Source organism: Helianthus annuus, chromosome 6 (genome assembly GCF_002127325.2).
Source record: "Helianthus annuus cultivar XRQ/B chromosome 6, HanXRQr2.0-SUNRISE, whole genome shotgun sequence".
NCBI lineage: Eukaryota > Viridiplantae > Streptophyta > Magnoliopsida > Asterales > Asteraceae > Helianthus > Helianthus annuus.
This window is the reverse complement of record NC_035438.2, coordinates 16,793,028-16,865,116: the sequence shown is the minus strand read 5'-3', so window position 1 is coordinate 16,865,116 and position 72,089 is coordinate 16,793,028. Positions and strand designations below refer to the sequence as shown.

Sequence of the window (72,089 nt, the reverse complement as noted above, 5' to 3'; positions counted from 1 at the left end):
AGTGTTTTTTTAACTTTAAAACGAGTATACTATTGCTATATTTAAAAAAAAAAAATTAAAACCCAGTTGCGTAAAACGCAATAGAAAAACCCCCAGTTACGTAAGACGCAATAAAAAAAAACCTAAAAAATGATATTTTTCTAAGACGCAATGCACCAAAAACACAAAGAAATGTCTTATTTGTAAAACGCAATAGCCTAAAAACACAAAAGAAAGTGTGCTTTCTAAAACGCAATGGACTGAAAACACATAAAAATGTGTTTTACCTAAAACGCAATCCACCAAAAACACAAAGAAATGTCTTATTTCTAAATCGCAATGGCCAGAAAACACTTAAAATAACTGTTTTCTAAAACGTAATAGACTGAAAAAGCATAAAAATGTGTTTTACCTAAAACGCAATAACTAAAAACACTTCAAAAATGTGTTTATCTAAAACGCAATAGCCAAAAAACACATAAAAATGTCTTATTTCTAAAACGCAATGGCCTAAAAACACAAAAGAAAATGTATTTTCTAAAACGCAATGGACTGAAAACAAATAAAAATGTGTTTACCTAAAACGCAATGAATTAAAAACACTTCAAAAATGTGTTTTTTCTAAAACGCAATGGCCAGAAAACACATAAAACTCTCTTATTTCTAAAACGCAATGGACACAAGCTGACCTGTCTGTGAATCTGTCTAAACCAGAGAGTAGCAAATCAAAAAACTGTCTACGAATTACTGTCTTCGAAATGAGGTAATTTCTGGAAAATCAAAAAACTATGCCCCTTGGACCCCGCCAGGGGCTGCCGCCCCCGGACCCCCGCCAAGATCGTAAAACGCAATGACTAAATCAAAAACCCAGATAATAAAAATGAAATAAAGAATTTCTTACATGCATTGAAGTCGGTTTCTTCAACGATTGACGAAATTTGAATGATTGAAACACTTATCAGAGATCGAATCGAACAAATCGAGTGATTACCTTCAAAATCACCGGAAAAAACGAGATTTTGTATGAAATTAAACTGGGTTTTCTTCAAAAAAGCTGAAGAACACGTTGATCGGGTGTTTGAATCATTGATTGGTGACGAAAATCGCACTATAACGTAGTGATTATTGAGATAGAAAGTGAAAAAATAGTTGAAGATGGTGGGTTTTGAAAATGGTGGGTTTTGATATTACTGGGAAGAAGAAGGAAGAAGAAAAGGATATGATTGACTAAAATACCCTTTATCTTTATTTTCAATTTTGTCACATGTCATAATCCTATTGCTTCGTACACTTCCTAGCCAAAATAAACTTCTTATTTGATCTTTTCCTAACGTATATGATGTTATTGTAAGGATATCGAGGTAAATTTACAAAATTAATTAATTTATCGTTTTTCCCAAAACTAGCTAATTAAATTATACTAATATATTATTCTGAAAGGTTTAGGATGCTGTAAAAAAAATTTAAATTTGTGAGAAGGATAAGAAAGAACGTGATAATGACACATGTCATTATTTAATTTATTAGGTTAAGAACAATTAAGTGATTTAATAAAATAATCTAACTAAAGATAAAATTCAAAAACTCACATGCAATGCATATGCAAGTTCCCCCCGTCTTTTTTAAACGTCAATAAGTTTTTATACGTAACTTTTCAAAAAAAAATTAAACCATAATAACAACTGTTTTTTATCTTTAATATAACCACCATATTGCGATACTTATATAGAGAGAAAAAATCACGTTTCGATCAGATGTTTTAGCCCATGTTGTTCTCTCTATGTTGTTTTAGTTGTATAGTGATTCAAGGTGTTGTATTTTACAGTAAAACGCTATGAACGTATATAAGACACCATAACATTGCAAATACCATTTACGTTCAATCTTTCAGTCTTGTTTTCTATGGTGTTTTGAAAGATTGAACGTAAATGGTATTTGCAATGTTATGGTGTCTTATATACGTTCATAGCATTTTACCGTAAAACACAATGTGTTGAATCACTATGCAATTAAAACAGCATAGAGTAAACACCATGGACATAAAAACATACGATCAAAACGTAAATTATTTTCTCTATGTAAGTATAGCAACATGGTACTCATATTAAAGATAAAAAAAACCCATTATTATGGTGTAATTTTTTTTGGAAAAAAGTTACGTATAAAAAGTTATTGACGTTTAAAAAAGGCGGAAGGAACTTGCATGTGCATTGCATGTGGGTTTTTGAATTTAAAAATGTTAAATTTACCTTTATACTATTAATATAGAAAATTAATTATTTTATTGGTAAACACTATTTACAGTTTTGCCATTAAAATCTCATTCATTAGATTATAGATCAAATGGTGTAGATTCTTCTTACACTTCTCACAAAACACACCATTTTTACAATAACTCTATCATATTCTCAAAATATTTTTTTTCTAAACAAACCTAATTTACGACGAAAGATAAATTTCAATGTGTGTATGTGTATGATAAATTTTTATATATGTATAATAAATTTTGATATTTATAGGTTGTATTGCAATATGTGTTGGATAAAATGTGATTTACTAATTAATTAGTAAAAAATAATTAATGATTTTAATGATAATTTATTAAGTGTTTTACCATTATGTCATTTGTTTTTTTTTCTTCTCATATTAAAAATCTTCTCAAATTATCTTTCCCCTACACATATTTAAACGAATGTGATTGTTCAAAACTCTTTCTAACTTAATTTAAACTCTTTGATTAGGTTAAACATGTAAATTATTCCTTATTATACTATGATTATTCAATCCAAAAAGTTGTAATTATAATCTTAACTAGTGTTCTTCAATCCCCAGCGTTGCGGGAGGAGCAATTTGTTGGCCAACAACATGATCCAACCATGGAAAATCGTGCATTAGATACCCGTTTCGAGTCGTATAATTGGATAGTACAAATGTCCTAGTTCGTTCATCCCTGATTAGGCTTAGAATAGTAAGAACATTTTGGTTGCAAATATTAGTTTTACCTTAACGTTTGCTACACCAAAACAACGCTCTATTTTTACTTTTATCATCACCGCCTATAGCCATTAACAAAGAACGTTGTGACTGCAAATAATACTTTTACCATAATGTTTTCCACACCAAAACAACGCCCCATTTTTACTTTTATCATTATCCTATAGCCATCAACAATTAACACGAAGATCATATCAAGGCTCATGTGAGTACCAAATCATCATCACAACCGTAAACCCCGAAACACTTGAGGGTTTCATGTCCTTATACAACAACGAAAGAGTAACACAACCCAATTGGAGGTCACCAACACTGATACGATCCCGATTTCCACAACCCAAGTCCACATGCTTGATGCAAGCCCACGAGTTGGAGTTGATGACCTGAAGCCCACTGCCAATGAGAATGATCCAGGCCCAAGTCAAAAGATTTAGTGTGATGCACAAGTTTGCCCACGTTTGCATGTTTCCATTTCAAAGTCATGTTCCCCACTATGCATGCATGTTTACTTTAATTTAGGAGAATAGGTGCTGCACGTTTCTTTTCAGTATTGCATTTGCTTATTGCTTAAAATTAGGAGTTAGTTTCTTTTCAAGTACTTATATGTAATTCGCATCAGTGGGAATTTTAAGAAGAAAATTGCATCAAACTCTTGTGTTCTTTCTCTCTATTTTCTTGGAGCTTGACCCCCTCTAAGGGTTAACCTAACAATTTGGTGCTTTCATTGCATCGTTCATCATGCCTCCCCGTAAAGATTCCTCCTCCACCGACGAATCTTTACGGGGAGGCATGATGAACGATGCAATGAAAGCACCAAATTGTTAGGTTAACCCTTAGAGGGGGTCAAGCTCCAAGAAAATAGAGAGAAAGAACACAAGAGTTTGATGCAATTTTCTTCTTAAAATTCCCACTGATGCGAATTACATATAAATACTTGAAAAGAAACTAACTCCTAATTTTAAGCAATAAGCAAATGCAATACTGAAAAGAAACGTGCAGCACCTATTCTCCTAAATTAAAGTAAACATGCATGCATAGTGGGGAACATGACTTTGAAATGGAAACATGCAAACGTGGGCAAACTTGTGCATCACACTAAATCTTTTGACTTGGGCCTGGATCATTCTCATTGGCAGTGGGCTTCAGGTCATCAACTCCAACTCGTGGGCTTGCATCAAGCATGTGGACTTGGGTTGTGGAAATCGGGATCGTATCAAACACCCACAAACACCATTCAAATCGTTCCATTATTAACAGAGATCAAAAGTATTTTTATTTCGTCAATCATCCAAGACCATGTGAAGGCTCAAAGGAGTATGAAGTCATTATCACAACCGTAAACCCCATAACACCGGTAAACATATTTAGCTCAACCTAACGCAATGCAATAAGAATCCGGTCTCATAGATCTCTTAGAATAGGTAATACTCACCATAATCAACTGAACCTTTTGAAAAAAGAGATACTAACTGACAACAACACAAAAGGTTCAAACCACTTGCGGCCAACGTTGTAGATCAAAAAATCCTAAAAGGTTGATAGCATGCGACCACCACCATCGGAAAGTGAACACTCGAAGACCAATAGGTCAATGACCGCAACAAAAGTCGTTGCTTATAAAAACCCTAAAGGGTTAAAAAGCCAAACCAAACCAAAAAGAGATAGGGATAATTGTGGATCACCAAGGCAGTAAAGACTATCGCAAATGGTCGGTGACGACGACATTTGATCCGTGGAGAATAACCAACAGAACCGGTGATCTGTCGTGTTTTCTCGTCAAACAAAAACCACAAAATCGGTCAGAAATACAGCAGGATATGGCTCCACCTCTGGGAGTTTAAAGATAGGGAAACGATCGAGGATTGAAGAAGAGAGAATCAGTGAGGTCTTCCCCCCCCCCCCCCTCCCTCTCTACTTTTAGGTTTAAACGACAATACGCAAAACAAAGGTGGAATTGACATGTATATGACAATCCGTCATCGACATCATCTCCAGCCGTGATAGTGACTGTTACCATCTCCATTGTTGTCGTCCATCTTCAAGAAAAGGAAGAGAATGGTTTTAAAACCCAAGTACAAAATGTGGCAGAAGACACAATGAGGAGTTAACAATCAAATAAAGAAACCATGAGGCATGATCTCAACCGTTTAGATTAATAGACGGGCCTGATTTTGAAAAAAAAAAATACTGTTCAAAACGTTTACTCTTTAATTGATATATAATATAATATAATATAATTTGAATGGATGAAGGTTCTGGCTTTTTAGTTGCAACTTTGTAAGATAACTAGGAGGACAATATATAGGATTATAGTGTGATTACATTGCAAAACACTAAAGTAATAGTGAAATAAATCTAAACATTATTTTTAACCAATGGTTCATACTCATAAGATTTTCTACTTTTTACATTTACATGTCTATAAAAAACCATCAAACAATAATGTATATATCTGGCAGGATATTCTAAAAATGGCTAAAAGTGTGAAACGCTAAGAACGATTTTCAGCCATTGGATCAAACCAATCTAGGGACAAGATTGGCGCGATGATATTTTCGTAAATATTTGGAATTTTCAAAAAGATGTGGGGTTTCATTAAGGGTAAAACAATCCTTTGACAACAAAATAAGACAATACATTTGAAGGTTCTGAAATGCCAAAACTTGTTTACTTTGCAGTTATTGTGAATTTCCCGAAAAAAAAAAAAAAAAACACGCCTAAAAATTCATTACGTAAGGGACACCCATCCTATTCCCTAGTAATAATAATCAACAAACTTCATTCATACAAACGCCATACAGAAAAATACCCGCTTTAAACAAAACAAAAATGACAAACATCGTTTCATGGAGGTTTGAAACATCGATCAATAGATTCGTAATCATATTTGATGATAGAAGAAGTGTAATGGTCAAGACAATAAACGCCATAATGAATATGGCTGAAGATGTTCAAATGGTTAAATTTCTAATCGAAATTCTCTAAATCCACGATTTGTGTCTACTTGCAATCATTAGCCTCTTCACAAATCACACTTACATCGGTTAGATATTGACAGACAATAGATTATTAGGAATCACTTTGTCCAGTATCGATACTTGGTTCTTACCACTACTATACTGCGTATACAATAAATACGCTTGCCTTTTTTTTGAACGGCAAAAATTACATAATCCCTATTTCTAAATTGCACCAACTTTACCCCATGCCAGGAATTGAACCCTGATCTCTCCTCAAGAGGCACAAAACCTCTACCATCCCACCAAAGTGGTGATGGCCGATACACTTGCCTGTTATGTGTGTAGTTTGGTTTTAGGTGATTTCCATTTTTATAAATTTAAAACTTGTGTAATTGATATGTTTTATATGTACCATTCACATGCATCATTGGGCCAATTTTAAATGGGTTTAATTTTAGCCTATTTGGTCATTTTTAAATGGGTTTAAACTTAATTAATAGATATTAATGAGTAAAAGAGTGGCGAACTTACTTTAAAATGTGTTTTTGAAAGTTCTCATGAGAATCAATCAAGCTTTGATAAAAGATGGCTCGGTGGCATACTTAGCTAACTGAAAGTAGCCTCTACGTCTTAATTTTATCTTATACTTAGACATTATTTGAAAAATATTTGATTCATTAATCATAACACCTACATTATCATCCCCCATCTTAAACAATCAACTGGTGAAGTCAAACATAATCAACTGTCAATTTTGAAAAAAGAAAGTAGATTATAAACAATGAAAAAGTGATATTGGCAGACAGTAAAGACATAATAAAGATAAATATAAATGAATGTACATTTTAATATAGTTAAATTAAATGTGGACAAATAAAGTTATCTAGAAGCACAAGTCTACCTCCCAGCATAACTCAAATTTAACAATACAATATCATTCACGGGAATAAGATTAAAAATAATATACAAAGGGAAAGGGGTCACATCATCCATTATAACTTTATACATCACCAATTTGTATATTTCTTGCTGATCGACGGAGTGGTAATAAAAATAGTCAGGTATTATAAATCGACTAAGTATAAAAATCGCAACCTGATATATAACATATCAATCTTGATGAAACAAGTATCAAAATCTCCGCACCTGTAGGTACTCACATAAAGAATCCTGCAATCGCTCAGGCCGGACATATAGTGTTATTGTCCAAGGCTTAGGGTTTAGGGCCCAAATAAATAGGGGCCCTAATTTTTTAAATTATATGTATGTATATATATGTTTTTTTTTTTTGAACGGCTAATTTCTTTAATCCTCTGTCGTCTGTGATAATTGAACCAAAGACCTTCCCCTTCTCAACCTAAGTGTTTTTAAAGGTTTTGCCAATGGACCACCAACCCATTGGTATTTTTTAAATTATATACACACAAACACGTTTTGGGCTACCAAATTTGTTACTTTGGATTTTGTTTGGAGTACAGAAGCATCTGATTGTTGATCTTTACGTTTTTTTCTATTATCTTTAATTCTTTTAGTATATGGGTAGACAAATTGAATAATTTAGATTAATTTTTTTTCTTAAGAGGGCCCCGACTTTTTTGTTCGATTAGGGATTTCAAAAACGTTGGACCGGCCTTGCAATTGCTAATATTATTGGAGAAGGAAACGAACAGCCAGGAAGGTTTCTGGCGCCTATATTTTGAATTGTGTACGTTTAATAGGATATCTGTTCATTTTTGAAAGGGACAATTTTATCAGTTTAACGAGAAATGTGTAATTAAAATATGAGGTTAGGCAAATATGCAATCGAAGTGTTTTAGAAGGGGAGATATGCAATTTTCCTCGATATAAATAATATCACCGAAATATATATTCTATAAAAAACTTCGTTTTCAAGTAATAATGCAACAAAAATGAAATGTTGCTTAACAAAAGCGAAGGTAAAATGAAAATAAAAAAAAAAATTAATAATTTCGTGTGTCGAGTAATTGGGCAGGGTATCACCTAATTCCATAACCATCCAATACCCGTGAAATATATATTTTTTCAATCCCCATCCCATACCCGTTGGATACCGGATATACCCATCCCGAACGCTTCAAGTTTCGGATATGTCCATCAGGCTCGAATTCTTTTTTCATCCCTATGTGAGTGAGTAACCAGTAAACTTATAAATTTTTTTATTAATTTTATTAGATTGAAAAAATAAATGGTTTAATTTATTTTTTTTAGTTCTCACAGTTTGTGTTATGCATGCATGTCTTCCAACAACTCACATTGATTAATCGAACAATTACTCCTTTTGCCCCCAACAAGTCACAAAAGTTAGGTGTATGCAACATCACATTTTATTTTCATATAGTTCGTAAAAAATAACAATACAAGAATCATATAGCACGGGATCATATTTCTATGTGTCACAGTTACATCAAAATATAAATTTTTATGCAGTTTTAGAATTTCTGTACTTCTTATTGGTTATGTGTTCGAACCACATATATATTTAGAAAATCTGATATATGTTTCTAGAAAGTAACTCTAAAACTGTCGGTATTATAACAGTAGTACAATACTTTGATAAGAGATTAGCTATAGTGTCACTTGAATAAGACGCATAGTACAAACGGGGCCAGTGGACCCATTTAATAACCTAAGTACAATCATTGAGAGCCTTCTCCAAAACCCAATTAACTGGGGGCTGTTTGTGTTTTTAGAAGAGCTTTGTGGCTTTTTTTTTTTTTTTTTTTTTTTTTTTTTTATAAGTGGCGTAGACTACGTGCAAACCTTTTGTTTTACAGATTATTTGTTTTTTAGAAGAAATTTCATTTTAAAAAGGTTTATGCGTCCTCTTTCCCAAACAGATGTGTACTTCTCACTTCTAAACACTTCAAACCTCTTCTTCCTTTCTTCTTGACTTCATATCACTGTCCACCTCTGGCGACCCTCGTCACCTCCGGCCTACTTCACAGCCGACCCACAATGTCACAACAGGTTTGAGTTCTTTTTTTTCATTGTTTTGTACATGTTCATTTCATTATTTGGTAATGTTCAATAGGTGTTGTTTATATTCTGATTTGTTGATGTTCATAGTAGATTATTTGATTTATTTTCTGATTTGTTGATGTTCGTAGTAGATTGTTTGATTTATTTTCTGATTTGTTGATGTTCGTAGTAGATTGTTTGATTTATTTTCTGATTTGTTGATGTTTATTGTAGATTGCAGAGGTTTAAAAAACAAACAGTGTTCTTCTTGCAGACTGTAGAGGTTTGGTCCACATCTTCTGCTACAGATGTCTGTAAATATGGTCCGCAAACTGCAGACATTTTTCCTCTGAAAAAAACAAATAGCACATGAGTTAATATTCACGTACGCAGGGCCGGCTCTGGGCCCGGCAAACCCGTGCCGACGCCCGAGGCCCAAAATTTCAAAGGGCCCGAAAAGTCTTTATAAGTTTATATATATTTATTAAATTATATATTTAGTATATTTATCCGTTAATTATGCAAAAAAAAGTATTGGTATTGTAGTGGCAAAAACCATCTTAAAATAATGTAAAGGTCTCAAGGTCGAGTCTTTGGTCTATTACTAAATTTTTATTTTTGTAATTCATTTACCCTTAACCATAATTTTGGGCCTAATTCTTTTCGTCGCCCGAGGCCTAAAGTTTTTCAAGAGTTTTCGAGGACGACTTTGCACGTACGGCTCCTATCTATATTTCTTTATATATACATATATATGTAAAGAGAGAAAGAGTGTAAAATGGTATGTAAATACTGAATAAGATATAGGAGATTACACCAAGTATGACCACATCCACAACCCATGATCTTCATGTTAAAAGGTGGGATTATCTCTCTCAAACCAATTAATCTGGAACTCATTAGTCTAAAAGGAAAGTATCGGTTGGGTGCTTATAAGAAAATAGAAAATAAACACTCTATATTTACATCCATTTTAACAATTTTTTAAACAAAATTTAACCAATTTTTTATCTATCTTTTACATCTAAGTTTCCTTAAATTTTTGCTCTTCAAACATGAACCCGAGGTCCGCAAACCTTCGCTCGAACGACCCAAACAATCCTGTTTTAATTTGAAACATTGTTTTGTGTTTTTTTTTTAATTCTATTATAACTTTTATTTAAGACTTTTTTATTTTATTTTTTCTTTGTGTTATTTTTTAATTAAAATTAGTATTTCTAACGAAAGAATATATCTAAAGTTTAATTATATTTTAATTAATAAGAAACAACGTTTAGCAAAAGTTTGAAAATTTAATTAAATCACGTCAACCTTATAAAAAAATTATCTATATATTATGGATTTTTTTTACATAGTAAATTTTAAGGTTTATTATTTTTTAACAAAATTTTGGTTTTTTAACAGTTTTGCCATGAGAGTTAAATGAGTTTAGTTTTTTTATTAGTCTTTGATTTACATTTTAAACAAAAATTACGTTATAGAAACGTAAACCGAAAAAAAAATCCTTTCTTTGTAAACATTTTAACATACCTGAAACCACTGGGATACTCATCGTTACAAGTATTACGCCCTTCATTCTTATTTAAAAGATAAAATATAATCTACGTCTACAACTACATGATCTCGCTTCCATACGCGGCACGTTCAACCGCTTACACTTTATGATGAGGAATCATATAAGTTAAAAGAGGTACATGACAAGTGACACTGAATCAATTGGTTGGAACTTATGTAGTAGTTTTTTATTAGTATAAGACAAAATCTTATTTTCTCAAGTGAATACATTATTTATGAATCAAAAGAAACATATTTACCCAAAAACGTGAGTTGTTTATAATGATCACGATAAATAGCAAAAAAATCACTTTATTACATTAGCCTAATTCGGCCGGTTTTGACGAAAGTCTTGGGCCAAAACGGTTGTTATGGTATTAGAAAATGACAAACTGAATTGGCCGATTTCTAAAGTTTTATGGTCTTGTGGTTCGGATTATCACGCCCACAACCTGCATGCTAAACCCTCATTTTAATGATTTGAACCTATAATGGACAATATATTAAACTAGACCTAACAACCTAGTAACCAAAAAAAAGTCCTGATCCATACCTACATGTGTGAACCAGTGTGTATGATATGAACCTAATGACGCTGACACTGACACCGACATCGACCTCAACTTCAGGACACATCAATTGGAGTCATCGTCCTCCCTTCGTCCCATGAGACTAGTGGGTATGGAGAGCCCCATCCTTAAGAGGATGGGCCGCCACATCAACGCCACGTAGGCTCGGCTTGGAGGGGATGGACCTAGGGGGTGGGGGATGAACCCCTTTATATATAATATATATGTGTGTGTATGTATAGATGTGTGTGTGTGTTAGGAGAGAGGAGAGAGGCACGGCTTCCCCGGCTGTGGGGCGCCGGTTGTGCCGAGCCGGAGCTGAAGGGGGTGGTGTGGGGGACCGGCGCCGGTCCTAACCGAGCCTTAGCCAACCCCCATACCCACTAGTCTGAGATATTGAAATCTTTAACTTTACTAAAGATCCATTTACAGGTAAATAACTAAATTAGTAAATTTATTGAAAGAAGATAATTCACAAAACACTTTCCTTTTTGATGGACCCAAAGTTACATATGAGGCTCTACCTAATCACATCTTGGCGTAGATTGCCATTTTTTGGCATTCACTTAGGGGCTGTTTGACAACATCTGAATGGTTAAGTGTTAAACCAGTAAGAGGTCTGAACCATTAAAAGCTTGTATAATGTTTAACCGTTCAGAGGCAAATGTCTGACCAATTCAGATTAGAGGTCTTAACCATTCAGACTTTGTATAAATCTTAACCATTCAGAGGCAAATGTGTGAACCATTCAGACATCTGCTCGTGAAACAAACAGTCTGAATCATTAAGTGTTGAACCAGTAAGAGGTCTGAACCATTAAGAGCCTCATTAAGAGGTAAACAAACAGCCCCTTAGACTAATGGGTATGGTGAGGTCCATTCTCACGAGTATGGGCCGCCACCTAGGCGCCACATCACCGGCTCGTGGGGGATGGGCCTCCTTCACTTTTGAGGGAGTGGAGGATGGGGCCCCACCTTAATATTTTATAATTTCCTAATTTTTTTATTAACTTAATAAATACAGCATAACACAACATAGTAAATTCATTTCATAAAATAAAAAAAATTACATCTCCTAAAAATAAAAATAAAAACATTTCAGAAAAAAAAAAATTACATTTCCTAAAAATAAAAAATTACACTACTCGTCTTCGTCTTCGTCTCCGTCACCGTCCCCGATGTTAACGTTGTTCCAAAGATGTTCTACCAAATCCTGTTGAAGGTTTGCATGCGTGAAGTCGTTGGTTAGCGAGAACGAGTTTAAATCCTGTTGTGGCGGATCAACCGGGACAGTGTTCCCGTAAGATGCATTCTCATCATACTCACAAATCGCCCGACCTTCGTCTTCAATAATCATGTTATGGAGCAAAATGCAAGCGTACATACAAAGGCGCAACTTTTCGGTGTGAACGCACGTGCCGGTTGTTGAAGGACGGCCCATTTTTTTTGTAAGACACCAAAAGCACGTTCGATGTCTTTTCTTGCAGCTTCTTGACGCTTGGCGAATTTTTTCCTTTTTTCGTACTCGGGATATGGAATAGTCTTTACAATTGTAGACCAAGACGGATATATCCCGTCAGCAAGATAATACCCACGTCTATACTCAACCCCAGAAACTGTAAAACGTGTGTCCGGACCGGTTCCATTAACGACATCGGTAAAGATCGCTGATTGGTATAACACGTTGAGGTCGTTGAGTGAACCAGGGAGACCAAAGAAAGAATGCCATATCCACAAATCTTGTTATGCCACGGCTTCAAGTATCACGGTTGGATAGCCGTGATCACCTCGCGTATATTGGCCGCGCCACGCAGTCGGGCAGTTATGCCACGCCCAATGCATACAATCAATGCTACCAAGCATTCCCGGAAACCCGTGCCTTGCTTCATGAGCTTAGTACAACTGTTGAACATCATACGCGTTTGGTTACCGCAAATATTTTTTGAACATCATACGCGTTTGGTTTCCGCCATATATGTTTCGATACCTTAATGCTAATTATTAAGCTTTCTAAATAGTGACACCGGATGCTAACACGGGCGGGCCAGCAACGCGAACAAGAGGAGGTAAAAAAGTTTTAAAATTAGTCTTTTTTCTTTTTATTGTTAAGACATATATTTTGTAAAAGGTTGTTAATAGTTTCCGATTTATATAAAACTCGTACAAATGTAGGTAAGCAAGCGGATCGGGTTAAGAAGTTGCAAAAAAGAAAGCTAATAAGTACGTACAGACGTTTTTTTTTTCTTTAGCTTGTTTTATAATTATGTTTTATATAAATAATAAAACAAAGTTGGTGTCTCAGTTTCACCAGACAGTGATTTGGACACCCCCGGGAAAAACATGAAGAAATTGAAAAAAGGTATGTTTTTTTATTCTATAGACGTTTCTTCGTTACATTTTTTTTATATATCTAATATTTATGTACATGAACTTTGTAAAAACATTCCAAGCTGATGGCGATGCGGGCGGGCCAGCAACACGTACTAGAGCAGGTACATAACTGTTTTAGACGTGATCTTTAGGAATCTAAATAAATATATGTTTCAATACTTTAATGCTAATTGTTAATAAAATCTATATTTACAGGTCAACAATCACGGGCGGATAGCAAAACAAAGAAAATTGTGAAAAGGAAATTAATAGGTATGTACACACAACTTGTTTCCTTCTTTATAAATTATGTAAATCATATCTGAAAGTTGGTGTCTTAGTTTCAGTCGATAGCGACTCAGAGATGGCTGGAGATTTCACCTTAGGTCACAAAGGCGATGCGGTTGAGCCAGAGAAGCATGCAACTGTGGTGAAGGAAACAAAAAAAGGAAAACATGAACGGGTGCTAAGGCGAAGTGGGAAACAACCAAAAAGCAATAAGTGGTCAAAAATAAAAACACGTTCAGCGCCTATGCAATTGTACAAATGCATCAAGTCTCTAACCAGTAATCAACAAGAGGACGTGAAGAGGATGGGGTTTGGTAAGATGCTATCATTCAACATCAGTAGCATACCTGCAAAACTTGCACACTATGTTGTGGATCACTTCAACACGGAAGAAATGGCTATCGAGATGTCATGTGGGTCAATAAATGTTGATGTTGAGTCTGTGCATGACCTTCTTGGAATTCCTAACAAAGGGATAGACATGCAAAATGTAAGACCATCTGAAAAGCTTGATGTTGCTGTTATGGCATGGAGAAAACGATACCGTGCACGATTTGTGGCACCGACAAAACTGGCACAATCTATAGTCACAAGTGATGAAGACAATAGTTTCAATTTCCGACTAGACTTTCTAATGTTATTCTTAACCGTCATGGTTGAGTGTAATAGAAATGGGCGAATGATAGAGTGGATTTTGAAAAGTTTTACTGGACATACAGATTTCAGTAAAATTAATTGGTGTGCCTATGTCATTCAGCAAATTAAATCGTGTAAAGATGGATGGAAGAGGTGTGATCCTGATTCTCCATTTTCCAGGCCACTCATGCTTTTGGCTGTAAGTGTTTTCTGTAAGAAAACTTACTAAAAAATATAGCTATACAACATTTGTTTAGTTATCTTACCAATTTCAATTGTTTTTTTTTCATTACACAGCTGCTGTACGTCGACCGAGTTAAATGTACCGGACTTGAAGTGGACCGGTCAATCAACCCAATCGTATTCTGGAATAAAAACGAATTGAAAAAGAGAGAAAGATTGGAGATAAAAACAGGTGGTTTTGGAAGAGGCAAGTTGCATGAAGTTGTTGTGGTTAAACGGGATTCAAGAAAAACTGAGTTACGAGTTAATGATGAAGTTCTTAATGTAAGATTACTAATCATAACCAGTTTCAAAATAATTATCTTCTTTCAACATCACTTACAAAACGTTTTTTAAAACTTTCTTTGTAGAATGAGATTGAATCTATTAAAAAACATTTGGATGTCATGGAAGCCAAAAAGATAACGGTACAAACAAAATTGGATGTGTTGTTTAATGCTCATCCACACAATGTGCAAGTTAAGAAATTGATACAACGGTATGAGAAAATTGTTCACTCCAGGAAAACAAGGGTATGGCTGGTGCCTGATACCCCACAGAAAAAAATTGTCGGGGTCCTTATGTCTCTCAAGAAGACAGTGCAAAACCCCGAAAATGATTACACAGAAGGTAATACGAATGACGGATAAATCACTACCTTAAATATGTATTAACTTTTACTACAAACGGTAACTAATTAGTTTTTTTTGGCCAAATGCAGAAGATCAAGATAATGCCGCAACTGCAGCTGAAGTGGCAAACATTGATGGTATAAACTTTTTTACATACCTACTTAGATTCAATCAATTTAATCTTACAAACATAACACTACCACTAAAGAGCCCTACATGATGTTACATTTTTCTGCAAATAAAAAAAATGTAGCATGATTTAATTAAAAATAACGTAAAAAAGTAATAGAAAGTAATCAGCCAAAAGTAAAGTTAACCACCTTATGTATCTCCTAAAATGCAAACTAAACGTAAAATATATGTAGATGGGGGTGAGGGTGACAAAACACAAGAGAAGATACCAGATTCGCCAGCTAGTACACAAAAAAATGGCACATGTGCAGTGACACGCGACGAAGAAAGTCAGGCAAAAGATTAAGAGAGGAAAGCTACACCGACAAGTAAGTTCTACATGTTATTTTATTTCATTCAACCATTATATAAATGTAACACCCCGTGTTTTCCAAATGTCAAAGTCAAAGTCAAATGTTGACTGTTATTGGAATTAATCTATTTAAATTTTTGTATTATGTGGAGTAAGTGTTGTATAAGCAAAATGAATCGAACGTTAATCGAATGCGAACCGATAATCGACTTTGAATAGTAGGAAGTAACAATGCGATAAAGTTAATCAATCAATAATCAAGCTAATCGAATCAATCATCGAACTCGAACCTCGAATTACGTGAACTCTGGTACTTTTATACGTGTGTGTGTGCCTTATGTGTTACCTGTGCGTGTTTACTTTACGTCGTGGTATGTGGTGAATCAATCAAATCGAAACTCGAAGGATAATCGAACTCAATCAAAATTGAACTCGAATTATGAAGTAAGGATGCTTATATGTTAGATATAGTGATTGGGATTAAAAGTAATTTGAATAGGAACTCTATCATACTCAAATTATCGTTCATCGAAAGCGAGATATCAAAAATCGTCGTGAAACGCTCAAAGGTTGTGCCAATCGAACAGGGCAACCTGGTCGAACAGGCCAACCGATCGAACAGCCCTGTTCGATCGGCCAGCCCATTCGATCAGTGCAACCCTGGCCAATCGGATGCACCTTTCCTCTTTTGGAAGCCTATAAATAGGGCTGTCATTGTCATCCTTACCACTTTTGGAAAGCTCTGACCGACCAGCTCCTATTCTTCACTATTTCTCAGATTTCTCTCCGAATCGGTAAGTTTTCACTCTAAATCTTGTACGATCTTGTTCCTTTAATGATTCTACACCTTTCTATCTTTCAAAACTTGGATTCTAACCGTGAAATCACCAAGATCTAGGTGTTCTTGGGTGATGTCATCATGGTGTTCTTCAAAGAACATCATGTTTTGGCATCATTAAACCATGATTAGCTTAGATCTAGCCGATTTCCACATAAACAAACTAAAATCTATCAAAGATCTTAACATTTCACGGTGGAAAGGATTGAAAGACGGATTTGTCAACCAACTTTCAACTCTTTTACACTCAATACTCTAAAACCGGTAGAAAGCGGAGCTTGAACCACTCACAAATCATTCTAAACTATCACATGGTTCAAGGTTCGGATTTCCAACCACGAGATTCACTGACTTCGGGTCAAATGCTAAACTATCGTTCCGAACAGTTTACTGGCCGGACTTGGGTGATTCCTGCCCGAACCAGTAAAACAAGTAAGGACCAAAGTTCTATGGTTTAACTCGTTGTCGAAATATCTCAAAATCATACCAAGTTAACCAAAACAGCCAAGTGTTAGACGATAGACTAACCAGGTCAGAAAGGCTGACCGAACGGCTAGGCCATTCGAACGAACAGCCCAACCGAACGGACTTCCCAGCCGATCGACCGGGTTAACCGATCGGCTGACACATGGTTCACACTATTCACATATTCATGAAGTATGGTATTGATGTGTGTAAAATACAACATATAAATCACATCAATTAAGGCATAAAACTACCCCTTTTTAAGTACTAATGTTGGAAAAAGAGTGTTTTTGTCTTTCTTTTGTATTTTCAAGATGAAATGAGCTCAAATTCACAAAAGAAGCAAAAAGACAACTAATTCAAGCATAAATACAAGAAAAGGAATAAAAGTAGGCTGCCCGAACCCTCAACGGCATCCTCCAAGGCAAAGAAGAGAAAGCAGAAGTCTGAACACGCCCCGTGCTCAGCCAGCACGGGGCCGTGCCCAAGAAGCAGCATAAAAGACAAACTTATAGAAGCTTCCATTGCCCACCACGGGGCCGTGTCCAGCGGGCACGGGGGCGTGGTGAAAGTACAGCAGGCGCATTAATTGTAATTGCGAATTACAATTAATGAGGAGAGAGAGTGTCAGACGGGCACGGGGGCGTGTCCAGCGGACACAGGGCCGTGCCCAGCCTTCTGTTCAGCCTATAAATAGGAGTGCTTGGTTTCATTCCATCTCATCCCTTGGCACACCACCTCTCTCACACTTCATCCACCACCCACCACCACCATAACACCATCATCCACCACCATCATCCATTGTCCATCGTAGAGTGTGTGAGTCGTCTCGGGATCCAAGATTGACCGTAAGAGTTCTTGACAATCAAGGCCATGTTTGCCTAAGTCTCTTACATCACTTGGTGAAGACAAGTGTTTAGTATAATACTTTTTATTTTTAATCTTTTGCACTTTTTATTTGGTTTTGTATTAATGACTTTAATAACTAGTTGCTTATGTTGAAGGTGATCTTTCCTTATCGTTTGTCCGTGGTGTCTTGGCATTATTTTACTGTCTATATAAAATAAAAGATTTTCACCATTCATATCGCCACGGTCTATATGGAGGTATGTTGGCTACCTGGTCGGGGGTTAAGGGAACGGTTTGGTAAGGGTCTTGCCCTTGTTCAGCGTTTAGAGGTCCTGCTTGGGACCTGGGTCAAATTTAGTAGGATCTCCTTCAATGCCCATAGGTATTGGATGGCGGGGATCCAAACTCTTTGACCCCCTCATAAGTTAACTACTATTAATACTATAACCCGGCTATTTAGGACTGTATCCCTGCTGACTCAGACTACTTAGCCGAGGGTAACGTCACCGCCGAAAGCGGGGCCTACCACAATTTGCATTAATAACTTAATTCATTATCTTTCAATAATCCGACCCTTTAGGATTGTATCCTTGCTGACTCAAACTACTAGGTTGAGGGTAACGTCGCCTTCAAAAGAGGGGCCTACTACAATAACTAAGATAATCTCTTAAACAAGTGCAAAAGTGCGAAAATAATCAAAGGTTATACTAATACACGTGTCGGATCCAAGTGATTCATCTTGTCTATCTGTTTTTATTTTATTTTATTTTTCAGCATTTAGTTAGTTTTTATTTTCTTAGTTAAAAACATTTTTCTCACTTTTTGATTTGATTAGACGTTGAGGATAAACCGGTATTAAAAGCTCTTGTGTCCTTGGACGACCTCGGTATCTTACCAACACTATACTACGTCCACGATGGGTGCACTAGCCCATATGTGTGTTTAGTGTTAGTAAATATCGTGTTTTATAAATTTAAAACTTGACTAAAAGTGTAAAAGGGGCTTAAATATACATCAAAAATATAACACACTTCACGCACATCAAGTTTTTGGCGCCGTTGCCGGGGACACAAGGATTTTAAGAAAGTTAGGAATCAACGGCCTAATCATATTTTTATTTTTCTTTTTAATTTTTAGGATTTTTCTTAGATTTTCAGCTTCTGCAGGGCTCAGCACGGGCCGTGCCTGGTCGGACACGGGCCGTGCCCAGCATCGTTACTGGCAGTTTTTGTTTTCCAAGTTACAGAAGGCTGACCACGGGGCCGTGCCGGTGCAACACGGGGCCGTGTCCAACTTCCAGTAACTGGGATCTGGAAAACAATCACTGAACTCCGACCACGGGCCGTGTTCGCTAAACACGGGGCCGTGGTGAACCTTCTGACCAACATTCTTTTCTGTTTTTATTGCAGGACTTGGAACCCGACGCCAACCTCACGTAGTGTATGAGCTCCAGTTCCAATAAAGACATAAAAGAACCACTAGAAGAACCCGAACGCTTTCTCAGAAAAAGGTTAAAAGCCAAAAACCAAGAGAAGGTTTCGGGTGACCCACCTCCAATGGCGGACCAACGCCCTTATGGATTACCTACGACCCACCGTAGGTAATCTAGGCGCCGCTATCAATGCTCCGAATGTCGAAGCTAATAACTTCGAACTTCGGCCGCATTTGATACAAATGCTCCAAAACTCCGCAACCTTCCACGGGCTTGCGGACGAGGATCCCCATCTACATATAACTAATTTCTTGGAAATATGTGATACCTTTCGGATCAATGGAGCATCAAACGACGCCATCCGCCTCCGTATGTTTCCCTTCTCACTAAAAGACCGAGCGAAAGCTTGGCTCAACGCCCTCCCAGCTGGATCGGTAAACACCTGGGATGAACTAGCCCAAAAATTTCTATATAAGTATTTCCCTCCCGCTAAAACTGCTAAGTTAATGACTGAAATTAATACATATTCACAAGAGGACGGGGAATCCTTATATGAAACTTGGGAAAGGTTCAAGGAGCTATTACGCAAGTGTCCCCATCACGGCCTCGCAATATGGCAACAAGTATCCACTTTCTATAATGGATTATTGCCACACACTAGGCAGACACTTGATTCTAGCTCCGGGGGACTTTTAGGTAATCGACGCCCACACGAAATATATAATCAAATTGAGGAAATTGCTCAAACCAATTTTCAATGGCACACCCCCCGGGGAAATAAGTCTATCGCCCCAGGCGCCCATAAGGTCGATGAAAGCACTTCTTTACAAGCCCAAATCGAGGCCCTTTCTGTCACGGCCCCCGACCCGGTTTGACTCGTTTCAGGAGCCGCGGGACAGAAATCCCGTGATATTTATTTATGTGATTTTAGCAGCGGAAATTTTAATATCAGGATCGTTGTAAAGCTAAAACTTTTCCCGATTATTTTATTTCACAATTCGGGATAAACCCCGTTAATTTACAATGCATAAGTTTTTAGTGATAAATCCTTATTTCAAAACATATTTCTTTATTTTATACTGAGCCACTATTTTAAGCTTGAAATGCTCCTCAGCACTTTTCCTGATTTACAGTAGATCACCTGAAACATGTCTGAAAAAGGTTTTGTCAGCGGGGAAATACTGAGTGAATCATTCATTTTACTGAAAAGACACATTTATTATAATTCACAGTGTTAAGATCTTTTACGCATATTTCTGATATCAACCAACTACCCACAGTATTTGTCACTCGACCGGATCTGTGACAGTGGTCATATCACCATTGGCTGCCCCAATGAATGACGTAAATCAATTAAATTAGGTTCGCCCACCTAAAATGATTTAAACTGTAGTAATGTGCACAATACCCCACATACTGGCTGTAATTTGGTGATTACATCAACTTAATCACTGTAATTACAATTCTGAAAATAATTTGGATTATTGTAAAACAGTTGATAAAAAGAGAATGACTCACATTGCAGATTTAATATGGATAGAATATGATTTAGCCCTGTTAACCTAATTTCAACAATAATGCACACAAAACAGGGTTAGTGATCAATATAGCAGTTACGATAACTCACAAGATCAAATTCTCACAATGAACGACAAAGTGCGATACTTAAACTCATTCATCGAATTAACGACGAACGACAAAGTATAACCCTAATGTGGGCAGCACTTAAACATTCTTTGGATATATTGATCTCGGAAAATGAATCGTAATAGCGATCGAGTAATTACCCTGTTTTGCGGCAGCGTTTCGATATTAGTGTGTGTTTGTGTAGTATTCAGACGATATCTCCGTGTATAAACGGAATTTGGACGTCGAATTATCACAGAATTTCAAGTGCCAACATCCCCTATTTATATCTGAAAAATGCACTCCCTTGCACCACGCGAGAGAGACAGGTGTACCCGTCGCGTGGCGCGACGGGTCTATTTACTAGCCTAGGTTTGTTTCGTGTCCAGTAGCTTAGATGAGTTGACAACCAAACGAATTTTACTTCTCCAGCAATAATTTTAAGATAATTACTAGCTAGGGTTTACCCCCCCTCGATCCGATTGTTATGAAATTTTAGGGTTAGTGCAGAATTACTTGGGTGTCTCAATTAGGGTTTCCTTATTGACTAATTATCATCCTAATTATGGATTTTAATGAGAATTGTTACATCCTCCCTACCTTAAGAAAAATCTCGTCCTCGAGATTTATTGAAATAGATGAGGGTATTTCCGCTTCATTTCTGACTCCAGTTCCCAAGTATATTCTGGTCCTCTCTTTGAATTCCATTTGACTTTCACGAGTACTAGTCGCTTGTGTTTGAGAAACTTGACTTTTCGGTCTTCTATTTGTAAAGGTTTCTCTATGAATTTCAGCTTTTCGTTTACCTCTACATCTTGAAGAGGTACTACCAGGGATTCGTCTGATAGGCATTTCTTGAGATTGGATACATGAAATACATCATGTACTCCAGCTAGTTCTTCTGGTAGTTGTAAGCGATAAGCAACTGGTCCGATTCGTTGAATCACTGGGAATGGTCCAACATATCTGGGACTCAGTTTTCCTTTCTTACCGAATCGTACTACTCCTTTCCAAGGAGATACTTTCAAAAGTACTTTGTCTCCTATCTGGAATTCGAGTGGCTTGCGACGATTGTCTGCATAGCTTTTCTGGCGATCTCTGGCTGTTTTCAATCTTTCCTTAATTTGAGTTATCTTGTCTGTGGTTTCTTGCACAATTTCCGGACCTGATAATTGACTTTCTCCTATTTCCGCCCAACATACCGGTGTTCTGCACTTGCGTCCATACAGTGCTTCGAATGGAGCGGCTTCAATACTTGAGTGATAACTATTGTTATAGGAGAATTCAATTAATGGTAAATGATTATCCCAATTACCTCCAAAGTCAATTACACATGCTCGGAGCATATCTTCTAGAGTTTGGATCGTCCTTTCACTTTGTCCGTCGGTCTGTGGATGATATGCAGTACTTAAATTGAGTCGGGTTCCCATTGATTCTTGGAAACTTGTCCAGAAACGGGAAGTGAAACGACTATCTCTATCCGATACAATGGAGAGTGGAACTCCATGTAAGGATACTATTTCATCTACATACAACTTGGCTAACCTTTCCATACTAAAGGTTTCCTTCATTGGTAGAAAATGAGCGGATTTGGTTAATCGGTCTACGATCACCCAAATGGCATCATTACCTTTTCTGGTTTTGGGTAACTTAGTAACAAAGTCCATTGTTATGAGTTCCCATTTCCATACAGGCATTTCTAATTGTTGTAGTAGACCTGAGGGTTTCTGATGTTCGGTTTTAACTTGTGAACAAGTTAAACACTTAGATACGTATTCGGCTATATCCTTTTTCATTCCTATCCACCAAAAAATTCTTTCTTAAATCTTGGTACATCTTATTGTTTCCTGGGTGTATAGTATACCTAGATTTATGAGCTTCCTCTAAAATATTTGATCTTAAATTTCCTTGTTTAGGTACCCAAATTCTGCTGTTATGGAATTTCCAGATTCCATCCTTTCCTTGTTCTAATTCTTTTAGGTAACCTTTCATTCCTTCGGCATCGTCCTTGATTGCCGTTTCCTGAATTTCCTTCAATTGTTCCATTAAATCTACTTGTAGATTTATTCTAAGAGCACGGACTCGCTTTTGCTTTTCATGGAACTTACGACTTAAGGCGTCTGCGACTATGTTTGCCTTTCCTTCGTGATATTGAATATCACAATCGTAATCACTCAGGATTTCCATCCATCTTCTTTGTCTCATGTTTAACTCTTTTTGCCCAAATATATATCTTAAACTCTTATGATCTGTATAAACAGTAAACTTACTTCCATACAGATAATGTCTCCATATCTTAAGGGCAAAAACTATAGCTCCTAATTCTAAATCACGAGTCGTGTAGTTTTTCTCGTGCTTCTTCAATTGTCTGGAAGCATACGCAATTACCTTTTTGCGTTGCATCAACACACATCCGTATCCTAATTTTGAAGCATCACAATATACCTCAAAATCTTCTGTTCCTTCTGGTAAGGCTAAGATTGGAGCTTTGGTTAATTTCTGCTTTAAGATTTTGAAGGCTTCTTCTTGTTTAGGTCCCCACTCAAACTTAGTGGCTTTACAGGTTAGCTTAGTTAATGGTACAGCTATCTTGGAAAAATCCTTAATAAACCGTCTATAATAACCGGCCAAACCTATAAAACTTCTAATTTCCATTGCAGTTTGCGGAACCTTCCAATTGGTAATTGCTTCTATCTTAGCAGGATCTACGTGAATACCTTCGTGATTCACCATGTGTCCTAAGAATTGCACTTCTTGTAGCCAAAATTCACACTTTGAGAATTTAGCGTACAACTTTTCTTTTCTTAACAAAGTTAAGAGTACATGCAAGTGCTGACAATGTTCGACCTGACTTTTTGAATAAATAAGTATATCGTCTATGAAGACAATTACAAATTTATCCAAATATGGTTTACAGATCCTGTTCATCATGTCCATAAATGCTGCGGGTGCATTAGTTAATCCAAAGGGCATGACTGTAAACTCATAATGTCCATACCTAGTCCTAAATGCAGTTTTAGGTATGTCTTCTTCTTGAACCTTTAATTGATGATATCCAGAGCGCAAGTCTATCTTAGAAAAATATTTAGCGCCTTGTAATTGATCGAAAAGATCATCAATCCTAGGTAATGGGTATCGATTCTTAATTGTAACCTTATTCAACTCTCTATAATCGATACACATTCTCATCGACCCATCTTTCTTTTTCACAAATAACACTGGTGCACCCCAAGGGGATGAACTAGGTTGTATAAATCCTTTGCTTAGTAATTCATCTAATTGCTTTTTCAATTCTAGCCTTTCGGTAGGAGCTAGTCGATAGGGTGCCTTGGCTATCGGTGTAGTTCCTGGAATTAGATGAATCCTAAATTCTACCTCCCTATCTGGTGGTAACCCAGGTAAATCTTCTGGAAATACATCTGGGTATTCTGAGACTACAGGGATTTCCTTAAGTTCTTTTCTTTTAGTACAAATGATTACTGAAATCATATATACTATTCCCTGCTTCCGTTCATAATTAGCAACTTTCATTACTGATATGAACTTCAGTGGCTTTCGAGGTTTATCTCCTGAAATCTTAATTATCTCTCCAGTAGGTGCTTGAATTTCTATAGAGTTTCTATCACAAATGATTTGAGCATGGTTGGCTATTAACCAATCCATTCCTAACACAACATCAAACTCGGCTAATTTCATAGGCAATAGGTTTGTAGTAAATTTATGACCTAAGAGTTCTATTTCTACTTTTTGCAAAACCTGATGGATTTTGACTGAATTCCCATCTGCAGTTTCGACTGTAAAAATCTGCCTAACGGTAGTTAAAGGTAACTTAAGAGCTTGACAGAATGAAGTATTTATAAAACTTTGGTTTGCACCAGAGTCAAATAATACTTTTGCATAAATGTTGTGAACTAAAAACGTACCGGCTATCACATCCGGGATGAGCTCTGCTTCTTGAGTAGTTAGCTGGAATGCTCTGGCATTCTTCTTAGTAGCTCCTTCGGTCGATTTGGGTTTGTTGTCTACGGGTTTGACTAACTTAGGACATTCTGTTTTGAAATGTCCGGCTTCTCCACAATTGTAACAAATTATGGATTTCTTTCTGCAGTTTTCTTCACGATGTCCTGTTGTCTTGCAAAAATTGCAAATTCTATTACATATTCCAAAATGGTTCTTCCTGCAGATTTTGCAGAATGGCACAGTTGAAGATTGCCCTGTTCCTTTCTTCTTGAAATTACTACTATTACCCATCCTAAATCCTTGGGTAATATTCTGAGCTAGTTCCTTTTTCCTATCTTCATCCCTTGTGCGTATCAGTTCATCAGTTAGGGTGTTAGCTAATTCTACTGCATCGTCAATAGTGCGAGGTCTCGCAGCCTTAACGATATTTCGAATTTCGCTAATTAATCCCCAAATATAGCGAGAAATGAGTACCGGTTCTGGCGAAGCCAGGTTAGGTACCACTCTAGCATATTCGAAGAATGTCGAAGTATAACCACGACAATCCACACCTAACATCCGATGAGTTAGGAACTTATTTGCCATTTGTTCCTTTTCATACTCAGGACAAAATTTTCTTTCTACCAGATTCTTGAATTCTTCCCAAGTTATAGCATAAGCCCTATTTCTTCCTTTAGCTTGTAACACAGTGTTCCACCATTCTAGTGCTCCTTCTTTAAACAGATTTGATGCGTACATGACCTGATCATCTTTGGCACACTTACTTATTGCAATTACTGCTTCGGTTTTCTCAAACCAACGCAGTGATGCAGTTGCCCCTTCATTGCCTGCAAATTCAGTGGGTTTACAAGCAAGGAATTCTTTGAAAGTGCAACCAGGTGTTGTAGCTTTCTGTTTCTTAGGGAGCGGCGTGTGCTGGGATTCATTATCATGATTAACATGATTATGGCCACCGTTTATACTATTACTGAAGTTATCTTCAGTAGTACGTTTACTAGGAATGATATGTTACGGTTCGATTGGACTTTTTACAGCAGCAACAAATGCTGGAATAACATTGGCTATCCCTTGAGCAACAATATTTTCAATATCTTGTCTAGTCATATATTGATCCCCTGGATGTTGCTCTGACTGATTAGCTTCATTTACCGGTTCATTACCATTATTAGCCATCTGATAATATATATTAATTAGTATCTTGATAAATAGCAATTAATACACAAACACTCAGAAAATTCATAATGCACATAAAGTCAAAACTATCGATTTCTCGATTCTATTTCATATCCGTTATAGTATGCATCACTACACACAGATATTTTACAAAGTTTTATTTGGAGTTATGTTACAGACTGATTTCACTATTTACTATACTATTACACAACTATAGTTTTACCATCTTCCTATCCTTCACCATTTGTTGTTCTAAAAACGCATTTCCCTTTCATCATACTTCCAAGCAATATGTCCCCCTATCTCCCTGATTCTATTCCCTGCATCCATCAACTCTTCACCGAAATGGCGAAGTTCAGCCATATTCTCAGTGCTCATTGGTGGATTAGGTAGGGGTTCTGGGTCGAATTGTGGAAAGAAGGAATAAGGGTCGTTGACAATATTTTGAAATTGCCAATCATTCGTCCACCATTCTTCCATTTCTACAGGTTGAGCGTGGACTATTGGGTCTGGGATTGCTGGTGCAAAATTCGTAGGGAGTGCATTTTCACTAGGATAGGTAAAAACATTCGTATTGACAGGCTGAATAGTTTCACAGTTTGCCAATAGAAAATCTATTTTATTCTGAAAAGTTATTCCCTGGTTTTGGTTTTGATTGGAGCTCTCTACGATTTCTATCTGAGTTGGTCTAGAACCTTGTCCTACTTCCATTTCTATTTCCTTAGAATATTCCTCAAACTGTATTTCCATTTGCCTAGAATCTTTCCTAACTTCAGTTTCCATCTCTTGCTGTTTAGAACTCTCCTTGATTACAATTTCTTTTTCTTTTTCTAAAGGGTTGTTTATTTTAGGAAGTTTCGGAACTGGCTTTTTCCTACGAATACGACTACCCCATACATAATTCTTCTTTTTCTTTCGTTTTGGCTTTGTCAAAGGTGGAGCATGGAATTCTACAGGTTGGTCCACATCAGCCAAATATCCAGTAAACTCTTGGGAAACTTCTATATTCACCGGGTACAGATTGAGGTTCTGAAAAGCTTCAGATATCTCGCTCATGCTGTGTAGCATATATGCAAAATGCACAGAAATGCTAAGTTAAAACTTTGGAACAAAGTTTAACAAATAAACATCAAAGTTTTATTGCACATTATTTGTACAAAATACAAGAAAGAACACATACTCAGCTTTATTTATCTACTCACTGAGAAGTACTAGTACTAGATTTAGAGTACTTTAAAGATTTGCATTTTGCGCTACAGTAGCTAGCATATACAAATTTGTCCATTTTTCATCTAACTTATCTTCCCACGGTGATTTATTAATTATCTCCTGGGTTTCCTTTTTAATCCTCTTTTCTCGGATTTGCTCCTTACTTTTCTTAATAATCATACTCCTTTTTCTAGGAGAAAGTGGATTTTCATACTGTGCTTTACGCACAAATATTCCTTCTTCAGGAATTGTAGGGAGCTTTGAAAATTTAGTTTTGGATGAACTTCCTTCTTCATAAACTGACCTATCTAATTTAAGATAGATATCTTGCAGCTTTTGCTTACCCATACTGTAACTAACAAATAATCAGTTTAAATAAAACACATAATCACATAAGAGTAATCAGGAAAAATTAAGTATCGTTTAAATACTTAATTAGCTTAACTCAGTGGCTCTGATACCACCTTATTTCTGTCACGGCCCCCGACCCAGTTTGACTCGTTTCAAGAGCCGCGGGACAGAAATCCCGTGATATTTATTTATGTGATTTTAGCAGCGGAAATTTTAATATCAGGATCGTTGTAAAGCTAAAACTTTTCCCGATTATTTTATTTCACAATTCGGGATAAACCCCGTTAATTTACAATGCATAAGTTTTTAGTGATAAATCCTTATTTCAAAACATATTTCTTTATTTTATACTGAGCCACTATTTTAAGCTTGAAATGCTCCTCAGCACTTTTCCTGATTTACAGTAGATCACCTGAAACATGTCTGAAAAAGGTTTTGTCAGCGGGGAAATACTGAGTGAATCATTCATTTTACTGAAAAGACACATTTATTATAATTCACAGTGTTAAGATCTTTTACGCATGTTTCTGATATCAACCAACTACCCACAGTATTTGTCACTCGACCGGATCTGTGACAGTGGTCATATCACCATTGGCTGCCCCAATGAATGACGTAAATCAATTAAATTAGGTTCGCCCACCTAAAATGATATAAACTGTAGTAATGTGCACAATACTCCACATACTGGCTGTAATTTGGTGATTACATCAACTTAATCACTGTAATTACAATTCTGAAAATAATTTGGATTATTGTAAAACAGTTGATAAAAAGAGAATGACTCACATTGCAGATTTAATATGGATAGAATATGATTTAGCCCTGTTAACCTAATTTCAACAATAATGCACACAAAACAGGGTTAGTGATCAATATAGCAGTTACGATAACTCACAAGATCAAATTCTCACAATGAACGACAAAGTGCGATACTTAAACTCATTCATCGAATTAACGACGAACGACAAAGTATAACCCTAATGTGGGCAGCACTTAAACATTCTTTGGATATATTGATCTCGGAAAATGAATGGTAATAGCGATCGAGTAATTACCCTGTTTTGCGGCAGCGTTTCGATATTAGTGTGTGTTTGTGTAGTATTCAGACGATATCTCTGTGTATAAACGGAATTTGGACGTCGAATTATCACATAATTTCAAGTGCCAACATCCCCTATTTATATCTGAAAAATGCACTCCCTCGCGCCACGCGAGAGAGACAGGTGTACCCGTCGCGTGGCGCGACGGGTCTATTTACTAGCCTAGGTTTGTTTCGTGTCCAGTAGCTTAGATGAGTTGACAACCAAACGAATTTTACTTCTCCAGCAAGAATTTTAAGATAATTACTAGCTAGGGTTTACCCCCCCCCCCTCGAGTTTTAGGGGCCCTGATCCTGATTCCGATTGTTATGAAAATTTTAGGGTTAGTGCAGAATTACTTGGGTGTCTCAATTAGGGTTTCCTTATTGACTAATTATCATCCTAATTATGGATTTTAATGAGAATTGTTACACTTTCTTCAAAGATAAAAAAATTGGAAATGACAAAAACAGTCTCGGTTATGGCTTGTGAAGGGTGTGGTGGGTCACATGAAAATTGGAGTTGCATGAAAGAAACAGACGATCAACAAGAAATGGTAAACTACATTGATAATAGACCTAGGCCGTCGGGTCCCCCAACGGGAACTTACAACCAAGGATGGCGAAACCACCCAAACCTTGGTTGGAGGGAACCCGGCAATAGTAGTAACCAACAAACCCAACGAACAAACTTTCAGCAACCAAGAAATGAGTCACAAAATTTCACTCAACAACAAAGTGGACGAGAAAGGCTCGAAGATACTGTATCTCGCCTCGTCTCCGACACTGATAAGAAAAACTCGGAAAGATTTCTACAATTATAATCAAATTTTAGAAATCACCAAGCTAGTATTCAAAACATAGAAAAATAATTAAATCAACTAGCTCAAAATTTTGCCGAGAGACCGCAAGGCGCATTACCTAGCAATACCGAAACGAACCCAAAAGCGCAAGTTCACCTCATCACACTACGGAACCGCACCGTAGGGCCTGTAGAAGTGCCACCACCAACGGAAGAAACAGTACCCGCACCTCTGCAGGAAAAGAACTCCCCTCCGTCACCAGAGCCTACCAAGGCTCCTCGAGTTCCATACCCCGGTAGGTTAATTCGTCAAAAGACCAATGAGCAATTCGCAAACTGCGAAAGTCTGTTAAAACAATTGCATGTCAATATTCCTTTTATCGAAGTCCTAACCCAAATGCTCAAGTACTCTAAATTCATGAGGGACTTCCTTACACATAAAAAGAAAATTGAAAGTTTGCAATTAGTCAATTTAGGCGAAGAATGCTCCGCCCTCGTACTCAATAAACTTCCCCAAAAGAAAATCGATCCCGGAAGCTTCACGATTCCCTGCTCAATAGGGGAATCACCCGTTCGTAATGCCTTAGCCGACCTTGGGGCTAGCATTAACCTCATGCCCTCATCAATGTTCAAAAGACTCGGCTTAGGAACCACGAGCCCTACAAAAATGAGCATACAACTCGCTGATCGATCCGTCAAATTCCCACAAGGTGTCATCGAGAATGTCTTGGTAAAGGTAAGCAGATTCGTTTATCCAGCTGACTTTGTCATACTTGATATGGAGGAAGACACCGAGGTCCCCCTCATACTAGGGAGACCCTTCCTTGCCACCGCCCAAGCAGTGGTAGATATGAATGACGGGACACTCACCTTGAGGTATGGGGATGATGAAGTGAAGTTCGGAGTTGGGAAGAGAATAGAGGACGACGACCCGGTCAATTACATGAAGGTTATTGATTCGAGCTTGGATGCTGCTCTCCGACGGTGTAACATGGGATGCCAGGCATCCCACTCAGAAAACATATAACCTCGCATTGGGTCTAGCCAAGGACCCTTATAAACGTGGCGCACCACGGAGGCATTCCACGGAACTATCCTTAGTTTAGTTTAATCTTTTAGTTTTAATTTGCAGAATAAAACACACTCATGGTGGTAATGGATGAAAAAGGGAACGAGAAAAATGGCCCCATGCACAAAGAACAGAGCAACCCGACACAAATCTCCATCACAGAAGGCTCAACACGGGCCGTGCCCAACCAACACGGCCCCGAGCTGAGCCACCTGCAGAAAAACGCCCAGTTCAGGTAACTGGACACGGGCCGTGTTCAGCGGACACGCCCCCGTGTCCAGGCTTCTGTCTTAGTTTTTTAATTTCTGTTACTGGCACCTGACCACGGGGCCGTGCCCGGTCACCACGGGGCCGTGTCCAGGATGCCAGTAACATAAATCTTTGCTTTTTAACCCACTTTTACACATTCTAATCAACCGAAAACCTTATTTTTGGGACACATTGAGGACAATGTGTAATTTAAGTGTGGGGGGATGCTAAAACCTTGAATTTTGCAAATCCTAATTACAAGCCTTACACAAAACTCTATTGGAACCGCTAAACACCCCAAATTTTTTCAAAAACTTTTCGTTTTTTTTTACTTGTCTTGGTTTAACTTGGGAATAACAAGTTCTAAAAAGGTTATATTTTTATAAATTTACAACCGATAGCGTCGTGATAACAAAGAACCAACATAAGAAAATTACGAAACGGCATAACAAGTCTAGTTAAAAATTCGATTATATATACTTGATCGCATTAAAAACCCATTCCCACAAAAGTGAGTTTTGAGCCTTTATTGAGCATACAAATATACATCTTTAGACTAAATGCTCATTTTTCGTTTCTTGTGTGAATAGCCGCTTGGTTCTTACAACTCTAGAACTTGCCACGACGATACATTCCCGGTCCTTACCAACTTAAACCCAAGTAAGTAAGTGATGGAGGCATTAGGACTAACCATATTTTTCTTTCTACACCATTATTTTTCATTTTTTTTACCACCTACCCAAAATCCCCCTAGTTAGCCCCTTCGAGCCTAAACCTTTCATTTCATTACCCTAAAACCCTTTTTACCCACCAAAAACCCTTTTTTATTTTTCACCCTTTATTTTAGTAACAAGCTCGGTTTTTCGTAAGCTCGCTATTTAATGTGACAAAGTCAAAAAAAAATGATGAAGTCAAAAACAAACAAAAGCTATATAAAAGCTTGTTTGGAGAAATACTTCAAAATAAAAAGTCACTAAAAACAAGGTGTGTCACGAAAACCGACGCTTTTTACGATTTTCGCCCTTTTACGAACCACTAACCCAACCACCCACCTTTAACCCAAGCCTAACCCTTCACCCAAAAAGTCCTCTTGATATTTACAAAGGTAAAAAGTTAAAAAGGAGGAGGATTGATTGCTTGGCAAGCCTATGGAAGGCGTAAGTTCCATGCCGCTCTCGAGTGATTCACTAAAAAAAATTACACCTTCGGCCGAGTGTTGAGTGATCTCCCGTGAGGTATGTGAACTTGTATATAAATACAACATATAAATCACATCAATTAAGGCATAAAACTAACCCTTTTTAAGTACTAATGTTGGAAAAAGAGTGTTTTTGTCTTTCTTTTGTATTTTCAGGATGAAATGAGCTCAAATTCACAAAAGAAGCAAAAAGACAACTAATTCTAGCATAAATACAAGAAAAGGAATAAAAGTAGGCTGCCCGGACCCTCAACGGCATCCTCCAAGGCAAAGAAGAGAAAGCAGAAGTCTGAACACGCCCCGTGCTCAGCCAGCACGGGGCCGTGCCCAAGAAGCAGCATAAAAGACAAACTTATAGAAGCTTCCATTGCCCACCACGGGGCCGTGTCCAGCGGGCACGAGGGCGTGGTGAAAGTACAGCAGGCGCATTAATTGTAATTGCGAATTACAATTAATGAGGAGAGAGAGTGTCAGACGGGCACGGGGGCGTGTCCAGCGGACACGGGGCCGTGCCCAGCCTTCTGTTCAGCCTATAAATAGGAGTGCTTGGTTTCATTCCATCTCATCCCTTGGCACACCACCTCTCTCACACTTCATCCACCACCCACCACCACCATAACACCATCATCCACCACCATCATCCATTGTCCATCGTAGAGTGTGTGAGTCGTCTCGGGATCCAAGATTGATCGTAAGAGTTCTTGACAATCAAGGCCATGTTTGCCTAAGTCTCTTACATCACTTGGTGAAGACAAATGTTTAGTATAATACTTTTTATTTTTAATCTTTTGCACTTTTTATTTGGTTTTGTATTAATGACTTTAATAACTAGTTGCTTATGTTGAAGGTGATCTTTCCTTATCGTTTGTCCGTGGTGTCTTGGCATTATTTTACTGTCTATATAAAATAAAAGATTTTCACCATTCATATCGCCACGGTCTATATGGAGGTATGTTGGCTACCTGGTCGGGGGTTAAGGGAACGGTTTGGTAAGGGTCTTGCCCTTGTTCAGCGTTTAGAGGTCCTGCTTGGGACCTGGGTCAAATTTAGTAGGATCTCCTTCAATGCCCATAGGTATTGGATGGCGGGGATCCAAACTCTTTGACCCCCTCATAAGTTAACTACTATTAATACTATAACCCGGCTATTTAGGACTGTATCCCTGCTGACTCAGACTACTTAGCCGAGGGTAACGTCACCGCCGAAAGCGGGACCTACCACAATTTGCATTAATAACTTAATTCATTATCTTTCAATAATCCGACCCTTTAGGATTGTATCCTTGCTGACTCAAACTACTGGGTTGAGGGTAACGTCGCCTTCAAAAGAGGGGCCTACTACAATAACTAAGATAATCTCTTAAACAAGTGCAAAAGTGCGAAAATAATCAAAGGTTATACTAATACACGTGTCGGATCCAAGTGATTCATCTTGTCTATCTGTTTTTATTTTATTTTATTTTTCAGCATTTAGTTAGTTTTTATTTTCTTAGTTAAAAACATTTTTCTCACTTTTTGATTTGATTAGACGTTGAGGATAAACCAGTATTAAAAGCTCTTGTGTCCTTGGACGACCTCGGTATCTTACCAACACTATACTACGTCCACGATGGGTGCACTTGCCCATATGTGTGTTTAGTGTTAGTAAATATCGTGTTTTATAAATTTAAAACTTGGCTAAAAGTGTAAAAGGGGCTTAAATATACATCAAAAATATAACACACTTCACGCACATCAGTATTGACGAGGTGATGTTCGATCGAACCTACCACTCGATTTGTAACATTACTCTTCGGATCATGAGATACTATGCTTCAACACTTAACCATTTTTCAAAGCATTGGAGTGCCACCCGATCGAGCATGCCACCCGATCGAGTGACACACTGCCAAATGATTACACTGAGGTGACTAACCGATCGGTTGGGTTAACCGATCGAACGGACCGTTTAATCGACCAACTGGAAAGGTAAAGATACTTCAATGTTTTCAGATGCTTCAACTAAAACTTCAAAAGTTCAAACCATCATACACAAACACATCCTTCCTAAAGGAAGAAACAATCCACTCGAAAGGACCAACCGATCGAGCCTACCGGACGATCGAATGGGACTGTTCAAACGGACTTTCAAGCCGAACGAGCAGCCCGTCCGATCGAACCAGTTGTTCGATCGACCGGCCCAATCGATCCATTGTCTATCGTTTGCACTTCCGTGTTACTCATCGTTTTGCTATCGAACTATCCAGGCTAACCTACTCTCAGCGCTCCCTTCAATCCATAATCACTGTGAGTATACTCGATCCCTTTTTGCTTTCAGCACTTTTGGGTGTTACATACGTTACCTATCAAATCACAATCAAACACAAACTATTTGAACGCTAACCAAACTGCATGTGCTACTTGACTAAATGATTGCTGTTTATTATGTTTACACGTGGAGTGCTATTTACCTGCTTTAGCAACATAGTACTATAGTTTGGACTCAGCACCCGTTCACACGGGGGTTGCTAAGGACAATTACTTGCATGGATTACGGTGGTAATCATGTATTGCGAACTGTCTCAGACAGTCAACCCGCAGTCGTTGGTACCGATGGAACCATGTCGATAATTAACATGCATCGTTTTCCTCTTTGTGTTTAAGGTGTTAGCTTGCTAGGAAAGCGAGGCAATAATAAAGCTTTAGAGCCCATCTAGCAGTTGTAGGTCGTAGCCTACCTAGGGGTCTCTAGAAGCCAATAAACACTAGCCATGGAGCCGTTGGAGTTGTTCGATCAAGCATCTATGGCATTAGTTGTCAGTAGATCTTGTCTGGATGAGTCTGAGTGACTTTGGGCAGTATTTGAACAATTTGTTTTGTAATAAATTAAATCTGAGTTGTCGGAACAGTAACATTTGTTTAGTTGTATTCTATGATAACTTGTTTATTTATTTGGGATACGGTATGGGACGTATCACTTAACCGAATTTGTAATAATAGTTGTTGTGGAAACTTCTGGACAATCTGTTTCGCTCAGTGTCGCGCCCCGATGATTCCGCCATCGGTTGGGGTGTGACAGATTGGTATCAGAGCCATAACTATAGGGAATTAGGTTAGACACGACCTAGTCCGGGTCGCTGTCTTAGAGACCTAGACTATGGCTATGAACCAGTAGACCGAGTTTATGTGCTATTTGTGTTATTCTTCGCTATCACCGCACTCGAATTTCAATCATAGCCAGCAATTTAGCCGGGACTAGGTGTGAAAACCGCAAACTCCTGACCAAATTGCCTGACTTATGCTGATTTATTCATTTATTCATGCTTATTTCATTAACAACCGAGGAGGATTATACCCAAATTAGGCGTGAAACCCACATTTTGATGATAATTTTCCTTGAATTTTCTTAAAACAAGGAAGAAATTGCTAAGCTAGGGGTGAAACCCTAACCTTGGCAATTGTTCCAGACCTTATTTCATCTCACCAAGGCATTCGATGGACTCCAACGACCTGAACTCACAAGTATGACCTAGGAAACGCGTGCGTAATGCCCAAGAATCGAGGCAGAAACACGATGCCTAGCGTCAAAAGTGACGACAAGTCCACTGTGAATAGTCGAACTGCCTTGGCCAGTCGAAGTCTAGTAGCCGCAGACAATCTATCTCTCGATTTTATGTGATGACTCGTTGATCTTATGTGTTTTACCTGTTTACGTGATTACATTCTTGGTAGACATTCGATTTTTACTATCATTTCATTACTATTCTATCTCGATTCGATCTTCAGCTGAAGCAATCTAGACGATACTAACCTATGCTATGTTATACGACTAAGTTAGACTATACGATATAATGCTACTCGATATACTATACGAACGACACTCGACTTGGAAGGATAGGTTTCTGTTTTCTGACTGCATCTGTGATTAAATGACTACGTGTTTATGTGCTTCTGTGCTCCTGTGCTCTATTTGCTTATGTGATTCTGTGGTTATGTGGACTCTGTGCTTTCGTGCCTATGCGTTATGTGATATGTGTTTCGACGTGTTCCAAAGATTTAGTAATCTAGACGTGTGAGGTGAGATTCGATTTCGTTGTGATGAGTCCTGTGGCGATGTCTATTGCAGACCATGTCGTCATCTGGATCACGTCACCATCTGACCCGCCAAGAAAAGAGAGACCGACGTCTCGCTGCTATCATCTCCAAGACAGTGGCAAAGGCTGTTAGTGAGGTGTACGAAAATGTCAGCAAGTCGTCTGAGGAATCTCGAGCTGATATTCCCAAAGATGCTAGCAAGGCTGCTTTCAGCTTCAAGCAGTTTAAAGCGTGTGGACCGAAGGAGTTCACCGGTGAAGATGGCCCTACAGCCATGTTTCATTGGTTCGACTCGGTGGAAGTCACCCTCCGACAAAGCGGATGCCCCGAAAATCTCCGCACTCTCAACGCTACTGGTGTCTTCCAGTCTCGTGCTTTGGACTGGTGGACCGCTGAACGAAACAAGCGTGGGAATGACGCAGCTTACGAGCTGACATGGGAGGAACTGAAGGCAATTATGATCGATGAGTTCTGTCCTCCTCATGAACGCCAAAAGCTAGAGGATGAATTTTGGGTTATCAAGAAAAAGGAAGGAGACAACGCTGGTCTCACTGCTCGCTTCAAGCAGTTAAGCATCATCTGTCCCGACCAGGTCAAGACTCCAGAAATGACCATCAAGAAGTATATCCGCGCTCTTCCATACTGTGTAGCGGATTTTGTTCAAGCATCTAAGCCAGCATCGATCGAGGAGACTTACCTACTTGCCGATGAGATCAACAACAAGCGGGTGAAGTCTGGGTTTTGGGATAAGCAAACCAAGTCTCTGCATCAAGCCACAACAACAACCACCGACAACACCACTGCTCAAACCTCCAAGTCTTAAAGAAGAAGGAAGAAGAACAACATCTCCGGCAACAAGAGCTGTGCTGCCGCACCCACTGCTGCTCCTCTTCAGTCTATACCAGCCCAGCAGCAGCCACAGCGCTCAGCTCCAGTGATCAATGCACCGCCAGCGAAGCGTGCATACACAGGCCCTCACCCACTCTGCCCGACGTGTTCCTATCACCATCCAGTGGGTTTGGCTTGTCGATACTGCGCCCACTGCAACCTCTACGGGCATTTCACTGCGAACTGTTGCTATGGTCCCCGTCAAGCCCCAGCTCAAGCCATTGTCAACCAAGCTCTACTCCTTGCCCCTCAAGGCCAACCAGCAACTCAAGCACCAGCAGTCAATGCTCGAGTCTGCTTTGCATGTGGTGACCCTAACCACTTTGCAAACCGTTGCCCCAACAGGGTAGTTAAGCAAGAGCCCCAACAGTCCCAGCAGCAGCAACAACAACAGCAGCCTCAGCAACAGCAGCAAGCAGCCCACGCCAGAACCTTCAACATCAAAGCCCATCAGGCTCAGGCTGACAATAACGTGGTCAATGGTACGTTCCTTGTGAATGGTATATATGCATCATGTTTGTTTGATACTGGAGCCGATAACTGCTTTGTGTCGTTTGAATTCGAGAAGCTCCTTAGTCGTAAGCGCTCTTATCTCTCGTCGTCATTCGAAGTCGAAGTCGCTACTAGAAGAACCATCGCCGTAAATTCTGTACTCCGTGATTGTACTCTCGAGCTCAACAATCACGTCTTCCCAATCGACCTCATTCCGATGCAACTCGGAAGTTTCGACGTCATAGTAGGCATGGACTTTCTTCGCGAAAACCACGCTGAAGTTGTGTGCTTCGACAAGATGATTCGATTCTTGCTCGCCAATGGTGATCTTCTATGTGTGTACGGTGAAACTGCTTCGAAAGGTCTCAAACTCATGTCGTGTATTCAAGCCAGCAAGTATCTCCGCAAGGAATACCGAGCCTTCCTGGCCAACATTGTAGTAGCGGAGGAGGAAAAGAAAAAGAAAGTTGAAGTCAAAGATGTTCCAGTGGTCCGTGAATTCCCTCAGGTGTTCCCTGATGATCTCCCTGGATTACCTCCGAGTCGTGATATCGACTTTCGCATCGACCTTATTCCTGGAGCTAACCCTGTTGCCAAAGCCCCGTATCGTCTCGCTCCATCCAAAATGCGAGAACTCTCGAACCAACTCCAGGAGTTACTTGAAAAAAGCTTTATTCGCCCGAGCACTTCCCCTTGGGGCGCGCCAGTCCTTTTCGTCAAAAAGAAGATGGGTCGTTCCGGATGTGCATCGACTATCGGGAGTTGAATAAGCTAACCATCAAGAACCGATACCCCTTGCCCCGAATCGACGATTTATTTGACCAGCTGCAAGGTGCTCAGTGTTTCTCGAAGATCGATCTACGTTCAGGCTATCATCAGTTGCGGATTCAAGAGGAAGACATCCCTAAAACCGCTTTTCGAACCTGTTATGGCCATTATGAATTCGTTGTTATGCCTTTTGGTTTAACCAACGCACCCGCGGTTTTCATGGATCTGATGAATCGCGTGTGTAAGCCCTTCTTAGACCGTTTCGTCATCATGTTCATTGACGATGTCTTGATCTATTCCAAGTCGAAGACCGAACACGCGCAACATCTACGTTTGGTTCTCGAGTTACTTCAGGGGAATCAACTCTACGCCAAGTTCTCCAAGTGTGAATTTTAGCTGGAGGAGGTTCAATTTCTGGGTCACATCGTGAATAGTCAGGGTATACACGTCGATCCCGCGAAGATTGAAGCAGTCAAAAGTTGGATTACGCCCAAGAACCCGTCCGAAGTTCGTTCTTTTCTCGGACTAGCGGGCTATTATCGACGATTTATCGAAGGATTCTCCAAAATCGCTGTACTGCTTACCGCCCTTACCCATAAAGACAAGCCTTTTGTGTGGGGAACCGCGCAGGAGACTGCCTTTCAAACCCTCAAACATTTTGTGTGCAATGCACCGATTCTTACGCTGCCCGACGGAAGCAACGACTTCGTTGTCTATTGTGATGCTTCAAACCTTGGTCTTCGTTGTGTTCTTATGCAACGAGACAAGGTTATAGCTTACGCATCTCGACAGCTCAAGATCCACGAGAAGAACTATACCACCCATGACCTCGAGCTAGGCGCAGTTGTCTTTGCATTAAAGATTTGGCGACACTACCTGTATGGTACCAAGTGTACGATCTTCACCGATCACAGGAGTTTACAACATATCTTCGATCAGAGAGAACTCAATATGCGTCAACGCCGATGGGTAGAACTCCTCAACGACTACGACTGTGAGATTCGTTATCACCCAGGCAAGGCGAATGTGGTTGCCGACGCACTCAGCAGGAAGAATTATGTGCTCGGTGTCCGAAACATCCAAGCACAGCATAACCTCGAAACTCTCATCCGTGAAGCTCAACACGCTTGCTTTAATGAGCGTACATTGAAGAAAGAGAGGATTCATCACGATGGAGCTCAGCTTGTGAGCAAATCCGATGGGATATTCTACTATCTAGACCGAATCTGGATCCCGAGGAGGACCGATTTGAGAAAGATTATCATGGATGAAGCCCACAAATCACGATACTCCATTCATCCCGGTGCTGACAAAATGTACCAGGATCTTCGTTACAAGTACTGGTGGCCGGGAATGAAACGGGATATCGCACTATATGTTGGTAGCTGCTTAACCTGTGCAAGAGTTAAGGCTGAACATCAAAGACCTTTCGGCTTACTCGAACAACCGCCGATACCTATATGGAAGTGGGAGAGCATAGCTATGGATTTCATAACTAAGCTTCCGACCACGCCATCAGGTCACGACAGTATTTGGGTTATAGTGGATCGTCTAACCAAATCAGCCCACTTTCTGCCAATACGAGAAGACTATAAGGTGGCCAAACTAGCCCAAATCTACACCGACGAGATCATTCGTAATCATGGTACGCCTCGCGACATCATCTTTGACCGTGATGCCCGGTTTACTTCGAGATTGTGGGAAACATTTCAAGCGGCCCTTGGTACGTCGCTGAACTTTGAGTACTGCATTCCATCCACAAACCGACGGACAGACTGAAAGAACGGTCCGTACTCTTGAAGATATGCTCCGTGCGTGTGTTATTGATTTTGGTGGTAGTTGGAGCAAACACCTGCCATTGGTCGAATTCTCGTACAACAACAGCTATCATTCCAGCATCCAAATGGCACCATTCGAGGCCTTATATGGTAGAAGATGTCGATCGCCTATTGTGTGGCACGAGATCGGTCACTCTCAACTAACCGGACCCGAGATTCTACAAGAAACGACTGACAAAATCCACCAGATAAGAGACAACTTGGTAAAAGCTCGGAACAGACAGAAAAATTACGCCGATAAACAACGCAAGCCCCTTGAATTTGAAGTTGGCGACTACGTACTCCTAAAGGTATCACCTTGGAAGGGTGTAGTCCGATTCGGCAAGAAAGGGAAACTCGCGCCGCGATATGTAGGACCCTTCAGTATTCTGGAAAGGATCGGAAAGGTTGCTTACAGACTCGATTTACCGGAGGAACTTAGTAACGTCCACCCGACTTTCCACGTGTCAAACCTCCGAAAGTGCTTAGCTGATTCCGATGCGATCATACCGTTTGACGATCTTCAGGTCAGCGAAACGTTACACTTCATGGAAAAGCCTGTCGAAATCATGGATCGCCAAACCAAGCAACTCAGACGCTCTCGCATCCCGGTCGTGAATGTCCGATGGGAAGGCAAAGGAGGCGCGGAGTTCACTTGGGAACTCGAAAGCGAAATGAAGGCCAAGTACCCGTAGTTGTTCAGATAGATCTGAAGCATCAAATTGGTAAAATCACGGTGATGTACGGCTTTCAGCCTAATTTCGGGACGAAATTCCCTAAACAAGGGGAGGCTGTAACACCCCGTGTTTTCCAAATGTCAAAGTAAAAGTCAAATGTTGACTGTTATCGGAATTAATCTATTTAAATTTTTGTATTATGTGGAGTAAGTGTTGTATAAGCAAAATGAATCGAACGTTAATCGAATGCGAACCGATAATCGACTTTGAATAGTAGGAAGTAACAATGCGATAAAGTTAATCAATCAATAATCAAGCTAATCGAATCAATCATCGAACTCGAACCTCGAATTACGTGAACTCTGGTACTTTTATACGTGTGTGTGTGCCTTATGTGTTACTTGTGCGTGTTTACTTTACATCGTGGTATGTGGTGAATCAATCAAATGAAATCGAAACTCGAAGGATAGTCGAACTCAATCAAAATTGAACTCGAATTATGAAGTAAGGATGCTTATATGTTAGATATAGTGATTGGGATTAAAAGTAATTTGATTAGGAACTCTATCATACTCAAATCATCGTTCATCGAAAGCGAGATATCAAAAATCGTCGTGAAACGCTCAAAGGTTGTGCCAATCGATCAGTGCAACCCTGGCAGATCGGATGCACCTTTCCTCTTTTGGAAGCCTATAAATAGGGCTGTCATTGTCATCCTTACCACTTTTGGAAAGCTCTGACCGACCAGCTCCTATTCTTCACTATTTCTCAGATTTCTCTCCGAATCGGTAAGTTTTCACTCTAAATCTTGTACGATCTTGTTCCTTTAATGATTCTACACCTTTCTATCTTTCAAAACTTGGATTCTAACCGTGAAATCACCAAGATCTAGGTGTTCTTGGGTGATGTCATCATGGTGTTCTTCAAAGAACATCATGTTTTGGCATCATTTAACCATGATTAGCTTAGATCTAGCCGATTTCCACATAAACAAACTAAAATCTATCAAAGATCTTAACATTTCACGGTGGAAAGGATTGAAAGACGGATTTTTCAACCAACTTTCAACTCTTTTACACTCAACACTCTAAAACCGGTAGAAAGCGGAGCTTGAACCACTCACAAATCATTCTAAACTATCACATGGTTCAAGGTTTGGATTTCCAACTACGAGATTCACTGACTTCGGGTCAAATGCTAAACTATCATTCCGAACAGTTTACTGGCCGGACTTGGGTGATTCCTGCCCGAACCAGTAAAACAAGTAAGAACCAAAGTTCTATGGTTTAACTCGTTGTCGAAATATCTCAAAATCATACCAAGTTAACCAAAACAGCCAAGTGTTAGACGATAGACTAACCAGGTCAGAAAGGCTGACCGACGGCTAGGCTATTCGAACGAACAGCCCAACCGAACGGACTTCCCAGCCGATCGACCGGGTTAACCAATCGGCTGACACATGGTTCACACTATTCACGTATTCATGAAGTATGGTATTGACGAGGTGATGTTCGATCGAACCTACCACTCGATTTGTAACATTACTCTTCGGATCATGAGATACTATGCTTAGACACTTAACCATTTTTCAAAGCATTGGAGTGCCACCCGATCGAGCATGCAACCCGATCGAGTGACACACTGCCAAATGATTACACTGAGGTGACTTACCGATCGGTTGGGTTAACCGATCGAACGGACCGTTTAATCGACCAACTGGAAAGGTAAGGATACTTCAATGTTTTCAGATGCTGCACCTAAAACTTCAAAAGTTCAAACCATCATACACAAACACATCCTTCCTAAAGGAAGAAACAATCCACTCGAAAGGACCAACCGATCGAGCCTACCGGCCGATCGAATGGGACTGTTCAAACGGACTTTCAAGCCGAACGAGCAGCCCGTCCGATCGAACCAGTTGTTCGATCGACCGGCCCAATCGATCCATTGTCTATCGTTTGCACTTCCGTGTTACTCATCGTTTTGCTATCGAACTATCCAGGCTAACCTACTCTCAGCGCTCCCTTCAATCCATAATCACTGTGAGTATACTCGATCCCTTTTTGCTTTCAGCACTTTTGGGTGTTACATACGTTACCTATCAAATCACAATCAAACACAAACTATTTGAACGCTAACCAAACTGCATGTGCTACTTGACTAAATTATTGCTGTTTATTATGTTACACGTGGAGTGCTATCTACCTGCTTTAGCAACATAGTACTATAGTTTGGACTCAGCACCCGTTCACACGGGGGTTGCTAAGGACAATTACTTGCATGGATTACGGTGGTAATCATGTATTGCGAACTGTCTCGGACAGTCAACCCGCAGTCGTTGGTACCGATGGTCCCATGTCGATAATTAACATGCATCGTTTTCCTCTGTGTGTTTAAGGTGTTAGCTTGCTAGGAAAGCGAGGCAATAATAAAGCTTTAGAGCCCATCTAGCAGTTGTAGGTCGTAGCCTACCTAGGGGTCTCTAGAAGCCAATAAACACTAGCCATGGAGCCGTTGGAGTTGTTCGATCAAGCATCTATGGCATTAGTTGTCAGTAGATCTTGTCTGGATGAGTCTGAGTGACTCTGGGCAGTATTTGAACAATTGGTTTTGTAATAAATTAAATTTGAGTTGTCGGAACAGTAACATTTGTTTAGTTGTATTCTATGATAACTTGTTTATTTATTTGGGATACGGTATGGGACGTATCACTTAACTGAATTTGTAATAATAGTTGTTTTGGAAACTTCTGGACAATCTGTTTCGCTCAGTGCCGCGCCCCGATGATTCCGCCATCGGTTGGGGTGTGACAATAAAACTCACGTATAACCTGTTACATGTGTACAAAAATTAAGAAGAACCGATAATACAGAAAAAACTAACACATACATGTATGTGTACTTGTAAATGAATAGAATTGGACAGCAGCAACGAAACACAAAACATGCAAGAATTGCTTGATGGCCCTACCTTTGACCTACTCACACAAGAAACCGACCTAGGTATGTCATGATTCCAAAAATAAAAAAAATAAAAAAACCGTAACATGTGTTATTTCTGTACACAACAGATAATCAGAGTTATAAAAACCAAAAAAAAAATGTGCAGGTGCTGATGTCGATGAAACAAGTGATGCCATGAATCAAGAAGATAAAAAATCAAAAGAAGAAGAGACCAAGAATAAAATCAATGGTAAGTTCTACATGTTTTTAACTTCATTCAAAAATTATAATAAACTTAATAACTAACAAAAAAAATAAGCAGGCAAGGGAGCGGCTGAAAATGATATCAGAAGTAACTTTGGGTAAAGGAACTTGAATCAAAACGAATAAAACCAATTGGTAGATTCAACCGGTCATGTGATGACCATGATGACGAAATGGAAATTGAAATTACATCGGAAGAACAGCATATATGGGATTTTCTGTTCGATATCAAATACTCAATGTAAGATTCCGTTTAAATTATAAAATACTAGTTGTTACATTAAGCAAAGCTTTGCTCCAGATAGATTAGGGAATGTTTTGGTCCAAATAGAATGTTTTTTTTTTCGACTACACTATTTTCTTTTAAATGTATAACAGCATACATTTTTTCATAAACAACATACAGGCCACGGAAAATGGTCATCTCTTTGTCTAGCGGGGTAACAAGAAAATTTGGTGAATCTGCTGAGTAAGTTCAGTTATATAAAATATAAGTAAAACATAGTATTCGTAGATTTTTTATATCCAGAATTTAATTTATAAATTTAACATTGTCTTGCGTAGAGATATTATATTAAACAGTATTTACGGCACCGAAATCACAAAGACGCTGATGCGCACATTGAGGGAGGAAGTGAAGGTGTTCTCTGATGTGGTTGATGCTTGGGTAGATTTAATGAATTATGAAGAACTAGAAAGAACCGACGGCTCCTTGACGCGTATTTATTTTAGAACAACTGTGATAGTAAGTATTCATATTATATTGTTTGATCTTTGTCTATGATTTTGAATTTATTAAGTCTTTTGGCTCTTCAACCAGCTTGCCTATTTAAAAGACTTTTTTTAATTATTGGAATTCGGGTCTTACACCAGCTTATTGACACATCTTGTTTGAAAAAAAAATACAGGACAGCTGGTTATTGACAGATTCTGCTTGTGATGATGATGAACGTATGAAAACGTTCAGCGTATGGATGACGGATGCCGGCGCATATGAGTTCATTGGGTTGAAAATGGTTTTCTTTCCAATCCTTGAGAGTGATCAATATTACTTGATTGTCTTCGATCTGAAAAACGGCGCAATAACCGTCATAGACCACAGGCCTGATCGCACACCCTTAGTTGGCATTAGGGATCATCAAGACTACTACATTAAAGATACACCATACAAAGTGGTTAGTCATTCTCTCTTCTTGTAAACTTCATGATGAAAAACAATAACTCATACCAAAACTGATTACTATATTGTTTTTTAACAGAAGCATATGATGGACGCTTACTTGGAGTGTTCCGAACATCCGGCAAAATATGAAATCGCAGCAGCCAAGATTGAGAGGTGTAATGTCAAATGGGCGACCCCTGCACATCCAACGGATAGTGAGGTATTCCTTATGCAGCACATGCAGAAATTTAACGGCATCAATGAACCTTTTGAATGTGGTTTTAGCTGCCACTGGAAGAAAAAGCAAAAACAGATTCTTGCCCTCCGAAAAAAATTCGCTACACACATGCTACTCTCTGATGTGAATTTAATGAACGCAAAGGTTCGCGAGGCTGCATTATCAGTGTAAGCTTCTGCTAGTATTATGTTTTTTGTGGACACCTTAAACAATATAACTCGTACTTTGCCAGTTGCCTATGTATGTATTTCACTATTAATCTATGTCGTTGATTTGGAACAAATGTCTTTATATGTATGTTTAATGTTAACTTTTGGCGAACCATAAGCACACTAATGGAAAGTTTGACTAAGATAATTTCATTTGAATAACATACAAATAAGATGTAGTAAAAAAGGTGTAAAAATGCAATATTTTCGTTTGATAACTTTTTTAATCACTTTGACAATGAATAAAATCTAATAGAATATTATGTCTAATATGTCTGTTATTTGTTGTAATAATTAGCGTTAGTTAAACAGTCGTAATTATCATTACAAGCCAATTTGTTACAAAAAAAAAAGCAATAGAAAAAATATCTGTTTCGTTACAAAAACCAGTACAAAAAAAAGTAACAGCATATAGGACAGACACAACATATATTACTCCTAGTTAAAATATTTTTTGGGCATTTTTATAAAGAAAAAAAAGTAGAGTCTTACAAATTAATGCTGCCAACTTGGAAGTGTCTAATCTATTCTGGACCAAAAATACACACATACCCACACCATATCCAAGAAAATATATTATAGTACCGATTAAAATTATAATAGTATATATAAACAAAAAGAAGTACAATGTGATATAAATCACCCAGTATAGGGAATCTAAATTGGACAAAAAACAAGCATAAAGTACAATGTCAATGATGTTTACACGAACCAAGCAAAAATCATAAAATAATGAAAAATAAAAAAAATGTCAACTCCTATCTCTATCTTATGCACATGCATCATTAGCTCTCTTATGATTTGATATCTATAGTACAAGCATTTAATGAATCCCAATTGTCTCTTTGTGGTATAATAACAATAAAATAAAATATATATACACCTATCACGTTGGGTGAACAAAAGGAGGGAAGAATCAAAAGTACAAAACTTTAAAGAAAGTTGTTACATCAAATGTAAAAGCTACTGGTTGAAAGGCTGAAATAATTATATGTATGGGTAGCCTTATATGTTTCAGCCTAAGGCCATAACCCTTATATCTATAATATAATTATGTTACAGGCCCATATGTTACATTTCCCAGTTAATTGCTTTAAAACAAAAACAAACAGCAAAAAAATACTTAACTTCTATGTTGGTTAGTGTATTACATTTAATGTTGATGTAAACTGATGTAAACAATCTAATTAATTTATCCACCTAACATCATTTGTTTCTCTATAAATTAAGGTGAAATGTAAACATTTGTTTCATCACTTGTTCCCCATAAAGAAGTGAAAAAAAAACAACCTTATTATGTCTAGTCCAGCATCACCATCTGACTCAAAACGGGTTACCAAACGATTGCGCAGAACTCTTTCATTTGAACTCCAAGCTCCAAAATCAGATGGCAACCCAGAGTGTTCTCAAATCACAAACACCCCTTCTCTTCCGACAACGCCGCAAACTGTTGAAGAAAATCTTGCTATGGATGCTAAGCTTATAAGTGACCTCCTTACTAACACTAAACCTGAAAAAACAACACATGATGAGATGTGCTTAGATGAGGCACTTTTTGATGTTGACTGGGGATCATTTTACTTCACTACACAAGTTACCCCTGTCAAAAACTCTTCATCTGTGGTGCTCGCAGACCAAGCTAAACCAGTCAATGCCACACAAGAGAACCCCTCGGCAGTTGATCCAAAGACTACCAATGATCCCGAAGATGATCCTATAGATGATGATTACTTTTGTTACTCTCCAAACACTCTTGTCTCGTGGGCCAACCACAACCCGTGGGAGAGTGAGCTTAGCCCAGAACCATTCAGCACTGAAATTGAATATGGCACTCCAAGATCGTTTCTTGACTAAAAAGTGGTGTTTACATCAAGTTGCTAGTATGGGTGTGAAAAAAAATGTGCCCCAATTTTCCCTCTCTCATGCAATATAGGGGCTACTTTCCTTATACTGTGTTGTTTACCATATCTAGTGTTAAAGTTATTATGTACTCAACGATTGAGTTAAATCTATGTTTCTCCAATCTATGTTATTCAAAAAGTCGTGTCGTTATTATATGATTTAAAAAAAAATGATATATTAAAAAAAAGCTTACATAGTTTACACACATTAGGAAAAAATAATAAATAAAAAAGAGTCACGTGATCAAATATAAAAAAAAAACATACAACGTTGTTGGGGAAAAAAAGATATTCAAGCAACCTTCAAACAAAAGCACATGATCAAAGACACATATAACAAAAATGTACAAAAATCTCAGTGAAAAAAAAAATGTAACTCGGATACACCAAAAATGTACAAAAATCAGAGGCAAAAAAATGTAACATGGTAAAAACAAAACCAAAAAAACAATAACATATAAAATTCTCAGATTCAACACAGCAAAAGTCTACATAAATCAGAGGGGAAAAAATGTAACATGGTAAAAACAAAACCAAAAAACCCATAACATAGAAAATTCTCAGATTCAACCAAACATCAACAAGTACATACTAGAAATGTCATTAGCATACTAAGAAGGATAATCCAACTAAGTACCACCTATTTCTTAATAACAACAAACAATGCTAACAAGTAAGCTGCCAATCACTAACGCTAATATCAGTAACCATATAACCCTCTTCTTCTTCCGAATTTCTTGCTCACGGGTAAACAGTTCAGCTTGCAGGTTGTTGATGTTCCTCAAAAGACCTAGTATGATCCTAGTTGACCGTAAGCACATCGGTGGGTCGACCCAACCAATGAAAGGGCGGTTGCTAGGCTACATTAAAATAATGGGCATAAAACACGATTAGAACATACATTTACTTATTAAAATCAGGGTTCGAATTTTTTACCTTAAATGGACATGAATAGAACCTTCTTCCTGGGTTATCATCTGTCCAGGATGTCCGGATGGTAGCAATCCTCCCCCATGAACACCTTTTCATCTTTTTTGAGAGGTAGATGAATTGTATAGAAAAAAGAGAGATAAGAAAATCATATATTTGAATATAGTTTGGGTAGTTGGAGATGGAGATAGTTGGAAGCCTGTAGTTGGAATGATGGATCTAAAATAAAGATATGAACTAACCATTTGTGGGTCCCAGTATAAATATATCCTTTTGTCATTACCCACGTCCATGCACTTCTTACTTTTTTTACTTTCATTACTTTTTTTTAACATGGGGCCTACCCCTGGGAAAAGTTTTAATACCACATATCTACTTGTATAACCAAAAATAGAAAAAAAAATACATTCCAACAAAGAAGTAACAACACACAAACTAGATAGTTATTTTTTTCCATTAGATATTACACCACCAAAAATTACAAAAATCATTAGACACATAAATTACTCCTTAGATAATGTTGATAACCTGATACTATACCTAATTTCTAATTAACCTAAAAACATACATACATCTTAAAAAACAACATAATTAGTAAAACACAACAACAACACCTGATTTCTACTTGAGCTTCTTCATGTGAACCACTTTTTGCACTTGCATGGGTTTGCTGGCACGGGGGAAACTGATATGTTTATTGGGAAATATGAATCCCACTCAATTTCACTCATCCACGACATCATCAACCCAATCACTGGTTGTGGGATCATCAACATGTCTCTTTGTTGGGTATATTGTAGGCTCACCCTTGGGCACTACTTTTGGCTCCATCTTGACTGTAGGGTTAACAGTAGGCTCGTTTTTTGGTATTGCTCACGCCGTAGGCTTCACATCGGGTTCCACCTTTGGGATCGAACAACAACTACTTCTCTTCCCGCGGGGGTGCCCCTCACTAGTAAAAATCTTCCTAAGCGTATGTATGGGCATAGCGGGTAGAGGGCTTGTTTCAGGAATATCGCCAACGCTGACTGGAGTCGATGCATACTTTCGAAGTCTCTTCCCGACATTAATGAACTCATTTTTTCCAGGCATGAGATCGATCGCCTCAACATCCGGAACTTTGGAAACCAAGCATGGCCTCTTGTGCATTGTTATGTTTTGTGTGTGATGAGTAGTTAACACTGCTTTGGGGATATACACATTGGGGTATGCTGAAACTATTTATAACGAAAAAAATAAACTTTGGGGGTGGATGGTGGTGATTAGATATGAAAGTAAATGACAAATTAAATGCATCACCAGATAAAAAGGAAAAAGTAACAAAAAGATACATCTTGTTGTATGTATTCTGTAAAAATGTATCTACAACTTGACCATGTAAAAACTTGGTACTTCATCCAGATATGTTATCTCTTTAAGAAAAAAACGGCTTGTGTTTTGTAAAAAAAACATACAAAAACAAAAAAAAATACAAACTACTATATGTGCTTAGATTTTTTTTTGTTACTGGCTTTTGTAACGAAATGGGTCATTTTCTAACTAATTATATACGTAGGATGGATGTAACGTCCAAAATATGTAACATGGTATAAACAAAACCAAAAAATCCATAAGATAGAAAAATCTCAGAATCAAACACAGCAAAAATCTACAAAAAACTCAGGGAAAAAAATGTAACATGGTAAAAACAAAACCAAAAAATCCATAGCATAAAAAAATCTCAGCTTCAACCAAACATCAACAAGTGCATACTAACGAAAATGTCATTAGCATACTAACAAGGATAATCCAACTAAGTACCACCTATTTCTTAATCTCAACAAACAATGCAACGTTTACTTCTCACACAAACATTGGGGATATCCTTTCATAATGCAACTGATCAATTAAACCATAGTCATTAAACTGAAAACCATACTACATACCAAACCCACATACATCCTAACATGCAAAACATATGCATGTGCATCGATTTTCAGATAATCTACATATGCAAACATGTGCATGTACAAAAGGCAGCCCAAAAAATACAAAAGGGATGATCAAAGTTTAGTTGCGCTCCACTAAAATGGAGACCAAAAAGCTGGCGTCATAAAAGTTTTCAAAACACGCACAACACACACATCAACATAAATACCAAATCAAGTGGACTCCTGACTCACAGAGCTTGAGTCCTCGTCCTCATCCTCATTACCCGATTTATTCCTGTTCTTCTTTTTCTTGCAATTTCTTGAATCATGCCCAGTCACGTACTTCATACAGGTTCGGTAAAGCCTGGGTGTTTTGGGAGGTTTGACAGCAGAGTTGCTCGTTCCATCCTGAGATGCTCTAGACAATCGTCGGCGTTTGCCGCGTCCTTTGTTACTGATCCCGTCTGGATTGTTGAGAGTTACGTCCCCATCTAAAGAAACACCAAGCAATTCTTCAACAGCAGCATAGTTATCATTGTTGGCTTCGTCATCAACTGGTCCTCCATTTAGTAACTTGCATTTCAGTTCCTTTATCTGCTCAGCGAAAGAAGAAAGTCCTCCAACGTCACTTCTTAATGCGTCTACACATTCAGTTACGATCTCAAGAATCTGACTTCTCGCAGCAGCTTGTGGACGAGTGTCAACGCCATATCGACTCTCAATAGAAAATAAACTTTTAGGAAGCACGTCCCTAGACCAACGCTTAACAACAAACTGGGCCGGGATTTTTTCAATATTGTTTACCCGGTAAACACAAAAAATGTGCCTACACAGATATCTAATACGGATGAAGTTGTTGCATAAACAGGAGACCGATTGATTTCTCAATTCAGGTTTAACCTACAAAAACACCAAAACACATAATTAAGCTTCTGTGAAAAAAAGCATAATGAAAAGCTTAAACAAAAAATGCCACTATAAGGATACAGCAAGTTACCGTGAATGTGTTGGTTGCATTGTTACGTTTGTCCAACTGATTCACATAGTAAACACAAACATCATCACAATCCTCCGTGTTTACAATGTAACAAAACAGCTTCCCCTTGTATATCTCTTTTCTTACTTCTGTGGAAATTGCATGTGTATACAACTCAAAAGCATGCTTCTCAATAGCTAAGTCAGTACTGTCCATGAATACACTAGATGAAGTTTTAAACTCTGCAACACGTTGCCTGTAACGCTGATTGTCTATCCTAGTTTCGTAACATAGCATGAACTGAACTAGTGTGTTAGCGCTAGAAGAGTTGACCTTGAAGCTTGAGTTAGAGCTTTCACATCTTGATGTAGTCTTCATCAGACAACACATTGGGATATCACGGAAGTAGGCAGGTACCCATTGGCCCCTAATTGAGTACATGTCATTCAAACCAGTCATGATCTTGTAACCCATATTCCTCCATCAAAAGTTGCCAACGCGTCTCAAATGTAAATGGCTTCATGTGAATACTCCACACCAAACGATGCATCAATGCTCTTAGCTCAGAGTTTTGTAACAGGTCTCCAGCAATCTATACATATGAAAACACAAAACTGTTAATAAAATGTAACAAAAAAAAACTTCTCAAAAGAGATTCATAAATTAATAAAACCTTGGTGGGAAGTTTCTTCATAATATGCCACATGCAAAGGCGGTGCCGAGAGTCTGTGAAAACCTCTGAAATGGCAGCTTTCATTGAAGGGTCCTGGTCCGTCAGAACTAACTTTGTTTGCTTCTTGTGTGCCTTCAGAAATGATTCAAGTAACCACTTGTATGACTCAGTGGTTTCATTGAATAGCAAGCCAGCACCGAATGTCACACATTGTTTATGATTATCAACGCCAGTGAAAGGAACAAAAATCATGTTGTACCTGTGCGACAAAGAAAAATAAACAAAAGTTAATAATATGTTAAAGGGAAAAAAAGTGCCACTTTCCAAAACCTTACTTGTTAGTGTGATAAGTCGCATCAAAAGCTAACACATCCCCAAACACCTCATAGTTTATCTTGGAAATTTCGTCTGCCCAAAAAATCGATCTCAATTGCCTTTTCTCAACAACAAACTCAGAGTAAAAGTCTGGTAAGCTCTCAGATCTTTCTTTGAGACGATCTATAACAAGTTGCGCATCACGATCACCAATATAAAGCCTAACCGACTCGCTCCAGTTCTTAAAATCAGTTGGTGTAACACCTCGAAATTTCGTGTCCAATAAATAAATGACACGTGTCGAATACGACAAAAATAATATAAACCCGGATTTAATTAAGATATGCGGTAGGATTTTCGAATATGTCGACATGTTAATTTTATACCTCTGAGCGACTTCGTCATTATAAATCCCGAGACCCTAAGCAAAATTTATAAGCATCTAATATATCTTAATCCGGCCATTACTAATAATCGAAAGTGTCCAAGTTACTAATATTGGAACCTAAGAAAATAATGCAATTTAAATCTAGGTTCATGTATCCTACCCTTGATCAATCCCTTACACTGCATAATGGGGTAGGCATCTGATCAAGTATGGGTTAAAGGCAAGCCACAGAAATTATATATTGCAAGTTGACCATTCAATCCTTGAAAGGTTAATTTTTTTGCCACTGTTAAGCGCTTACGGACCGTAAGGGTCCTGCCTTACGGACCGTAAGGGGGTGAAGGGGTAAAAATTTTTCCGCCATAGGCTTACGGACCGCAAGGACCATGCCATACGGTCCGTAAGCGACGCCCAGCGACAGAAAGTTGGCTGTTGGCTGTTTTAAGCGGTAAAACATTAATGTAAAGATTTTCCAAAGATATGGGCGACCCCTAATCATCTTCTAGCACCAAGGGACAGTTGTTGATCATCAAGGAACATTGGTAGGCCTTGTTGTGATGAACCTATGCATCTACATTGCCTATAAAAGGCCACATTGTGCAAACAAGTTCCTCACACCTTGTTCTGCCTTCTTGATCACATCTGGAGCTCAAGAACACTCTCAACTCTTCTCTTATCTTGCATAGGACTTCAGTAAGTTGTTCAACCCTTTGTGGTTTAGTTTTTGCTTAGTTTTAGCTTAAAAGTCAATCCGTCGTAACTAACGGTTGACTTAACGGTTAATCACAAATGGTCCAGTGATTAACCGAATCAAAGGTAGTTATATGTTGGTATTCATGTGGGCATTAAACCCTTAAAAGGGCACCCTCTGATTCTGTCACACCCCCAAAATCCACACGCGGAGTATCACCGCTTGAGAGCGTGACATGACCAGGATCAAGCCACCAATCATACAGAACAATACATATAATAAAAGTAATTGTCATCTAAACCAAACCAAATCCATATGAAAGGTGTTCCAAACCATAAGAAAGTTATCATTGTTTAGCGGAAGCGTATTAATAAAAACCCATCGTAAATAAGTATCAATTATCAAAAGTATTTAACAGGGTAATCACGATCCAAGCCCACAACGACCTGCTCCTCCCTGTGCAAGCTCCATATACCTAACGACCTGCAAGGCGAGGATCAACAACTAGTTGAGCGAGTTCACAGAAAGTAAATGCGTAATAGTAAGTTCGTTTGTAACAGGTGGCTCTACTGGGCCGTTAGTACGTTCTATTGGTGGGGGCTTCCCATGTTATTAATCCACTAGACTATGCGTAACCATAAGTGTTCTTCACAACCGAGAACAGTAGCGCGTATGGGGTTTACGTAGGTTTTACGTAAGTATCCTTCACAACCGAGGATAGGAGTACGCGGGGGTTTACGTAGGTTTTACATAAGTGCCTGACACAACCGAGGCAGTAGTGAGTATAATAAGTTCACGTAGGTTTTACGTAAGTATCCTTCACAACCGAGGATAGCGAGTAGCATAAGTATACGTAGGTTTTACGTATGTATCCTGCACAACCGAGGACGATGGTATGGTAGTCTAGTAATGGTATCCGTATGAATTTATTCAACCTTATCCTTTCAATCCCATTCCCAACACCCCGGGAATCCCATGCCTTGGTAAGAGTGTGTGTGAACTCACCTTGGTTTGCTCGGCAGATACACAAAGAGTACAGATAAGCTAGTAAATGGTCAACCACGTCCTATCATGGTTATAATACAAGTCAGGTCTTGACTTAGATAATACACGTTTGTTTCACATAGTCTAGCACGTTACTAATCACGTATAATCATGGCAACGTTTGACAGTTAAGCAATACATACAACTTGTACGGTTTTTAAACAAGTAAGCCCAATACTAACCGGCCCAACCTGTTGTGCAATTCCCATAAAGCCCGGTCCAAATAATTATAGCAGTCCAACCGGATATACATATGGCCCAATACATTAATCAGTCAATTGCATAAGTCCAATTATTTGGCCCAATTGATTGGGCCCGTGACAGTGTAGGCCCAAAACAGTGTACGTGCATAACTGGTCTCGAGTCGCAACGGGAGATTTCGAGTCACAACTGTGGTTTCGGCTCGTCCTGGTCCAGTTACGAGTCGCAACATGACTCGCAACCGTGGTTGCGGCTCGTGCTGCTGTGGTCTGGTTCCGAGTCGCAATCCGGAACTCGCAACGCTGGTCTCGGCTGATGTTGTTGTTGGTCTCGAGTCGGGATGGTGAGGTACCGACTCGCAATCCGTGTCGCAACAAGGCATCTAACAACTTTCCATGATTTTAGACAATTTACTTCCGTGATTTCAGCTAACACATTGGCAGTTTCACAAATCGGATCAAATGGCAATTATTCACAATCATGTTCATAGCACCATATTCATCATCAATTCAAGAACAGTTAATCAATCTTGTACTGAATATAAGATCGGGTCATGTGATAATCAAATTCATAAACTATTATGCAACCTTTATCATTCCAAACGGATTTCTTAACACAATCATATGCATTCAGCCGATTATACATATCCATTCGGTTTTAAATCATGCAATCCGATTTACAACAAGAACAATAACAAGGATAGCAACTTAAATCCGGTCATCATGCATACACATATCATACAACATATCAAACAAGTTACTAGCATAAACCCTAGCCGATCATGAAGTCCAATTATTAACAATATCACATAGTTACACATATTAGCATGTAGTTGATAACATAACACTAACCAAGATAATAGAGGGCTTCGAAAGAACAAGGGCTTCGAGAGAGAGGGCTGCCTTCGGTTCCAAGAGAGAGAGAGAAGGAGATCTTAGGGTTTTGTGTGTGTTAGAGTTCTTGTGTAACAAATGGGAAACAACACCCTAAGGGTGTTTGTTTGTTCACGTTGAAGAGAAGTGGGCCGGCCCATCATGGCTGCCCCTTCTGGTCCGATTTCAAGAAGTGGTCCGAATGGGCTTGTGACCGGTTGAGCCTTGTGCGATCGGTTATGGTGTGTGATTTAGGCTCGTGCAACACATAACATACATACACACATAATGCACATAAACATAACATACCAAGTATTCATTCAATTAATAACGTTCTCGTAAACACGTATCGTTACACAAAGTAAGTCTAAGGTTCGAGTTGTCACATTATCCCCAACTAATTGGAAATTTCGTCCCGAAATTTGGTATGCACTCACTGAGGAAGCTAGGTAAGTTCAATCGTTCACTGGTTTTCCTGGGGTGTCACATCCTCCCCCCGTTGATCTGGAATTTCGTCCCGAAATTCCGAAGTAGTAGCTTCAGCCTCAGTAGTGGTTGTATTGGTTTCGAATAACTGGGGGTACTTTTCTGTCATCCTGTCTTCGCGTTCCCAGGTGTACTCTGGGCCACGTTTGGAGTTCCAACGTACTCGAACAAGAGGGATTCTCTTGTTTTTGAGGACCTTCACATCCCGGTCCGTGATTTCAACTGGTTCCTCGACGAACTGCAACCGCTCGTCGATAGTAAGTTCCTTAAAAGGAATGATAAGGGTCTCATCTGAAAGGCACTTCTTCAGATTCGACACGTGAAAGACATTGTGAACTGCACCGAGTTCAGCTGGTAGGTTCAACTTGTAGGCTACCTTGCCTATCTTCTCAATGATTTCGAACGGTCCGACGTACCGCGGATTCAGTTTGCCCCGTTTGCCAAAACGAACTACACCCTTCCAGGGTGAAACTTTTAATAAAACCCGGTCCCCGACCTGAAATTCCAATGGCTTTCTACGCTTGTCCGCGTAGGCTTTCTGACGGTCGCGTGCTGCCGCCATGCGTTGTCGTATCTGTGCAATCTTTTCTGTGGCGTCCACTACAATCTCTGGACCCGTAATCTGGCTATCCCCCACCTCTGCCCAACAGAGAGGTGACCGGCATTTACGTCCGTACAATGCCTCGAATGGAGCGGCTTGTATGCTGGTGTGATAACTATTATTATACGAGAACTCCACCAAAGGGAGGTGTTTTTCCCAGCCGTTGCCGAAGTCTATAACGCATGCCCTAAGAATGTCTTCAAGTGTTTGAATCGTTCGCCCAGACTGCCCATCCGTCTGAGGGTGATATGCTGTGCTCATGTCTAATCGTGAGCCGAAAGATTTGTGCATTGCTTGCCATAGTTCTGGCGTGAATCGTGCATCGCGATCCGAAATAATGGAGGTGGGCACTCCGTGCCTCGAAACAACCTCTTTAAGATAAACGTCTGCGAGAGTGGAGAACTTATCCGTTTCCTTTATCGCCAGGAAGTGTGCGGACTTGGTGAGTCGATCCACGATCACCCATATGGTATCATTCCCACGCTGGGATCTAGGTAGGCCTGTAACGAAATCCATGGAAATTTCTTCCCATTTCCATTGCGGTATCTTAGGCTGCTGAAGTAGGCCCGCTGGTTTCTGGTATTCGACCTTGACTCTCGCACAGGTCAAGCATTTTCCAACGTACGTAGCGATGTGGGCCTTCATGCTAGGCCACCAGTATGTTGTTCTGATGTCGTGGTACATTTTGTCCGATCCTGGATGTACCGAATAGCGAGACTTGTGCGCTTCGTCCATCACAAGTTCGCGTAGACCGCCATAAAGTGGGACCCAAATACGCCCCGTTACATAGTAGGCGCCGTCTGCCTTCTGTTCCATTCGTTGTCGTGAGCCACGTAGGGCTTCAGCCTTGACGTTTTCTGGTTTCAATGCTTCTGCCTGAGCATCCCGTATCTGTGTAGGAAGGCTAGACTGAATTGTAAGCTGTAGCGCTCGCACGCGCCGAGGTAAAGTGTCTTTCCGACTGAGGGCGTCAGCCACAACATTGGCCTTGCCTGGATGGTACTTGATGGCGCATTCGTAATCGTTCAGTAGTTCAACCCATCGTCGTTGACGCATGTTCAAATCCTTCTGCTTAAGAATATGCTCGAGACTCCTGTGATCGGTGTAAATCGTGCACCTGGTACCGTACAGGTAGTGTCGCCATATCTTAAGCGCGAAAACCACAGCTCCCAGCTCTAAATCGTGCGTCGTGTAGTTCCGTTCATGAATCTTTAGTTGACGAGAGGCGTAGGCAATAACTTTATCCCGCTGCATCAATACACAACCCAGACCCTGTATTGATGCGTCACAATATACCACGAAGTCATCCGTGCCCTCTGGCAATGAGAGAATAGGTGCACTGCAAAGCCTATCCTTTAGATACTGAAAAGCAGTTTCCTGCGTGTTGCCCCAACGGTAGGTGACACCCTTCTGTGTCAGTAGTGTAAGTGGTTGCGCGATCTTGGAGAAGTCTTTGATAAACCGTCTGTAGTAACCTGCCAAACCCAAGAATTGGCGTATTTCTGTCGGTGTACGCGGTGCAGGCCAGTTTCTGATCGAATCTACCTTGGATGGATCGACGTGGATCCCATCCCTGTTCACCACATGGCCTAAGAAGTGGACTTCACGAAGCCAGAAGTCGCATTTAGAAAGCTTGGCGTACAGCTGTTCCTTCCAAAGAAGTTCCAATATCAGGCGAAGATGCTGCTCGTGTTCCTCCTGACTCTTGGAGTAAATCAGGATGTCGTCGATGAATACTATGACAAACTTGTCAAGATAGGGTTTGCACACCCTGTTCATAAGGTCCATAAATACAGCAGGCGCGTTCGTTAACCCGAACGGCATGATAAGAAACTCGTAGTGGCCGTAACGAGTTCTGAAGGCTGTCTTGGAGACGTCCTCATCCCGGACTCTCAGCTGATGATACCCTGACCTCAAGTCTATCTTGGAATAGTAGCACGACCCTTGCAACTGGTCGAATAAGTCGTCAAGGCGCGGAAGAGGATAACGGTTCTTCACCGTTACCTTGTTGAGTTCACGGTAGTCGATACACATCCTGAACGTACCGTCTTTCTTTTTCACGAAAAGTACTGGAGCTCCCCATGGCGAAGAGCTTGGACGAATGAAGCCCTTTTCCAAGAGCACTTGCAGCTGTTTTGACAATTATTCCAATTCTGATGGAGCTAGACGGTATGGTGCGCGAGCTATGGGTGCTGCTCCTGGAGCGAGCTCGATTTGAAATTCGACCTGACGATGAGGCGGTAAGCCAGGTAAGTCTTCAGGAAACACCTGAGGGTAGTCACGTACAATTGGAATATCTTCCAATTTCTTTTCCTTTGCTGATGCGTCTGTAACGAGTGCCAGAATGGCAGTGTGCCCCTTTCGTAAACATTTCTGCGCCTTTAAGAAAGAGATGATGCCAACCACTGCACCACTCTTGTCGCCTTGTACTTCGAGAGGTTCTTGACCAGAGCGTGGGATGCGAATTATCTTCTCACTGCATAAGATTTCTGCCTGGTGTTGGGATAGTCAATCCATCCCAATCACGACGTCGAAGCTACCCAATACTATGGGAATGAGATCAATAGAGAAGGCTTGACCAGCTAGGATAAGATTACAACCCTGAACTACGTGCGTGGCTTCTAGACTTTTACCGTTAGCTAACTCTGCTACATGTTTGGTGGGTAAAAGTGTTGGTGCACGTTTTAGCAGTTGACACATTTTCACAGACATATAGCTTGTATCCGCACCCGAATCAAACAAAACAGTAACGTAAATATTGTCGAGGAGAAACTTACCCATAACTACGTTGGGATCGTTCACTGCGTCGCCTCGACCTAGTACGAATGCACGTCCCCTTGCCTCGTTGTCGTTGTTGTTTCCCCCGTTGTTGTTGCCATTGCCCTGATTGTTGTTATTGTTGTTGTTATTGCTCTGGTTCCTGTTTAACTGAGGGCAGTGCCTTTTGAAGTGACCTTCTGCCCCACACTGAAAGCATACTTTGTTGCCCTGTTGCTGATTCTGCTGTGCTTGTGGCTGCTGCTGGTTCTGGTTCGCAGGACGAGGGCTTCTACAATCCTTAGCCTCATGACCCATCTTGAGGCATCTTTGACAGCGACCCTTGTTACACTGGCCACCGTGATGTCTACCGCAGTTGTTGCACTTTGGGAGGTTCCCTCGATATCCGCCCTGCCTGTGATTACCCGAAGAATGCTGACTGGGACTCTGATAACTGTCAGTCTTCCGCTGCTGGGCCTGAGACTGAACTGTAGCTGATCCCTTGCTGGAATCCCCATCCCATTTTCTCTTACTGTCACTGGGAGTAGCAGGAGTAACTGAAGTAGTAACGGTAGCAGTAGCGCTGATACGTTTAGGCAGTTTGTTCTGATCCACTGCCTGGTCTGTGATGCGGTGAGCGAGGCGTTGAATCTCCTGGATGTTATCAAGATTAGCCGAAGTAACATGGCTCTGGATCTCTGGCGCCAACCCCTTGAGATACATCTCGATGCGCTTGTATGGAGGGTCTACCATAGTTGGGCACAGCACGGCTAGCTCATTAGACCGTTTAGTATACGCTTCAATCTCTGACCCAACCATTTTCAGGTTATACAGCTCGTCTTCCAGCTTGTGAATATCTTCACGAGTACAATATTCCCTCTTGATAAGTTCCTTAAAATCGTTCCAGGGTGTGGCGTTAGCAGCTGCCAACCCTAAGATCTGAACTTGGGCGTTCCACCAAGTTAATGCTATCCCTTCCAAGGTGCCAGTTGCATACTTGACCTTGCGAGCCTCAGGGCACTCGCACATTTCGAATACTGACTCTAGCTTCTCAAACCAGTGGAGGAGTCCAACTGCTCCTTCAGTGCCACTAAAGGTACTTGGACGACAGCCCATGAAGTTCTTAAAAGTGCAGACAGGTTGCTGCGCGTGTTGACCTATTGTGTACGAATAGGACGAGATTAAATACGAGAGTTAATGCAGGATCTAAGGATCCTAGTATGAATCTATACTGCAGGGTATACTACCTGCTTGAGCAGCTGCAAGTGCCGCAGCAACTTGAGCTTGAACGAGTGCCTCTAGCTGGGCTTGTGTCATGTTAATTCGTCCAGACATGATCTTCATAGTAAAAGTAACGTAAGTGAGAGTGGTTCGCGAGTAGGGCGATGACAGAAAAGCGTAAGCACTTAGGTATTCTCATGTAATAGGATCATGTGTATCTAAGAGTAATGCGAGCAAAGTTCTAAGCAGTTCTAGCATACAGGTAATAAACATAAACCTTATTACCTAGGATGTCGAGTCTTGCACGTGGAGCGAAGCGTCGTTGTGGATCGTTGAGAGCACTGTACTGGTTATAGTCCGGTTTTAATAAAAACGTTTTCCCATATTAAAACCAAGTTCTCTATAACCAATGGCTCTGATACCAATCTGTCACACCCCCAAAATCCACACGCGGAGTATCACCGCTTGAGAGCGTGACATGACCAGGATCAAGCCACCAATCATACAGAACAATACATATAATAAAAGTAATTGTCATTTAAACCAAACCAAATCCATATGAAAGGTGTTCCAAACCATAAGAAAGTTATCATTGTTTAGCGGAAGCGTATTAATAAAAACCCATCGTAAATAAGTATCAATTATCAAAAGTATTTAACAGGGTAATCACGATCCAAGCCTACAACGACCTGCTCCTCCCTGTGCAAGCTCCATATACCTAACGACCTGCAAGGCATGTAACAGAGGATCAACAACTAGTTGAGCGAGTTCACAGAAAGTAAATGCGTAATAGTAAGTTCGTTTGTAACAGGTGGCTCTACTGGGCCGTTAGTACGTTCTATTGGTGGGGGCTTCCCATGTTATTAATCCACTAGACTATGCGTAACCATAAGTGTTCTTCACAACCGAGAACAGTAGCGCGTATGGGGTTTACGTAGGTTTTACGTAAGTATCCTTCACAACCGAGGATAGGAGTACGCGGGGGTTTACGTAGGTTTTACGTAAGTGCCTGACACAACCGAGGCAGTAGTGAGTATAATAAGTTCACGTAGGTTTTATGTAAGTATCCTTCACAACCGAGGATAGCGAGTAGCATAAGTATACGTAGGTTTTACGTATGTATCCTGCACAACCGAGGACGATGGTATGGTAGTCTAGTAATGGTATCCGTATGAATTTATTCAACCTTATCCTTTCAATCCCATTCCCAACACCCCGGGAATCCCATGCCTTGGTAAGAGTGTGTGTGAACTCACCTTGGTTTGCTCGGCAGATACACAAAGAGTACAGATAAGCTAGTAAATGGTCAACCACGTCCTATCATGGTTATATGTCACACCCCGATTTCCACGTGTCTCACCGGTGGGCCTGGTGGGGGATTACCGTGACGATGTTGGCAACAATATAGTCAACCACACAATTATATAATGCACAGCGGAAGCTTAAGATAAATATATAAATTTCAACCTCTGGTTGTAATATCAAATGTATTACAGAAGTTGAATATATCCACAGCGGATCAAAAAGTAATAAATATTGTTCATTCAGATGCAGCATCGAGTTTGCGAGACTATGTACGATGCTTAGGACGCCTATACCAGCCCATTACGTATAGTACCTGCATTTAATCTTTTTGGGGAAAATACGTCAGTTTACACTGGTAAATACATTCAACTGACACATTTGAAAATGTTTATTAAAGTTGATTTGAATGCACAAGGCACAAACTCTTTTATAACTTGGGAAAATTATTAAAATCTTGTGAACGTTTTACATGTTCTTTTATGCGTTCAGTAGCCCGGGTCGTGCCGGGTTAAAGATTTATAGACACACCACATTACGTAAAACCGTAGTATAAAAACCAACGGCTACGTCTTTTAATTTAATGTCGACAATATATACCGGGTGTACGCCTACACCGGGATGTCGATGGTCGTGGCCATTTCGTAAAATGATGCCAAGGATATCCGGGACAACGGTCATTAAACCCCCCAAAGGCTTTTAAGAAACAAAACTGTTTAAATGAGCCAATCATATTATTTAATTAACCACCTAAGCGATGGAAGAATATAATGCTCAATCAAGCGGTATTAATATACCGTAACCCAAGCCCATATAGGGGAAATAAGTTAAAGTATTTACCTTTGCAAGTATATTTCCTTAATTTGGATTAAATCACTGATAGCTTTTACAGGGGCTCCTAATCTGGAACGAAGGTTTTAATTAACCTCTTAGAATCCTAACGAGTCGTTATAATGGCCGTAGCCTAGACTGGTTGGTTCCGATATATATAGATATGGTTTAATCGCGCGAAAAGGCGAAAACCGAGAATGGAGTGTGATTCTGACCCAACAAGTTCAGAGACTTGTTTTATATGGGTTAATGGTTCATGTAACACCCTAACACGTAATTAGCGAAAGTCGCAGCGGAAGTTCGTGCCATAAAAATTCTTTCATTATAAACCTTACGTCTTACTTGAAAGTTCACTTTTATAATAACTCTTTTATATCAAATACGAAAAACTGACTCGGTTATAGAATAAATCATAGCTTATGTATAACAATTTACATCCTTAGACAACCCCGTACAATCCCTTAAGTGACTCGGTCTTTGATCTTTATTCCTTGATGATCCTCCGTGACCCGCACAACCTGCATTCACCACATACATTCGAAGACATTAGCACACAATGTATAAACAAGATCATTCGTATACACTTCACATCTCGTTCTTTATCAAACTTCAAGCATTTCATCTGCGTATCCATTTCCTGGCGAGGCTTCATGAATGTACCTGCATTACTTATCATTCTCAAGGTACACCATTAATAACGTTAATCCTGAATGTGTCTAAATCATACACATATATGTACTTACATACCCACATACATATACACCTACATACGTACATACACTCATACATACCCTTATACATACCTACATACACAACTACATACTTACATATCCTTCCTACAACTAGGCATACGTACATACACTCATACATTTCATTAAGCATAACTACATATCCTACTACATACGTACACTTGGAGTTATAAACATACATACGTGTATGCCTACACACATGCTTACATAACATCTACATACGTATACAAATACATACAAACACACAAACTTGCTTATCTACATATGTACATACTTTAACGAACACGTACTAGATCACGCGTACCTCTTATATATCCATACATTATTAACGTGTGCCTTAGACTTAGCTTTATAGCCCATAAACATCCAAGGAACCTTCAAAATCATGTTTAGAAAGTCCGCCGTAGTCCACGGATATCAAACCGAAGCCCACGGTACATAAATTAACTTAAATAACAAGATTTCAGCTTTTGGGACTTGGGAAGGCCGTCACCGACGCCCCTAGGGCCGTCGGCGACGGGCCTTGCATTTACCCGTAGCCCAAAAACCCGTAGACAGGTAATTAACCCGTCAGCACAAAAACTGATTTTCTAGAGCCCGTCGGCGACGCCCCCATGCCCGTCGGCGACGCCCTCTAGATTTTGCATTTTTCTGCAGCTCCGTTTCGTCGTCCGTACGCACTAAAACGCGCATAACTTTTGAACCGTTTACCCGTTTAACCTCCCGTTTCTTCCTACATGCTTGTAAATTCACATTCTATCATATGAACTTAAAATCCCATATCCGGATTAAGGAAATTCTTAACTTACACTATCGGCTTATTATTCACTTATGAATTATTCGACCCGTTATGGGTATTTATACATTAAAAGGTCTATAACATACAAAACCCTATACTTCACTTTCATACTAGACAAAGACATTACTCTAATCGAATAGCTCACTTCCAAATGACTTTTAAGGTCGTTTACCCGAAATCCCCACCAAGGGCGTTTTTGTCAACTTTGCCCCATTATTAACAACAAGCACTACCTTGCATAAGCAACCAATCCTACTACCTAGTTACGATTCTTAATCACGCATACCTTGCTCGGATCAAAGCTGAGATCCGTTTAATACTTCATCAATATCATACCATTTGTTCCTATTCGACCTCAATTACCATACCTAGTTAAGTTGCATATAACTTTACATAAATAACTAAGAAGTGATTACGGAATCACTTACCTTGAGCGTCCATTTTCGCATTGGCTTCCTTGTCCCCTCTTGACCCGTTAGTCTTTCGTTCTTGAGTCCACGTCCACATGATCCCTAATGCTTTCATGTTACCGCAATCACATCCTTGTTAGTGTACACGATTTCACATATAATGATCATATCAAAAGCGTAACTCACATTTGACTTTCATGATCAAGTCTAATAATCATAAAGCATACATCCAAAACCACATCTTTCTAGACTCATGCAATCCATCATGTTAACGCATAAAACACATATTAATTTAGCACCTACCATACGACACTATGTACATTTCGTACTTATGATGCTAAAGTACTTACAACCACATGATCACATAATCATACTCGCATACACATTCGCTTACATATACTTTCACATATCATACACCTTCGCTCTTAATCACCTTGATTCAAGCACATCTAATACAAGGTGAGCGTTACACCATTCAAGCACAAGGTACAAGCTCCTAATGCATAGATTTGACCAACATATACTTTCAACCCGAATTCGTATACGAGTTCCATCTAAAGCATATTTTTCAAGTTAGTAAACTACTACTTTTATCACAACCGCTTTCTATACATGCAAACTTACAATTTTCATACAATTTCACTTTCTAGCTTCACCTAGTCATTTTATCAAACACTTGGTGTGCGTACAATCTACTATGCATAGTTTACAACTAGTTCAAGCATAGCCTTTAACTTCTAAATTCTAATCACCAAAAGAGTGTTCAAAATCACATTCCATTCTTACAATTCACCCTAAACTAACATCACAAAACCCATTTCAAGCTAGTAACAAATACATCAAACAAGGATTGGACATGGGTAGAACACCCATGTCGCTACTTCATTCAAAATTGTGGGTTTCTTCTTAAATCATCAAATTAGTTGGAATCATACATAATACACGTTTTATATAACGATTCTAACACATAATCACGCTTAATTTCATACCAATTCGTGGATTAATCAATAACCCACTTCATACAAGATGATCAAATCATAAATTGGAACTTACCTTATGATCAAAACACTTAGATTAAGTTGTACCTAGCCTCATGCATTCGATTTCTTCTCAAAATCAGGTTCAATTTTTGAGTTCTTGTAAGTAGTTGAAGAACAAGGGTTTCCCCTTGTTCCTGATCATTCTCACGCACACACACACCTTGTGTGTGTTAGATTTTTGTTTTAATAAATTAACTTCCAAGTTTGGCACTCTAAGTCCCTCAAGTTTTAACTTACTATCATATATGCCACAAGTTTCATCATTTAGCTTATCTAATAGGCATTTAACTAGGTTTATTAACTTAGTTATTGTATCTCATTTTATTAAACATGGCAACATGCTAACGAATTTAATAATTCGAATTTTGGGGTGTTACAGTTCACACTCTGGATGTTGGGGTTCAAATAATATAATTTGACCCGTATCGGCTAATTTATGAAAACTAGTTTCATAAGCCGAACCGTGCGCGCAATAGGCGAAACGGTTAACCATGAGGGTCGTACGCTTATTCCAAAGTCAATATGCCTTAAATGGGTTGTGGTATCAGTAGGATACCTTCCGTGACGCCCGTAACGAGTTTAAGTTAATATTATGCCCCGTAGGGGCTTTTCGGTCATTTTAAAGACTTTTAAAGAGCTTTTCGAGTTCTACAGGAAATCTGAGTTTCCCGAACAGCTTATAAAGCTTAAAATACTTTATTTATTATTTAAAATCAGTAGCAACTGGAATCGGGTCAAAAGACCTTGTAGAACTCATGTTTTGGCCGAAAAGGGCATATTCGGTATTTACCGAACCGTAGCCATAACCGCAGGTTATGAGCGAGGTAAAAATTATTAAAAATCTTTAAAATTCCCAAAATATTATTTTAATACAGTGGGTAAAAGTTTTTGGTGACGAAATCTTGGTTTAGATAGGTGTTATGCTAATTGCGCCGTTAATTACTAAAGTTTACTTTGAATGCGCTATTTAGCATAACTCTCATTCTAGACCTCGGATTGACGTGAAACTTTAGGGACATGCTTATAATTTATTAAGCAAGGTTCTGGTCCGTTCACGCGTCCGAATTACTCGTTTTAATTTCAAAAGGCCGTTACGGTCAACTTTTAGGCGAATGACGGAAATGCGCAAAAGACTCGGATAACTCATGAACCGATCACAGAGGTTTATACCGACATGTGACCTGGTCCTAAGAGAGTCCTAAGGCATATCTATACCTCACTAAAACGGGTCAGAACTGAAGTCAAAGCAAAAGTCAAACTTTTGCGACATTCGGCTCCGAACCGGGTCAATATAGCAAATGATCGATTCAAACGAGCGCAAACAAGTTTATATACTTAATATCATGTTTTATAAGTGTCAAAACAGGTTTCATAACATATACATTACAGATTATGCATAAATCGCTAAAATAGCTTTCTGTTGACTTTTTAACCGCACGTTTGACTCGATATTTGACATAGTTAGAGTGGTGATCAGGGGGAACCCTTTTAGAGGTTTATTACCCACATAAATACCAACTCATAACCACTTTTGATTCGTCATAAGACTGAACCATCACTGAGTTATTTTAAGGTCAAACCGTATTTACGACGGTTTGGTTTTTTTTGCCATTTACTAAGGAAATGTGAAACCACAAAGGGTTAGATCACTTACAGAAGTTGAGTGAAGACTTAAGAACTCAGAGGGATGCTTGAGAGCTTCTTAGAATGATCAGATAGTGTGTTTTGTGTTGTGTGAATGTTATGAGCCAAACTTGGCTATTTATAGTGAAACTAAGCTCTCAAGATCATCACAACTCAGCCTACATTTGATCATGGATCATGGGCAGGTGTCCCTAAGGTGTATGGGTCAAGTGTAGGGTGCCCATGCCTCATTTATTGAGGTTTGATCGTTCACAAGGCTCAAAAGGCAAGAAACTACAAAGTTTCTGCATCTGGGCACTTTACGCGGCCCGCATGGAAGTTCCATGCCATTTTAATGCGGGTCGCCTGGGATTCAAATAACAGACGCGTAATAGAGGAGGCTCGCGGCCCGCCTCAACTTAAGTCTAACCTTCACGCGGGTCGCGAGAGGTCTGTTTTTCAGATTTTTAAAATCTTTTGTAATGATTATCAGAATCTGGTAATTAATAACGAAATCTTTCGTAATGATTTACCTGACCTTTCGGGTTTGAAGGGGTAACTTTGCGGTTTGGCCCTCGGTTATTTACCGATAGGGGTCTCGTGTTATTTGCCCGCATTATAAAGTCCCCGGTTAGTTTATTAATTATTTGGAAAGCCTTAACTTTCACTGTTGACGCTTTTAACCCTTCTCATACGAATTTGAGTATGACTCTCTCGTTTTAAGACGGAACTTCGCGGAATTTATACAGTATATTCTAGTGAGCATATAATACTGTTACGAAGCCTTGGGAACGTTAAAGGGTCATTCAGAGGTATAATTAAACATGTTGGCACAGTTAACCCCTGTAGCTCGTAATCTCTCACTTTCTTCCGCGTTTCGCTTCCGTATGATCTATGATTTATTCGTTTGAAGGTACAAGCGTTATCTAGGGTTACTATTCAGTATATTTACCCTTGTTGACATTTATAACCCTCGAATTTATATACTTTCAAGGTTTGTCAAAATTAGTCCTTTATTTCATATCAATGCCACGTGTAAACTAATGACACGTGTTAACACATTATTGGACGCAAAAATTCGAGGTGTTACATCCTCACCCCCTTAAAATAAATCTCGACCCGAGATTTACTCAAATAAATAGGGGTACTTTTCCTTCATTGTAGCTTCGACTTCCCACGTATATTCAGGACCTCTACGAGCATCCCATTTGACTTTTATAATCGGTACGTGCTTTCTGCGAAGCTTCTTTACCTGTCGATCTTCAATCGACAAAGGTTTTTCTATAAACTTTAAGCTCTCATCTATATGCACATCTGTGTGTGGAATCACCAACGATTCATCGGCGAAGCACTTTTTGAGATTGCAGATGTGGAACACATTGTGAATTCCATTGAGCTCTTCAGGCAAGTTCAACTTATAGGCGACTGACCCGACCCGTTCAATGACCTCAAAAGGTCCTATGTATCTCGGACTCAGTTTGCCTTTCTTGCCGAAACGCATCACCCCCTTCCAGGGTGATACCTTAAGCAACACTTTTTCACCTACTTCGAAGTGAAGATCCTTACGTTTTGGATCAGCGTAGCTCTTCTGCCTATCGCGGGCAGCCTTGAGACGTTCCCGGATCTGGACAATCTTGTCCGTCGTCTGGAAAACTATCTCTGGTCCTGATAATTGGACCTCTCCTACTTCCGCCCAACAAACAGGCGATCTGCATTTCCTACCATATAATGCCTCGAAAGGCGCAGCCTTTATGCTGGTGTGGTAGCTATTATTGTAGGAGAATTCGATCAGGGGTAGATTCTTATCCCAGTTACCGCCTAAATCGATTGCACATGCACGAAGCATGTCTTCTAGCGTTTGGATAGTACGCTCACTTTGACCGTCCGTCTGTGGATGGTAAGCCGTACTAAAATTTAGACGCGTGCCCAAAGATTGCTGGAAACTTTTCCAGAAGTGAGATGTGTATCTAGTATCCCTGTCGGAGATAATAGACACAGGTATGCCGTGTAAGGCTACAATCTTATCAACATAAAGTTGGGCTAACATATCGGAGCTATACGTCTCCTTGATGGGTAGAAAATGAGCTGATTTAGTCAGCCTATCGACTATGACCCATATTGTATCGTTTCCTTTCCTAGTTTTGGGTAACTTGGTTATGAAGTCCATAGTTACGCATTCCCACTTCCACTCGGGAAGTTCAGGCTGTTGTAGCAAGCCAGACGGCTTTTGGTGTTCGGCTTTGACTTGAGCACAAGTCAAGCACTTTGCTACATGGGCGGCTACAGACTTTTTCAAGCCTATCCACCAATAATTTGACTTTAAATCTTGATACATCTTGTCAGCACCAGGATGGACTGAGTATTTGGAACTATGGGCTTCCTGGAGGATAACATCTCGTAGTCCTCCATAAATCGGAACCCATATACGTCCGTTCAGCTAAGATTCCATCCTTGCTAAGAGTCAACTGCTCCTCAGTTACTCCCAGCTTTTCATTAGGATAATTAGCTTCCAACACAGCCTCTCGCTGTGCAGCTAATATCCTTTCAATTAAATTGTTCTTGACTTCAATGCTCTTGGCATTGATTCGAATAGGTTTTACCCTTTCCTTCCTGCTCAAGGCATCGGCGACTACATTCGCCTTGCCGGGATGGTACCTGATCTCGCAATCATAGTCATTCAGGGTTCCATCCAACGGCGCTGCCTCATGTTCAACTCCTTCTGGTTGAACAGGTGCTGGAGGCTTTTGTGATCAGAATAAATCACAAATTTAATACCATAAAGGTAGTGCCTCCACAACTTCAGTGCAAATACAACGGCACCCAACTCCAAATCATGGGTGGTGTAATTCTTTTCGTGCACCTTTAATTGCCTTGAAGCATAGGCAATCACCTTGCCCTTCTGCATAAGCACACACCCCATGCCCGTGTGTGATGCATCGCAGTAAACTACGAATTCATCTGTACCTTCTGGTAATGTCAGCACAGGTGCGTTGCTTAGCTTTTGCTTCAGTATTTCGAAGGACTCTTGCTGCTTTGGGCCCCAAATGTACTTTTCTTTCTTCTTGGTCAAGGAAGTCAAGGGCGCAGCAATCCTCGAAAAATTTTCAATAAACCTCCTATAGTATCCTGCTAACCCCAGGAAACTACGGATTTCGGTAGGCGTCTTTGGCTCTTGCCAGTTCATGACTGCCTCTACCTTAGCGGGATCCACTTGGATACCACGCTCACTCACAACGTGTCCTAAAAACTGAACCTCTCGTAGCCAGAATTCACATTTCGAGAATTTGGCGTAGAGTTTCTCACGCTGTAGTAATTCGAGAATGCAACGGAGGTGCTTCTCGTGGTCAGCTTGGTTTTTGGAATATATAAGGATATCGTCAGCTAATACCTTTCAATTAGATTGTTCTTGACTTCAATGTCTTGGCATTGATTCGAATGGGTTTTACCCTTTCCTTTCTGCCCAAGGCATCGGCGACTACATTCGCCTTGCCGGGATGGTACCTGATCTCGCAATCATAGTCATTCAGGGGTCTCCATCCAACGGCGCTGTCTCATGTTCAACTCTTTCTGGTTGAACAGGTGCTGAAGGCTTTTGTGATCAGAATAAATCACAAATTTAATACCATAAAGGTAGTGCCTCCACAACTTCAGTGCAAATACAACGGCACCCAACTCCAAATCATGGGTGGTGTAATTCTTTTCATGCACCTTTAATTGCCTTGAAGCATAGGCAATCACCTTGCCCTTCTGCATAAGCACACACCCCATGCCCGTGTGCGATGCATCGCAGTAAACTACGAATTCATCCGTACCCTCTGGTAATGTCAGCACAGGTGCGTTGCTTAGCTTTTGCTTCAGTATTTCGAAGGACTCTTGCTGCTTTGGGCCCCAAATGTACTTTTCTTTCTTCTTGGTCAAGGAAGTCAAGGGCGCAGCAATCCTTGAAAAATTTTCAATAAACCTCCGGTAGTATCCTGCTAACCCCAGGAAACTACGAATTTCGGTAGGCGTCTTTGGCTCTTGCCAGTTCATGACCGCCTCTACCTTAGCGGGATCTACTTGAATACCGCGCTCACTCACAACGTGTCCTAAAAATTGAACCTCTCGTAGCCAGAATTCACATTTCGAGAATTTGGCGTAGAGTTTCTCACGCTGTAGTAATTCGAGAATGCAACGGAGGTGCTTCTCGTGGTCTGCTTGGTTCTTGGAATATATAAGGATATCGTCGATGAAGACTATGACAAATTTGTCCAAATACGGCTTGCAGACGCGATTCATGAGATCCATGAACGCAGCCGGTGCATTTGTGAGCCCAAAAGGCATCACTAGGAACTCGTAATGACCATATCGAGTCCTAAATGCAGTCTTGTGTACATCTTCATCTCTGACCCTTAGCTGATGATAACCCGACCTTAAGTCGATCTTTGAGAAGTAGCTCGCTCCTTGCAGCTGATCGAACAGATCATCGATCCTCGGCAAAGGATATCTGTTCTTTATGGTAACTTTATTTAGCTCTCGGTAGTCGATGCATAACCGCATCGATCCGTCCTTCTTCTTTACAAATAGGACTGGTGCTCCCCAGGGAGATGAACTAGGTCTGATAAAACCTTTCGCCAGCAGTTCATCCAACTGGGTCCTCAGTTCTTTCATTTCCGTCGGAGCTAATCTGTAAGGTGCTCTTGCTATCGGAGCTGCTCCAGGAATGATGTCTATTCTGAACTCCACTTGTCTATCTGGTGGCAAACCAGGTAGTTCTTCAGGAAAAACCTCGGGGTATTCAGAAATGACAGGAAGATCTTCGATCTTCGGCTTAGGTTCTTCTATTATTACCTGAGCCATGTAAATTACGCATCCTCTGTTCAAACACCTTG

General features: G+C 39.5%; 1 protein-coding gene and 1 non-coding gene across 2 annotated transcripts; both read right to left on the bottom strand.

The window, feature by feature from the left end:
* Positions 1 to 19,750: 19,750 nt before the first annotated feature.
* On the bottom strand, positions 19,751 to 19,857 carry LOC118479975. Its single transcript, XR_004861617.1, has one exon. It is a non-coding gene; the product is annotated as a small nucleolar RNA R71 (small nucleolar RNA).
* A 30,613-nt stretch (positions 19,858 to 50,470) lies between these two features.
* On the bottom strand, positions 50,471 to 51,689 carry LOC110944493 (protein FAR1-RELATED SEQUENCE 5-like). Its single transcript, XM_022186157.1, has 2 exons — positions 51,237 to 51,689; positions 50,471 to 51,139 (listed from the first exon to the last, which is right to left on the bottom strand). The coding sequence occupies exons 1-2, from the start codon at positions 51,687 to 51,689 to the stop codon at positions 50,471 to 50,473; spliced, it is 1,122 nt and encodes a 373-aa protein (XP_022041849.1).
* Between the last annotated feature and the right edge of the window lie 20,400 nt (positions 51,690 to 72,089).

What these genes read in the sequence shown, in the direction of transcription:
- LOC110944493 (XM_022186157.1), bottom strand. Translation starts at nt 51,689, where the DNA reads ATGGGTTACAAGATCATGACTGGTTTGAATGACATGTACTCAATTAGG. An exon ending in ATGCAACCAACACATTCACG is followed by an intron (nt 51,140 to 51,236) that starts GTAACTTGCTGT and finishes GTGTTTTTGTAG; the next exon opens with GTTAAACCTGAATTGAGAAA.